General features: G+C 42.6%; 2 protein-coding genes across 5 annotated transcripts; both read left to right on the forward strand.

The window, feature by feature from the left end:
- Positions 1-813: 813 nt before the first annotated feature.
- shisa7b (shisa family member 7) lies at positions 814-40,779 on the forward strand. Of its 4 annotated transcripts, XM_034199721.1 has the most exons (10): positions 814-1,150; positions 1,512-1,586; positions 16,209-19,161; positions 21,984-22,226; positions 23,245-23,361; positions 24,142-24,284; positions 27,290-27,358; positions 31,240-31,470; positions 35,515-35,899; positions 37,016-40,779. In XM_034199721.1, exons 3-10 carry the CDS (start codon positions 18,752-18,754, stop codon positions 37,464-37,466), a joined length of 2,049 nt encoding a protein of 682 aa, XP_034055612.1. In that variant the 5' UTR covers positions 814-1,150; positions 1,512-1,586; positions 16,209-18,751; the 3' UTR covers positions 37,467-40,779. The 4 variants fall into 4 exon arrangements, with proteins under 4 accessions (XP_034055612.1, XP_034055611.1, XP_034055613.1 ...); XM_034199720.1 differs by lacking the exon at positions 1,512-1,586; XM_034199722.1 differs by lacking the exons at positions 1,512-1,586; positions 27,290-27,358.
- A 1,525-nt stretch (positions 40,780-42,304) lies between these two features.
- Positions 42,305-53,388, forward strand: LOC117535291. The gene is made up of 2 exons (XM_034199712.1): positions 42,305-42,871; positions 46,665-53,388. Exon 2 carries the CDS (start codon positions 47,055-47,057, stop codon positions 51,084-51,086), a length of 4,032 nt encoding a protein of 1,343 aa, XP_034055603.1. The 5' UTR covers positions 42,305-42,871; positions 46,665-47,054; the 3' UTR covers positions 51,087-53,388.
- Positions 53,389-72,089: the final 18,701 nt, after the last annotated feature.

Raw genomic sequence — 72,089 nt, forward strand, 5'->3', positions numbered from 1 at the left:
TGATTGATATGACTGCGATTAAATCAGCATAATACTTCTGCCAGGGGATGCCACCCCTCAAAATCTCCTGCCACCCTCTTGCCACCCCATGAATATTTTTCTAGATCCACCCCTGCTTATACGCTAATTACAACAACAAACAACACATACAGTATTTTCTTTTCCAGAAAGAGTATCCCTTTTATACCCAGTTTTTCAAAGGGACTATTTAATTATTTAAATTAGCATATAGCTGTAGCCATAACGTTATATATCTTCCGATAAATTAAAGACTCAGTTTTGTCTTTTTGCTGCTTTCAGGTCTCCTGCTAAAAAACGTACTTATTCAATTATTAAAACAACGTATTGAAAATATTTCCCAAATTCTTATATCTAACAAATTGAACATCAAACTGAACAAAAAAAGTGATACAAGATGATGTGTAGCCCTATCTAGCTAAACCACCGGGTTTGCATAGCAAGACAGTTGGGTGTTTTTAACAAGACTCCAAATATATTCTAAAACCATATGTTCAATCACATATGAAACTATGTGCAATATCAGCAATAAAGTTACTTAGCAAACAATAAAGACGAACATGTTTTGTTCTGCATTAATATTTAGCTGCACTTACGGTCAGCGCATTAATATTTACACTTGTCAGAAGTAACAGGTGTATCAGAAATTACCAACGGTTTCGAGCGCGACTCAGCCAATCAGAACGGCCGGACGACTTAAACTCTCCTGGTCCAGGATTGGTTGATAATTTCCAGTACTTGAGGAATGCCAACGTGGGCTAGTGCCATATTGTCCAATCAATGACTTGGCCACGGAGCATAGCGGACCTGTGCGAGCAGTTTCTGTCGGAGAGGCGGAGGGAGCAACATCAACGTGGAGCCTTTGAGCATCACAGACATTCACCGCAACGATAAAACTGAAATAACGTGACTATTCTCGAAAGATATTTTTTTTTAAAAACGTCCTCTCACCGGTTTTATACGCTATCTTTGTGTTATTTTTTTGTACTGGAGGGGAACGGTGAGCGAGGCTTCACTGCGGCTAATCAATTTTCCTCTTCCAGTCCTGGGAATTACAATGAAAAATGTAGGTGACACATTTCCTTTCACAAACCAGGATTCACAATAGCGAAGACGGCGAAGAAGAAAGCAGGTAAAACAACCTTTATGTGCTCTGCTTGTTGAAGAGAGACGTAGACATTGAAGTGATATCATGTTTTTAACCGTGCGTAACTTCAAACACAGTCATTTGTTTCGGGGGAAAAAGGGGGTCTGTGAGTGTCGTATTTACAGCCACAGTCGACACCATGCTTTTTATTGTCATACCTGACTGATAATGGTAACTTAAAAGGCATAAATGATGCCACATTTTCACTGCCAGGGCGCATGTGTGGCACTGCAATGTTTGCGCTTTATTGTTGAGCCTCCATTGATTTATTGAGGTGGGAAAAACGGTTGTCTCCTCTGGATTTTAGTTCACTTCATACGAGACACCGTTTTGTTTCTTTCAAAAGGGGGAATGGTGACGGGTGCCGCATCTATAGGATCAGCATCCTCTCTGTGGAGCCCCTGCTTAAAAGAAAAAACAGGTTTTGCTGCCTTCATTTCTTCGGTGTTGTGGTGCTGCAGTGTGTTAGACAAGAAACGGGTTTTATTATCATGAGGCTGTCTCATCTGCAGCCATATGCGTACAATACAGTTACGCCTCGGCATAATGCAACAAAACCCTCCCTTTTTTGTCTCACTGTGATCCCATGAATGCAGCATCAACCATACATGTAGTCACATAGCAGCTTAAAACAATGGGTGGTTGTAATTTTGCATTCATGTGTTTGTGTGTTGCTACATTAGAGTCATGAAGTAAAAGATGGATCACACACTTGCACAAACAGACACGCACAGATGAGTGCCTTGACTGGCTGCAATGTGAGCATAATTGCCTCATGAATGCTAATGCAGAGACACACTGCAAACTAACTGCTCCCCTCTGCACTGCATCCTCATGGGCTTACAGGTGCTTAGGCTAGCCTTATCTAACTTACTGTGTGTGTTTGGGCATGCATGCGTGCAGGTAGGCGTCTGTGTAGGTGCGTGTTTGTGGATGATATCACCTTGCATACAGTTGCAGGGACATGTGTGGTTGAGGATGTGTTTTAACCAGGGTTTTTAGAGCTGCACACACCTGCCTCATCAGATTACTAAAGTGAGGAAGTGCTTCCCATCCTCCATAATTCAAACGCGTACAGTATCAGCCCGTTTGGCAACATAAAACATTCTGGTGTGATATCTCACTTGCAGCAAAGTGACTAATTTAAATTTTAACATTAAAATCCAGCCGGGAAACACTTTAAAATCTGTAAAACTAAAAATAGCCCTCTCACATTCCAAAAAGGCCTGGGTAATGTCTGGATTCTACTTGTTTTGTCCCACAAGGAGAAAACAAAACTCAAAAATATTGAGATGAACCAGAAATATAGATGACATTTTTATATAATTGATTGATGTAGGTATTTAGTTTGTGATAAATGTAGACGTTATTAAGTCCGAAACATTTGGAAAATGCTTAAAAAAGCTCTTCAAATTGCCTTTTTTAAATTGTTCAATCAACAGCCAGAAACCTTTATTTCTAACTTGCAGTGATATGAAACAGAAAAAGGCAGCAAATCTGCACAAAAGAGACTGAAACCAATTAATACTTTTCACTTTGTCCTGATGGATGACTTAATCGGTTTTCGGGGTTGTTACGGATTGATATCCTCTGATTTATTGAACTCATCATCAAACATTAATGCAGGATTTCTACGTGCATTTCTCTAAATCTAAAAGCAGCTCTTTCACCACCAACATTTCACATGAACACACGGGTGAGAAATCCTCTCCAAAAGGGGAAGAGGGGCCACTCGGTCCTCCCACAGTAGCTTCTATACGCCAGACTGCAGTGCAGAGTGAGGGGCATCACTGCGATTATAGATGCGTGTAACTCCACAGCTGTACGATCACACTTTCAAGCTGTTTGTATTTCTGTGAACGCCTACCTTTGAGTGAAATGAACAGGTTCACGCCCACTCTCTGGGGGCTGTAGTAAAGCATTGTGGGAAAAAACAGGGAATCACTGACTGAAGTGGAAGAAGGTACAAGTTGAGGACAAAGGCGTTGCACATCACAGGTGGATTGTATAAGAGTGAGTATCAGATGGGGGTTGTTCCCCATCAAGGGATCCTACACTGGTGTTTATTTTGGGTGAAATGTACCTCCTTTAGGTTTCTTTTAAAGGAAGTGTAGTCGAATACCTAAAGTAAAGGTCCATTGTTGCATGATTGGTGACTCCACTTACGGTTGCCGGGCCCCATTCCCGATGTGGTAGAGGAGGTGTATCGTCTGCAGCTCGGCCATCCATCATGGTTGTTTTATGAGTCAGCGGTGATTAATCTGATCGGTGGTGGTCAGGCTTTCAGTGCACCCTAGAGAACGAGCTTCAAACGGGCTGTGTACGTAGACAAACGGCCACGACGGCCCCCGGATGTTGTGGGGTTCTACCGGCAGCTTGAGAGAGACTCGGGTGCTCACGTCATCACCGGGGACGTGGGTACAAACTGGCAATATTCGAACAAAACACAAACAACCTTGAGGAACAGACACATTTGTGTTTGTATTGTACAATGACTCCTCTTCCTGGAACTCCCCCACTGCATTGTTGATGTCAGAGGAATGTAATGTGTCTTTTTACAGGGGCGGACAAAGCCAGATCCAGAGTCTTTAAGAGGATGCTCTCTTAAAAGTACCTTATTTAAAGAGTGACATGATAGGCATTCAATAACTACATCTTTAACCCATTTGTCATCTAGTGGACATATTTTATTGGTGGTTTTTCCATGGTGCCATGGCTGACCTGTTTGTTACCATGTCAGCTGGGAATATGGACAATTAGAAGCAAATTCAGAGCTTGCATGGCTGGACAGCAAGCTATTTAGAGTCAACCACATGTCTTATGCATAGACTAGAACATAGATGTTCACTGCCTGGAATTGAAGTAACTCTAGTAATTACAAATGACCCTCCTGCTGAATGGAAACTAGCCGTTTATATAGAAATATATCCCACAGCTTTAGAATATGTGGATGTATATTGTTTAGGAAGACAAAATGTCTCCATTATAGTAAATATGGGCGTCTATGATGAGTCGTTGTCAACATTCTGAAATGTGTCTGTACCGTCATTCCTGAGCCATGGCGCCTGGCGGGAGGAACATTTGTCAAACTGAGATGTTCCCCTGGCTGCGCACCCTGTTTTTCCCTGATCATTCTACTGTGAAAATCAAATCAGTCGGGAAATCAGAAGCAGAAATAGTTCAAATGAGATGTTAGTCATGCCTGCCTGAATACAAGTAACACCTACTGTTATTGGAGCATAGTTCCATCAAGGTAAATCTCTCTTCAGTAGGAATGAGAATTGGGAAAAGATCAATTATAACGTTATTATTATGGTTCAAATGCTTTCCTCTTAAATGTAGTTTTATGCAACAACCCAGAAAATAAATAGTCTTTCACAGCAAGTATTGTTGTGAAATATTTATTTATTTTATTAACAAGATATCAATTTGGCATGTAGAATCATGAAATGTATTGGTATCAGCTAGTACATTTCCACTAAAGGGGTGGACAGTCAACCTCATTTATCAGATGATTTACTTATACATATCAAACGATACATTTTCCGTCTTTATAATCACTAGCCAAGTATTATTAAACTGGCAAGAGGTATAGATGTCGTACCGATACAATCCGCTTAAGATATCTATCAAGCTACTTATTGTGCTCATAACACTAAAAGCACACACACTTAAACCCACAATGAGCTTAATTCTGTAGTAGTATTATACACCATATGAAGCCTCCATGAAGTTTTGTATGTATTAGTTATTTATATAAGTCATATACTTCTTTTTTTTTATACGTAGTCTTTAAAAAACGTATTGACATCTTTTTTGGTTTGGGGAAATGAGAACATATAGCTTTAGTACACCTTGGTCTATCAGCAGGCCATTAAAGTCATGTTATAATATATTTCATCAATGCGATAATGTACTTGTATTTGTTTAATATCATTTACTGTCAGGTTATTTGATCTATAAGCACTTTACAGGAACATTGTGATGAAAACATAATCCATGTTTCTATATAAAATTGAATATAAAGTAGTACATTTAAAACATTTAAACCAACATATAAGATAGTACTTTATTGATTTGGGAAATGTTTGCGTTGTAGCAGCATAAAAAAGACATGGCATTGTACAAATTCAAAGACTAGAAATAAACAAGAAATTAGCGAATTAACAAGGTATTATGTATACATAAATATATGACCGATGGAATATTTAAATATAGAACAGATTATATAAATGTGCAGTGTGATTTTATTCCAAGAGAAGCTATGTAGCAGAGAGTTCTCTTCCAGCCAGAGGTGATTTGTTGTACAGAGTTTTTGCAGTGGGCAGGAATGTTTTCCTGTATCGGTCCTTGTGACAGCGGAGGGTCAGCAGTCTGTTGGAGAAGGAGCTCCGCTGACTGTCCAGCTGCAGGTGGAGATGGGGGGTGGGGTTATCTGTCTGTCCAGCTGCAGGTGGAGAGGGGGGAGGTGGGGTTATCTGTCTGTCCAGCTGCAGGTGGAGATGGGGGGGGTGGGGTTATCTGTCTGTCCAGCTGCAGGTGGAGAGGGGGGAGGTGGGGTTATCTGTCTGTCCAGCTGCAGGTGGAGATGGGGGGGTGGGGTTATCTGTCTGTCCAGCTGCAGGTGGAGATGGGGGGTGGGGTTATCTGTCTGTCCAGCTGCAGGTGGAGATGGGGGGTGGGGTTATCTGTCTGTCCAGCTGCAGGTGGAGAGGGGGGTTATCTGTCTGTCCAGCTGCAGGTGGAGAGGGGGGTGGGGTTGGGTTATCTGTCTGTCCAGCTGCGGGTTGAGAGGGGGGTGGGGTTATCCATGATGGACAACAGCCTGTTCAGTGTCCTCCTCTCCACCACAGCTTCAAAGGGGTCCAGCTTGATGCCGATGACAGACCCAGCTTTCCTGATCAGTTTATTGATTCTGCTGATGTCGCCAGCTCTGATGCTGCCCCCCCCCCCCCCAGCAGACTGCAGCAAAGAAGAGTGCACTGGCCACAACAGACTGGTAGAAGATCTCCAGCATCTTGCTGCACACGTGGAAGGATCTCGGCTTCCTCAGAAAATAGAGTCGGCTCGTCCCCTTCTTGTACACAGCGTCAGTGTTGATCCTCCAGTTCAGCCCATTGTCTAAGTGCACTCCCAGGTGCTTGTAGTCCTCCACAACAGCCACATCCTCTCCCAGAATGTATTTGTTTATTTATTTGTTGCTATATCCTGCCTCCAATTTTTTTCTCTAGAGTTGTGATATTGGAAGAAATGTAGGACTTTAACAAATAAATAAGACTAATAAAATGTGTCTCTAATAAATAGCCTCAAATAAATCAACTTAAAAGCCACAACATGTATAACCACGAATTCAGCCAACCAATGATAGTAAAACACACACCATTACTCCAACATCTGGAGTAAGTCTTATATATTTATTAATAAGCAAACAAATGAGAAGACGGATAGGTCTTTCTATGCCCTTATTAATTTATTAATGCAATATTGGGATATTTACTCTTTTAAGTTGCATAACCGATTACATTTGTTGGTTTATCGTAGATATCTACCTTGTTTAAAATGATTTAGGATAGTGTATGACTTTTGTTAAACTTTTTTTTCTTTTTTCTTCAACACAGTGTCTTGATGCTAGATTTAATTAGAACTTACATTTAAAAGCATTTAGTGGCAAACACAAGCAGTGTTAAATCCAATATCAATAGTAGCCTGCAGTACTACTTGTAGTAATAGCTCATTTAATCCAAAGCTAACACACTCGCACACGGTGTTACTCCTAAATGATATCCATGTCTGTCTGATATTATCATTTCCTTTTCCTGGGAAGACTCTTGGCAGAAGGGGCTGTTTTCACAAACATTGTTTGTTGACTTGTTTCGACTATTCTGCTTGCCAGTGTCACTGTCACAGCAGAACGGCCACCAAGTGCCTCTGATCAAACCCAAAGTATTTACCCAGCGTTAGTCATCGCTCTCAGGCCTGGAGTTGTGAACGAGTGGCGTGTCGAGGGCTGAAAAAGCTGGACCAACACCTCGCGTTTGGCTGTGAGCGAGGTGCAGCTCTGTTAGCCCCCCCCCCCCCTCCAGGCCAGATTAACCACCTTCCACATCCCACTGCTGCACATACATAACAGCAGAATAATTAGGTTTTATTTACGCCTTCTCCAGCTGTCACCATAAGAAAAATTACACCGCTGTTTCCGTGTGAAGCCGAATAATTATCGCTTAGATCAGATTGGCTAATTATACAGTTAATAATCTTTGAAAGAAATATTCAGAGTTTCTTCGCAGGCGGACCAACAGCAAATACATCTGTGTGATATCTCACAATTGTTGTCGACATTCACAGTGGCTGTAACTATCCGCTTCACAGTTATGATGAGAGCATACGGTGTAATAAACTTGAGTGCATGAATCAATCAATAACAACATTTACATATCGCTTGCATAGATTAAATTCTTCATTATTGATATGTACACACCTTTATTCTTCATATTTGCATAGGTGCATAACATCATTTAACTTTTATTGTGAACATGTTTGCACATTATTTCTGCCCGTTTGGGTCACATACTGACTTGGATTGTATTGCAGTGTAACATTGTTTCAGGTGAGGAAGAATTCCCATTTTTCTTGAGAAACGTGGCGTCACTCACGCTTTCCAAGTCTTTGTGAGCTCTTGTATTGTTGCCAGTACTCCCATGTACCTTTTTTATATCTGCTTTTATCATGTCCTATTTATTAGTATTTTTGTTGGGTTGGAGGAAGAGTCAGAATGAAGAAATGGCAATAAATGAGGAACTGACTAAATACTTAAACACACCATATTGATTTTACTTTCCAGATGTACTATTTATCCTGTAAAAGTAGTCTGGCTTTGAGAAACCCGTGATGAAGTCATTTTAGAAAGCCATGAAAACACAAGTGTTTTGCAGCAGAGTTTAACAGAAGGTTATGTAGTTGTGTTATTGAATGTAGGAGCCATTAAGGTATTGAAAGACAGGTTATCCCAGCCTCTGCTGTTTTGGTTTGGACAAGTCCTGTAAAGAAATCTCCCTTTGTGTTGGTGTCCTTCTCGGGTCACATTAAATACTGTCACTTAGTCCCTTGATGTTAGATAATGTTTTTTTAATGGTGTCTGTCTTCTGGAACTGGGACAGGATGTTACGTTGGGAGATGTAGAAATAAGCCAGTTGGACTAGAGAGAAGGGAATTCATTAAACTTACCAAACTGTCCCACGTTGCTATGCTCGTTGCTACGTTACAGGTTTAATAATGCAAATAGAAGAATCTGATGTTGGGTACCATGATGTAACAACTAAGTGTTTCTTTTTGTCGAGGGCGTTCTAGTCATGAGAGTTTAAGTACACTCGAAGGAATCCCATCCCACTGTGGAGATGCCTTTGGAAGAATGAGTCATCATCTTCAGGGCTTTTTGTCGGGTGTTCCCAAACTCAAGGACTCCTCAAATCGATCCAAAGCAGCTTTAAAATGATCCAATGTAGACGATGGTGACCGTCATTCCACAGACGCACAGGTCTTTTGCGAGGCGGTTTTTTTCCTAGATGATCTCCAACGTGAACATCACAATGAACCAGCTGATGTATTGATACACTGTATTCCTTACAAATCCACAACAGCATTTGCAGTACAGTAAACAAAACATTGTACTTCTTTATTGCCAATTTTCTGTAGATCAACAAATCAATTAATTAGACATTAGTAATACAATATCTTATTAAACTCAAGTGCATGTCACGTACTTTAGTAAAAAACCTGTTTGGGTTTAACTTATTGAAAGGATTTGTAGACTCGACATGTTCATATGTCTGTAAGTAAGGTACACTTCATAATATCTGTGTACAGTAGTATACTTACAACAAATAATATGAATCATCATTATACATCTCACTTTCTACTTTCATGGCACTCAAGGTCACATCAGAATCAGCAGCAAAAAAGAGAAAAATAAATAAGATCAACAATGAGTTAAAATCGGTGTAAATGAAGATGCATTTAGAGATAAGTCAATGATGTATTCATTAGTAATAAGAAACCGGTGCTGCAGCTCAGGTAGTATAAGAACATTAAAGCATGGAGACATGTCACAGTAGAGACATAGAATACAAAACTGAACCTGAGAGTGAGCATAATGTCCTCTCTTTAAAACAACGTCTTATGAGCTACAGTTGCTCTGTAATGAAGTTCATATCGCTTACTCGTAGTCTATATAGAGAAACTTTACTTGCATTGTTAATCAGGAAAGGATAGTGGTTGATTTAGCATTGTTTCATTATTGTCGGTTTCGTTCATTCTTAAATCTTATTTTAAAATATAAAAATCACCCTAAACCAACTGAATGACCTTTTTGTATTTGATCATATGTAATATGTTAAGTTCAACTCTGTCATGATGCTTCAAGCCACCAAACACCGGATTACTCAACTGTGGCTGAAAGAAATCGTTACGACATTATGTATTGTGGTTCTGATGAGAGGTAATGGAAGCTCGGGCCTCGCATAATACTCCACACTATCATCTGAAAACTAGGCTGCATTAATGGATTACATATTTTCAAACCAGTTTTATATCTGACCACCGTGCATCAGTGTGTCAGCCGGGGGTAAACAGGGCAGTGCGTTGACCTTTATGGGCAGGGTTCACAGCAGCTTGCCGCAGACCATATTAGAATACAGAGCCATACTGTTGCTGCATGCCCTTATGCACTGGCACATTTCCCAGCATGCTTCAGAGACGGAGGGAGGGAATACAGATGAGAAGGGTTGAGAATGGGGGCTAAGGAAAGAGAGAGGAGATTCATATTAAAACACAACACAGACGATGTTCAAATGTACGCCAGCTACTTGGATTGACTGACAATAACAAAACAAAAAACAACAAAAACAAACGTCTTATATTTAATGCTTTATCTCTTTTCAATGCAGTGCCGATAGAGCCTTAAGCCCACGCACTGCCACAGAGGGAGGAAGGGAGGGGGGAGCAATAGTGTGCATGTGTAATGGGGGGGGGGGGGGGATGCTGCATCCTGCAAGGGAGAGCCAGACAGGCTCGTAGCAGTATCAATACACAACATGAAATGACACATGTATGCATAATCAGGCTTTAAATAATCAATCTTAGAGACTCTTTTAGGGCTGCAGCTAACGATTGTTATTCAGTATGGATAACCTTGTCACTGTCATTTTTGGTTGATGAATGTTTGCTGTAGAGAAGATATCCACTGGTTGACCAACAGTCCAAATAAATGACATTTAGATTTATTGAAAAGGGAAAAGTAGCATTTGAGACCCTGGAAGCACCGGATGTTTGCTAATAGATGATTTCTCCTTGTTCTGATTATATCCTCTTGTTTAAAACAACTTTAGAAGCTTATTTTGTGTCCTAATAATGATCAAATAGCGACATAAGGTTGTGAAATGATAAAGTGATATGATGATATCTTTGCAGGACTTTCAAAGATAGTTTAATATTATAAATATTATCTCCTAGCCACAACATATACTGTAAACATGTAAACATGGTAGCGGCATAAAAAAAGATTGACTTGGAATCGTCTGATGGTGACCCTGAAATCGTCTTACAGAGATTCAATGCGTGTTTTCTTTGGCGGTAGGTGTGCATTACATCATATTTCCATTATCTCTACGGCACTCTGAAGCGGCACAAAGATCTAAAGGCTCGTTCTCCTACAGAAAGCGTTCACACATATCCAGTCGCTCTGTAACCCGTGGTTATCTGCTCCATGTGCGCTTCCTGAACTATAGGTCGTCAGGTTCCTCATGGATGAAGCTCAATATGGCAGCGAGTGGACAGACTGGCATCACGTCTCTGGATGTTTGAATCACTCTGAAGCATTACTCATATCATGCAGGTTTTCTAACACGCGGTGCTTTAAGTAACCCATGTAGAGTATTCTTTGGGATCACTGCAGTTCCTATGAACTAATGTAGAGAACAGCAGATTCAGTGTGTGCTGATGATGGACAGCCGTGTCACATACATTTGTGAAAAAAGAAACAAACGACCCACTCTCCACGCAAACTAGTTGAATATGAATATTAGGAAACATGTCTATCAGTGGAACAATTACTCAGATAATGGCAGTCGGAAGTAAGTAAAGTCATCAAATAGCAGGTGGAGTAAAAAGTTACATATTTGATGTCTCAAATACTCAAGTGTCAAGACTATAGGGAAGCACAATTATTATTATTATATACAGTTGAAGTGCAATATTTTGTAAAGGCAATATTTATGTTGCAGAGAAGTCCTGCACTACAAATGGTGTTGTACTGACTTACAAACAAATGATTATTTTGTTACAGTTCTTTAAAATTCACACTTTATTTTATTTTTCCAATGATATTTTGAATAACCTTTCTAAAATGGTGATTTCCAATAGCACAATTGCAATGTCAGTCGAAGCAATCGCAATGAGTTCATCATCAGTACGTATGGTGATGTTCAGCTGCATTGTACTCCTTGTACATCCGGCACATGGTATACTGTAGTGTGCCGTAGTATTGTGCAGAAAGTGTCAGCAGGCAGGCAGCAGCAGGCACATGGGCAGCAAGTCAAATCCATACATGTGTGAAGCAGTCGCAGCGAGACACACAGGCCGGGCTCAGCAGGACACAGCACAGCAGAACACACAGGCATGTCAACCAGAAACAATGCACACGTATAGAGTAGGCCTGCACAATGAATCCTGGTTCCTGCCAAATCACAGCGTGGAGGAGTGCATTATTCAAATGGCAGGAAGCACAATGGTTGTTAAAGGCTAAATATGTGTTCGAATGGAAGAAGTATTGTAGCGCTGCATAGATAAGCTCTGCCTACAAACCCTTTACTATAGACTAAATCAAATGCAGCGTCTGGTTCAGATCCTCTTTAAAAATCATGCCATGATGGTTATATCTTTCTCAATCATGATCATTTCACTTTCACAAAGTGTGCAACCCTAATATAGGAGACAGGCAGGACTTTAATGATGAAGTTATAATAAAGGGCTTAATTATTTCTTAGTGTGTGGGCTTTCAATTCCCCTTTGTGATTAATATGTTTATCTTTCCATCGTATTGCAATTTTGTAAACGGGAAACATAAGAAACGTTCTGAGGCGTAAATATAGGTTGTTTGTTCATGTCTTATTATATTGGGTTTGACCCACATGCCCAGCCAGGAATATCCTCTAATAACAGTCATAATAAAAGAAAAACACCATTACTTTGGCTTCCTGTAGCACAGTGTTGTCATAGTGTTACCTCATTGTGTGCCCCAGAATAAAAGAAACGGGCAATAAAACGGTCCAACACTCGCCCTCACTTCCTGTTTAGGAAGAGGAATGCACTCATCATTTAATATAGTAATCTCAAGTTTACTCTGTATCTATTTCTCTCTATCAATCTAATTATCTGGAGTTTTTATTAGCTCTGTGTATTTGTATTAGGGCTGCTCGATTATGGCAAAAATTAGGGATGCACCGAATATTCGGCCACCGAAAATTATCGGCCGAAAATGGTTAAAAAGGCCCTTTCGGCCGAAAAATATCACCGAATGTCAGAACAGGCTTACGTTTATAACCTAACGTGTTGTGATGACGTAATAAAGACGCGGCGACCATGCTCGCGGCTGGCTCACAGGGGGGGGGGGGGGGGGGACATTGACCTTTGTCATCGAGATTGCCCTGAGCCTTTAACAAATCGTATTAAATAATCTGATGACAGACTGTAAACAGAATAGCTGAAATTTTAACAAACTAAATAACTCAGTTTCCTCTAATCATTAACCCATGTTTGTATAATGTAGTTAACTCCGTGTGTTGCTGCTAGCATACATAACACCTGACGTGGAAACGTTACTCGTGATGGAGCTACAGAGCTGCTAGAAAGACGGTCGAACCCGGTGCATTCCTCCGTCTGCATGCGGTGCACTTTTGCTAAATGTTTAGACAAATTGCTCGTGCTTACATGCTAAACTCTTATTGCACTTATGGTAACAAGTATTCTCCACATCGAGACGGGTAAAGTTTAACCACACCTCGGAGCGCGTTCTCTCCGCCATCTCCGCAGTGTGCTCCGCTGCATGTAGCAGCTGCGTGTGTGTAAACTGCCCGCCCCCTCGCACACAGACGGGGGAGAGATCTCGTCTGATCGAAAATACATCATAGACGCATTTGTTGTCTTTGCATATTAGAAACGAGTTGGCGACACTAAGACTGCGATATAATGTTTTTTAGCAATAATACATGACATATATAAATGTACTGTATGCATTCAAAAGTGCTGAATAAATGTTTTATGGACCCATAATAGTGATTATTATTTAAGTTAAGTTTTGCCATAATCATGTCTATTTCCATAATCAGGTAGCTGAACAACATTGGTAAAAAAATGTATACATTATATATATATATATTTCTATTAATCATTTTCGGCCTTTCGGCATTCGGTTTTCGGCCAACTGTTTCCTATTTTCGGTATCGGTTTCGGCCAAGAATTTCCCATTCGGTGCACCCCTAGCAAAAATCATCATCTCGATTATTTGGGTCAATAATTGATATCCCGATTATTAAAAACGATTATCCATTTACTTTGAAAACATCCTTTTATTGAAACGAAAAATGTGAAAAGTATGTTTTTAACAGTTGATTACCCTGAACTTTAAGTATAATTCAACTGAAAAACCAATAAAAATAAAAATGTACATTTAAAAATGAATAAATAATCGTTTTATTTCTATTATGTTTTCATAATCGTTGCAAGCCAAAATCGTAATTTAAAATACGATTTAATTGAGCAGCCCTAGTTTGTATTGGCTGTTCAATTTGTGATGAATCATTAGCGAGCAGCACTACATTTATTAATGTAAGTGTAAGTCTAATCGCCCAGCCCATGTCTTAAACCTGATTGTGAGTACTGGATTTATTATGTTTATTTCATATATTGGATGAATCCAATCTTTGCGTTTGAAAGCCGGTGGAAGTTCAGCTGTTTGTCAGTGGGGGGGGGGGGTCGAGACATGTCGATGCGAAGCCAGGCTGTCACGGGCAGCAGAGGGGACGGGGCTATTTAGGTTGCTGTGATTCAGGAAATAGTCCCGTCGACTCCTGAACCCCGGAATCAGAACATCCTGTTCTCATATGTGTCTCGTGCACTCACACTCATCATGTTCCTGCTTCTGAAGGGAAAGCTCTCTCAGTAATTCACCACTTTTAGCTTTTCTCTACCTTTGTCATTTTTCAGGATGTGCCTCTGATGTCTTGTTGCGTGTTTTGTCTTTGATGCTTCTGTCAGTGACGGCGCTGTTGCTCCAGGGACTGATCTCTCTTTCTGTTTGCTTTGAGGGATCCAGCTTGGATGATTGCAGGTCACTGTTGGACCAATCTTTCAGATGTTCATGATAATCATGTGTAAGGGATGGGACTTAACAGGATTTTATTTAAATACAAAACCCTCATAGTTATACTTTAGTACTTTTTCATTAAAAGTTGAAAGCATATTTTGATTATGGAATGATTGTCCCATACCTAATCATGTCTGAGAAACCTAACATTACCTTAAACATTACCCCTCAACATTTTTTGTTTGTACTAGATGTATTGTTGAAACAGTTTTATAATTGAATGTGCTGATTTAGTTGATTGATAATGTCAACCTTTATCCGTCCCAGCAGGCTACCTAAATGCAAAATAAGTATTACATGTGTGCGACCATACCCCACACAAATGAACATGCTTCCTCTGCTTCCTTGTCTCCTTCATGTTTGATACTGTGGTATGACAGAAGGACTCAGCAGAAGGACGCTAACCTTTTCATACACAGCAGCTAGGAAACATTAATTCCAGGGTTGAAAGATTTTTTCCTGACAGTGTCATGCCCGTCCACTCCCATCACTGACGCTGCAGGCCACACACACACACACACACACACACACACACACACACACACACACACACACACACACACACACACACACATCTGCGTCTCTTTCCTCGGTCCTTCTGTCAGATGAGTCCATATGGCAGCTGTCATGTCGCCTGCTCTCTTTTCATCAAAGTCAGATCACGGCTGCTTCGGTCCCCTATGTCAGCTGATGTTTTATATATTTGTGTGTGTGTGTGTGTGTGTGTGTCTCCAGCACATGAAGTGAGCCAGCTACAGTAAATGCCTGGGCAACATTCAATTGTTTTCCTTCTTCATCTGTCTGGTTTCTGTAGAGAAGAACACGTTGAATCAGTGTTGTGCAGGAATTCTGGGTAATATGCTCTGTGGCAAACCCACATTCATGATATTTAAAACATTTGTTCAGCACATTAACACGACTTTGTGATGTTTGAAGCGTCAGCGCAATCGCTAGTTTAAAGTAGGAGTAAAAAGCTAGCCTCATGGTCAAGGGAGGCGTGTGGTGCAGTGGGTTGTGCCTTGGTGTTCGTATCAGGGGGTCACAGGTTCAAACCCCACTGCAGTCAGCATGTCGTTGTGTCCCTGCAAGACACTTCACCCCAAATTGCTCCTGTGGGGATTGTCCACAGTATTGAGTATGTAAGTCGCTTTGGATAAAAGCGTCTAACAAGTGACATGTAATGTAATGGTCGCATGGCTGCACATCACCTAAGCTAACGGCGCTCTTGTGTTGGCGTGATGACATTGTCTTATTGTCACTAGTTAGGAACCCCTGTTTTTAAGACACATAGAAGGGTCAGACATTCACAAGTAGGGTAATTACTGACGTATTTATGTCCGAGAACAAAACGTGAAAATCTCTTCAGCTTGTGTTAACCACAGACCCTAATTCAGTCTTTTAACCACAATCATGTTCAATACAACTTTGAATTTGCGACGTGGAACCGGAATTGGTCAAATGTTGTTTGGCCTGGTTTTAGGACTTGTTTCTGCACAACTCTATAAAACAACATACATTATACTAAAGAGTATATATATATAAACCCACAGAAGATTCTTCTTAATGCACCTTTTTCATCTTCTGGACATAAATGCATCTTGTTTATGTTGTGTTCTTCTCTTGCAGTGTGGACGCTGCTGATGTGAACCTGTGAGAGGAAGAAAGACTTTGAATCTCTACAGGAGCGCCCCGGCACAACATGGAAGTTTTCCAGAGGATTGTCTCGGCTGCTTTCAAAGCCTAGACTCCTCACAGACTATACTCGCTCCTTTTCCACTATTTTTACTTTCTCCTAAACGCACCCCTTCCCTTCTTGTCTGCTGGTTTTGTTCTAAGCAAGACCAAAACCACGTGCCAAACCGACTGTCAAGAGAAGACGCAGAACAAATCCAGAAACCCACCGCCACAAAAGCATCATACGAAGAGATTATTCAGTCATTTCTCTTTGATTTAGAGTACAGCCCTTCCCATTAGAATCCCATTAAACCCAAGCACATCCATCACAGCACATCGAAGAGAGATTTTAACAGACTTTTTCATTTGTCTTCGGTCCGTGTTTGCATAGCTGCTGCTCTTAATGCTGAACCTGAGAGACGGCGATCAGTGCATTATTAGTTCAAAGTGCTTTATAAACGGACCCTCCTGCTTGTGTGTTGCAGAAGGAAAGCAGCGATAGCTCTGCTCCAACGGCGCCTGAACACTTTTAAAGCTTGGGCAGGACGGCGTTTGACTGACGGGCGAAACAAGCCTGATAAATATAGGCTCCACTAACACCGCCATCACCGCTGCCGCTGCTATCTCAAAGGCTCGGAGATACCTCTCGTCTCAGTCCGCGCTGTGAAACACTGTCGACACTTTGCCTATCTCCTTCTTCCAGTCGCTTACACGAGAGAGGCCTCTCGCTCTTTGTTGTCTTCTGTTTCTTCCACACTGAAAACCCCCCTTGATCTTATCCCAGACCTCTTCTTCTTCTTCTTCTACTAAAAAAACAACAAAAAACATGCAACTTAAAACCTTTCACTGTATTCACATTGATCGTGGAAGTTTATAAGAACATAACCTGAAGCCATACCGAACACCAGCCATACAAATACTCATTTACAAAAACACCTCACGATGTTTGAGATTCCTTCAACTAAGTGATCTTCGAACACATCGGTGCACATTCAGGGAGTCAATGAAGAAAGTGCTCGTGAGAAAACCGTTTTGTTTCCTACCCCGTGTCTTAAATAGATCGCTCTAAATCTGTGAGCGAGCGTGGCAGCGACCGCGTCCAGTGCCCGTCGCCGAGTTCCCGCCGTCGCCCCGTATTCCACTGTGCTGACGGATGAATCCGGACATTTTCATGTCTGTTCTGTGGGCAGAACCTCGCTGCCCTGCTAGAACCGGGCCCAAGCCCTCCTTCGTTCTCTTCTGTTGGGCCAAGCTAAATTCAGAGCAAAGACACTCACACAAGGGTATCGAACGCACATAGATCCTCTTTTTATTTCTGTCTTTTTGTCACCACTTTCTCGCTAGATCACTCTTTCGTGAATGCCTTCACATGCTCATTTATTGAACACAACTCTAGCAACTGCTGGACGTTTTTTCTAAAAGATTTAACACTACTTAATGTTCATTTATCAGCTTTATTAGTCTGTCCACAACTTATTCATTCACAATTCTACTAGTGTTTAACCCAACATTTCAAGCATATTGACCTTTATCGATTCTCTTCATCTAAACGTAATGAAAGGAAGAGTTTGTTTGTTGACAAATTTTAAGCATAGTATATAAAAATACAAATTTAAAGTCACGGCTTGTGCCAAATTCAGACTAACTTCTGCTGAGATCTCTTAAGCTGCTGCTGTTGTTTACTGACACCAGACAAACAGCTCCATATTTGATTAGATTTTTTAAAACAAACCTTTTCCCATGTATGATTTCACATAACAGTTATACACGCAGGACAACAGAAGTGCCAAACTCAAACAGGAAAACATCCAACGTCTGTTAAAGCTCATCAAAAATAAAGTTTACATACAGCGCTAAATGTTTACAGACTACTTTCCATACGTGAATCGTTACTTAAACCGTGCCATAAACGACTACAAGAAAACTCTCCAGTAGGAAATACATCAGACTCTTTTTCGAAAGAGGTCTAGTATTAAAAGAGTTTACTCATTTTGTTTATAGTAAAAATAATTGCTGCCTATTTTAAAGATTTGAATTTTGGCCTAGAGACTGTAAAAACTGACAGACCAAACTTTAATATCCGACACCTGCTGCCATAAAAACAAACCACATTATTCTATATTTATAATCGGTTGAAGTGTTCGTTTCAATTAATTATAACAGAACAGAACGTTCATATAGGGCCTATAAACTCTGAAAGACCTCAATGTTTACAAAAGCTGCTTAAGGAAAGGATTTGTATTCAGAGAGAAATGTTTACATTAAGCTGAAAGAGTGAAATGCCAAACACCTTCATCGTACATTGCTTGAACTGAGTGAATCTCGAAGAGGAACCTTTGCTCCTGTGCAGTGTGGACTGAACAAGAAGGAAATACTTCATCAGACTTTTCATACTCAAGCTTTTTATAAAGGAAGAGGAACCTGAAAACACACCAGGAGCTGTTTGTCATTTTTTTTTTAAAACAGCAGCTCAAGAACTTTGTTTTGATAAAACAATGAACGCTACTACTCCAAAAGGGATGTTTTGCCTGTCCCTTCTGCTTTGCTCTTGCCTCAGTGTCTCCACGGTAACCGTCACCAAGGAGCACCGCACGGTTGACAGCGATGTCAGGACTCTGACCGGCGGCAGTACCTCTGCTACGGCTGGGAAAAGGAGCCCCACCCTGTTCCTCCTGACGGGCTACAAGCCGCCGCTCCCCCCTCTTCCTGCCGGGCCCAAAGTGGCGCCCAAAGCGGCCGAGGTAGAGGACGGAGATGACCCACCAGTCGTGGCCGAGCTCCCTCCTAAGCCCCTCCCTCAGACCATGTTGCCGAGGAACATGACGGCCAACGCCCTGAGGCCTCCGCTCGGCGCCGCCCAGGTGGCTCCGCCTCCAAGACAGCTGGTGGATGTGGACGAGTGCAGGTACGACTACTTCCTGTTGTTGGAATTTGTGTTATCTTTCAAAAATAATCTCAGTCTCTTTATGTGAAGTATTAAAAAGCTGAAACACATCAAAGACATTTATAGGAAGTCAATTAATCAGATTTTTTCAAAATACCATTAGCAAAGAAAGACAGAAAAACAATTGTCGTTTTTTATTTTATTTCCTCAGATGGACTTTAGTGAAGTAAATTGTATGTATATAGTTTAATATTACAAATATGCCTCAATAGGCTTTACGATCTGTAAAGAATATGACACCCTTTATTATTAGACTATGGATTCAGATAATACAAAAGAATCCCAAATAAACCTTTTACAGGATAGAAATGGAGGAAACATTAGGACGAGCCCCTGATGAGAGATCCCTCTCCAAACACACCTGGGATAGATGCTGTGTGTGCAGATAACCAGTCAAATAACAATTCAAATAATCAGGATGTGTAATAAATACTAGAGTATCCTCTGGTAGCAACACTTTTTACATACAATACAAAACCATTTTTAATTCATCTGCTATTCATAAACTATTAAAGAAAATAGACTTAGGTTTGCTGTACAGTAGCTGAGATGTTCCTTCCATAGGCCAACATTTTAACTACATCTGTGTAATGTGTTGATGATCACACCATAGCAAGAAGGAGGCACATCATGATTCTCTCCTCCTGCAGCAGCTCTGATCTCCATCTCACTGGAGATTATATTTTTGCACTGAGAGGCGTCTGGCTGTTGCTAGGCAACATGTAATCAGCTCTAAATCAGTTGTATGCAGGCGAGCCACACACACACACACACACACACACACACACACACACGCACACATGCACAAACACACTCTCAGCAGCAGCTCATTCAGCACCTCCCGTAGTAACAGTTAAACAGATTTGAATATGACATAAGCTCCTCACATTGTTCGTCTCAATGCGATGTTTCCTTAATGTCGTCTGTAAGATGACATCACATGTGTTCCGGTGTTGATTGTTCAGTTGGAAATGCCTGACCTTTCTTCCTGCACAGAAATTGCCATGGTGATGTGAGCAGGAAATACAGAATTACAGAAATGCATATTAAAGTCATCACAAATTCAAGATTTTAAAATTAATAAAAAACAAAACAAATTCTTTAAAAAATGTTATAAAAATGATAATGAAATACTATAAATGAACAATTGTGTATTTAATTAGGTTAAAGATTTTAATGCAAATTTAAGTCACAACTTGTGCCAAATTCAGACCGACTTCCCCTCTGCTTGTTCACTCAGAAAAGCTGAGACCCTAGAAGCTGCCAGGGCTGTTGTTTACCGACATAAGACATACAAAGTTGATACTATTGCACCGGACTGAGGGTTATATTATATCGGATATTGCTGTCTGTTTAAAGAAGCTAAAGTAGGCTCTTCTTCCCCTAGCCAAACTGGGAAGCCCCTGTGGTCCCTAATGCACAGGTTTGGTGGCTAGTAGTTATTAGTGAAGTCAGCCGTAGGAGCACTGCTCAATACCTGTCCAATTACTTTGAAACAGTAGGACTTGACAAAGAGCTGCAGTTAGAACTTTTGCGTTAAAACATAATGTGGTGAAGAGTTAATAGGTCTAACCCTAACCGGTACCTAGGCTGTTGGAAAAGCTAGAAACTCGATACTACATAACCCTCTTAGTTGATGCACTAGCTGAATCCAGGAGAGTAACCTAAAACCAAGTGACGGTATAGTCGGACTTGCCCTCCGGTGTGATTAATAGCCTAGGAATTTGCATGTGTATAAAAGAGTGAACTTAAATCCTTAAAATTTTTCGGATGAGGGTTAGAACGCAGTTTAATGACTCAGAGCCAGCAACAGATTGAGTAATTTGCCGGAATAAATTATCAGCCCTCCCGACTCCAACAGTACCCTTAATTTCAGTAGTTTTTTAATTTAATATTAAACACAGAGGATATTATTTAATAATAATGTTTACAAATCTCCCATGTGTCCGGGACATTGAAACTAGGGATGCTCCGATCGATTAGCCACCGATCGTTATCGGCCGATATTCACTCTCGGCCGATCGATCAGGAGAGCCGATCACATGACGTAAAATACATGACACTTTTCTCTGCGCGGCAAAACAAGCTCGCCAAAATGGCTTCACCGGTCTGGCATTATTTTAAGGTGTCCGAAAATGACAGTAAAATAGCGGTATGCAACGTGTGTGAAGCAGAAATCCTGCAGCTCCGCCCGCTGTGACGGACCGGTGAGCGGAGCGAAACACACAAGAGTTAGACCTAACACACTTAGCTATTTTATCTACCTCTGGAACAAGCTAAACTAGTTATAAATATGTTTATTCTTCACTGTCGGGTCACTCACTACTGGATCAGTGAGCTGCATGAGACGATACTGACAGGCTGTCAGGAGAGAGGAAAAGAGAGCGCTTCCGCTAATTTCTCCCGTGTTATTATCCAAAATTAATGTAAACTTGAATAATGTACTTAATTTGAATGTAATCATTATGTTGGTTGTTGTTTGTGGAAGCGCATCATGTATTGAAAAATGTATCTGAACTTTTCGATCCGTTACGATTTATAAACTGAAGCAATATAAAAATGAGCCCCATTAACTGAGTTTTAAACGTCACTTTAAATGGAAGATCCCCATAGCCCCCACCCGGATCGGCGATTGGTATCGGCCGATACTGATTCCGGCGATCGGCCCCAAAATTCCCGATCGGAGCATCCCTAATTGAAACCTTCACAGACACGTCAACCGGTATCCAAAATGCTGATGGAGACGAGAAATGTCTTTGTTAATCTCGATTTTTGTTCCACAGGGGTTACTACGACGTGATGGGGCACTTTGACAAGAACTTCAACTGCTCCAAGGGCAGCTACATCTACTGCTGCGGGACCTGCCACTACCGCTTCTGCTGCGAGCACCAGAGGAGCCGGCTGGACCAGGGGGCCTGCAACAACTACGAGGCCCCGCCGTGGGCCGAGCCGCAGGTGACCGCCACCGTGAACGCCGACACCAAGCGAGACCCGGACTTTGAGACGCTACAGCAGCAGAACAGCAGGTCACAGTCTAATACAATACTCAAATAATTACTGTTTAAAAGTCTGTTTTGAAGGTCCCATGTCATGCTTTTCTGGTTATTACCCGTCCCCTTGTGTATTATATAGCTTTTTCTGCATGTAAACGGTCTGCAAAGTCACAAACCCTCAAGTACACCCTGTAGCGAGTAAAACTCTAACACAGAAAATACCTGTTTATGCTGCCCCAGAACGCCTCGTTGGAGATTTCTCTTTTTCCATTTTTTCCTTCCGGGTCCTATTGACGTAACGAAGTCCAAATGGACCAATTGGTCCGCGCGCACGCACACACACACACACACACACACACACACACACACACACACACACACACACACACACACACACACACACACACACACACACACACACACACACACACACACACACACACACACACACACACACACACACACACACACACACACACACACACACACACACACACACACTCTCTCAGCCTTATCTTTTCTCAGCCGCGGCGCTCCGTACACACACACACTCGGAGCTCAGGCTGTGAGTGTGTGTGTGCATGCTCAGGCTGAGCTCCACGGTGTCTCGCAGACCCCACGCAGCAACCAGGAAACGAAACCAGTAATCCAGCTCACACTGTCCGCTCCTCGAGCCTCAAAGGGCGGAGCAGCGAGCCCCGCAACATCCCACCAACACGGCACCCAGACCCCACGCAGCATTCTCATTTGGTGTCATTTTCTGGTTGCTAACAAACGCCATTGTAACACATAAACACACATCAGAGCACAGTGGGCTCATAGGGGGGGGGGGGTATGTACACATACTATACAGAGATGCTGTATGAGAAAACCAATGTGATTTTGGAACATTGAAGAATGTACATCTATTCTAGTAGACCTCAACAATGGCATTATGATCAATAGAAATGGCCATGACATGGGACCTTTAATAGAGGTAGATGGATGATGTTTTTATTTCCCTTTCTCTTATTCTTAGTGGGCCTAATTTGTGATTTTCCTCTGACTGCAGTACGGCGTATGTGATTGGAGGTGTGATCTCCTTCACACTGGTGGTGGCCGTGGGCGTCCGGATCGCCTTCAGCAAGGTGGCACGGCGACCCCGCAACAGAGACATCAACATGCCCAGGTGAGAGCACAGGACAGGTGTGCTGGGTAAAAAGAGAACAAGAGTTTTTAGCAAAGACTGTGGTTTACCCTCAGTTTGTTCATTTGAATAGGCAGCACAGTTTCATTAGGGTGGTGCAGTGATTAAGTATTTGTGTAAGCCTACCTGCAAGTTGGCTTCGAAAGGGCTCCCTTGACAAAAAGCTATGGGATTATTCCATTGGATTTTGGAATATGTTTGATGATACTGACACGTTCTGTTCAGCAAGATAGTCTCCACAGATTAATAACACTTTTATAATAGTTAAATCGTAAATGCAATCGACTGAAGTAAGTAACTAACATAATGCTAAAAACAAACTGCCTGACTGTCACATGACTTTACGTCACTACCGCTAAACTGAAAGCAGCTTATGATGACGATGTTTAGAAGTCTCATTTAGTCACTTGTTAGCAACCACCATTTTGAAAACACGTATAGGTTTACCAGATGGGTATTTACTTAGGTATTTTATAAACAAAACATTCAAATCTCTTAAGCTTGTATTAACCACACTAACCAAAAACACAATTATAATATCCTTGACAACGTAGCCCAGAATGCTCCAATGCTTATTTGCGGGTTTAGGACTCATTCCTGTACCACTCTGTAACTCAGGTCTAAGAAAGATCAAAGTATTTGGAAAAAGGATAGAATATTATTTCTATACTGATTACAAACTGTATTTCAGTGTCACTTTATCATGTTTCGTCCTCCTCTTTGCCCTCTCCTTTCTTCATCTGATCATTCTTCCTGTGGCAGATCTCTGGTGGACATCTTGCGTCACCAGTCGAGCCCGGTGCAGCAGGGAGAGAGGAACAACTCCACGGGGTTGACCACCAACTTAGACGGACGGACGTCTAAAAACCTCTACACCCCCATCCTGCAGGGCAAAGACAACCGCAGTAAGTCCCACCAACTTCATTTGAAACAAGGATGGCTAAAAGTATAATAAATCTGATTAATTACACACATTAGTCATCATTTTCAGATGAAATTAACAGTGCCAGGTCCCAAGGGACATAGATGGTAATTGCTTTTATTCAAGCCTCAATTCGTTTGTTGTGACTGAGAAGATGCCAGACGCAGCTATTAAGAGAAATGAAAGGATGAAGTTTAGACTTTGTCTCAACAATAATCCAAATTAGTACATCCTCTTGCAGAAATGATTACTTGTAATACCTTATATTGTAGATATTACCCCCCCTTTTTTTACCTACAATGTTCCTGATGAACATTATGTTACGAATTACACCGTCAAAGAGGCACTATAATCAGGGCTGCACATAACTGGTGCGCATGTGCGCATACGCACCTCCACCAAAAAAAGAGCACCGGGTCATTTGAAAAAAGGCGCATTTGCGTACCAAAATTGAGAAGGAGAGAGGAGAGAGAGAGAAATATATTTGCGAGTTGCATATGAACTCAGGGCCGGCCCGTAGCACTGGCTAGATGTTCGCCTAGGGCGCCAGATCTGTGGAGGCGCTGCGCTGGCAGCTCTAGGAGGGAAAAAAACATTTTTGACCGTTGGGGCTCATCCTAATTTTCGGCCTTGATGTAACAATATTCATAATTAAGTAAATGTAACACGCTTTTCACCCCGGTTACACGTTTCATTTGCCCTGTACAATGGGCGCTGTAAGTGATGAAAATGGGGGATGTTGGCTTATCTGGCGCCCGCAGCTCACAGCCAAAATGCGAGTGAGCGAGGGAGAGAGAGAGAGAGAAGGGCGTACCGCCCGGTACCGGCGCTGTTGTTATTAGAATCTGGTGCTAGCTGCTCTAACGGATGTAAGAAGAAGATGTTTCTACAATGATGTGGAGGGAGAGTCCTCTCCAGTCAGACTGAGAGGCTGATAACTACAGCTCAGTGAGGTATAGGACTCTGAGTGTTTAGATAGTTCACTTTAGTCTAAATTCAAACAGTTTGCTCACAATTTATGTAAACACATATTTCCAAGGCACTCCTTTATAATTATTGGGATAAACAGGTTTGAAATCATTCCAATGTATACTATAGGACAGTAACCAAAAATATCCTTTAAAACTGGAGAGATACAAAAAATGCATAAATAAATGTTAAGGTAAAATAAGATATGAATGAACAACAAAAATAAAATAAGTTACATTCATTTGTTATTGGCTATGGTAGGTTATTGGTTAGGTTCACATACTTATTTGATTACATCCACTTGTCTAAGATGACAACAGAGACTTTCGACCCAAAACCAGCTGTTGACTTGTGGATGCAAGCAGCTAATCGCAGACTCAACCAGAGAGAAAGTAGTAGGCCTACATCATCAGCTACCATGTCTGACAGAGAGGAAGACAGAGAGGAGAACACTCAGGAGGGTAGTGATGACAGCTTGTAGGATTACTGGTCGTGCTAATGTTGTCTTGTGTTCACCTCTGCATGTGTGTTCAGTGCCGTGTGTCTGGCAAATAAAGTCAAGACCCCTCAAAAGTTACGTTTATTTCATTTTAAGGATGAGCACCAAGCAACATCTCCAGGTGCTCCTTTGAGAACCAGGGCAAAAAAAGTTATGTGCACCCCTGACTATAATGCTTTTTGGGGTTAACACTTTCCTGTAGTGTATTGTATAGGTTTTTGTGCATGTCAATGGTCTGCAAAGGTTACATCCCTGTGTTCCCTCCAGAGGGAGTTTCTCTCCCTGCCTAACCAATCAGAGCAGACTGGGCTCTGGTCTCAGACAGAGGGTGAAAAGAGGTGCTGCAGCACAGGCAGTATGAGAAAATAAAGGGCTTGTTGAACATTAAAGCATGGAGACATGTCACACTAGAGGTACACTATACTAATATGAACCTGAATATGAGCATAATAGGGCCCCTTTAAATTCAAAGAAACTCTCCTCATTTGTGTTTGGGGGTAAACAAACTGCAAAACTGGATGTTTAGCTGATCTAGTTTGAAAGATGACCCTGAGGGCCTTACATATATTCACTGCTGTTTAACAGTGACATTTTTTTGTGTCCAAAACGTTTTTTGTATTTACAAGCTTAACATTTTCTGATGTGTGGGCTTTCCTGTCTTTCTCACAGTATTTATATTTTCTCAGCTTAATCAAGTGATATTTACTGTTAAACAGTGTGGGCACTTCTCACTGAGGTAATGATGGCTCTGTCAGTGGAAATTATTTTTCATTCTGTGATCCATGTGCACCTCAGGCTGCCCACAGCTTTGTGTCGTTTCTGATGAGACCAAGACGAGTGATGAAAATCAGTGTTGGTGAACGTGTTTGCTTTCTTGTATTGTAAAAAGTCTAAACACATTTCTCTCTTTACTGCTGCCTCTGTCTCTCGCCTCTCTCAGTCTCTCCAGGATCTGCTGAGTTGTATTTTGGGGATTTTTTTTTTTAAGGTTTTAATAATGAGAAATTCATATCAAGGAAAATGTGGTGTAAACAAAGATATGCTATTACTTTTATTTGTACAACTTCTCTTATTACTTATCAAAGACGCTGGACACATAGTTTAAACAAAGTGCATATTTTATTAAAAACTCTTTTATGGATTTACTTTAACACTAGCATATTAAAAACCTGCATTTTCACACATAATACTTGATTGTAGGTTTGTTTTTTGCAAACAAAAATATAGTCAGATCAACCCATTGAGCATTTGTAGAATAAAACCTTGCCTTTTGTCTCCTGCCTCTCTGGAGTTGCTGAAGATATGAATAGACATGCTGATCCACAGTTTGATTGAGTTTATTGTGGATTTGTGTCAATAAAGTACGACCATAAAAAGATCAATCCCTGGAGGGACTGTCTGTCTCTCTCTTTCTGTCCCTCTCTGTCCTCTCTCTCTACTGACACATGTGCTTACTCGACACACGGCTCTGTGTCTCAGGAGTGGTTGTCCATCAGTTTGTTGGCTCTCTCTCTTTGCAGCTGGGAACTTGCACCACCATTTTAACCAGCAGGGGTCTGCCTCCAGCCCCAAACACACGGCCACCATCGGTAAGCCTCGTGGTCAGAAGCACAGGCGGCGACAAGCTGCCCCCCCCCCCCCCCCTTCCACGGCTTCACTGCCACACTGTCTGTCTGTCTTGTTGTTGCCATGGCAGCCCGTTGTCCCGCACTCTTAAAAAAACAGCCGTGCCACTCTCAACACCGCTTTTCAAACATATGCGTGTGGTTGTGTTGAACGTGACACATCTTTCACCAGAGTGTGAGCTCAAAGTTGTCTGGCCTGCTCTCTGCTTAATGCAAACCTGCCCCCCCCCCCCACCACGACCCACTTACCACCAAGAGTCTGCTTCCATATAGAGAGGCGGAGTCCCCCCCCTTCTGATGTATCCCTGATTTCAGAAAGATAGTTACAGCACGAAACATAGTTTTATGATCCTGCTTGAATTGTGCAATGAGTCACACATAGTTTGTCCATTTATGTGTTTTTCACTTCAAGAAAGGTTGCATTTGTTGAAGTATAAGACTGAACATTCTTGATAAGGACTACACACTCAAAAGTTTTACGTCGTAACTTTCTCTCTTGAGGAAGGTTCTCGCACCAGCCTTTGCTAGCCCTGAAGTTAGCAACGACTCTGGCTCAGGCTATTCGCCTTTTATTCAACTTTGACATCTTAATTGTTTCCTTTGAACTGTTTAACTGATAACATGAATCAGTAAATACTATTATACCATAGTGTTTTATCTATGGACTCTTGGTGTTGTGTATCAGCTGGTATGAGCAAGACCTGTTGCTGATGTGATGACACCCTGTTACAAAACACACTGAGAAAGTAATGACATCACCAACGCAACTTTTGAGTGAATGTTCTTTTTTAGTTACTCGTCTTACACTTTAGTTACCAACAAACTGCTCATTTCTTTACTAGCTAAATATGTTTTATTTGGACCAACATATTTGTAATTCATGACATCGTTTAAGCAGGGTCAAAAACTCCAGAAGGGGAGTGACTTCGCTTCTTCTTCTTCTACTTCTTTTGCTACTTCTTGTTCTTCTTTTTCCTTTTCTTCCTTTTCTCCGTCTTCAACTCCTTCTCCTGTGTAGCAGTGATGCGACCGTGCTTTAAGCTGACTCTGCATTTCTCCAGAGGTCATGGCTTAAGCAAGGCCACTGCACTTTACCTGAATCTGTTTTCCCAGGCTTTGCACCAAGAAAACAAAAAAGCAATGCTAGCACGAGTGATTCATGTCCCGAAAGAAGGGTGTCGTGGTTGTACTCAGAAAATAAACACAAGTCGTTGTTTGTGAAGACTAATCTGATGCATTTTTCATGGCTGCCCCTGAACACTGGGTAAGGTTGCAGTGGAAATATGATTTTGCACTGAATTCTTAAAGTTGTTTCCATGCCAATTATTCCAAACCATTACACCTACATGCGTCCCTCAGGGGATGAATTACACGAGTAGGCAACAGTAAAGAATAAAACCAACTATACAGATAAGTAAAAGCTAAGTTTAAACTGTGCTTTCAGTGTGTTTTACATCCTTCAGTTGCTAATGGTTACTATCTCTTATATAATAATACATATAAACAAACTCTAAAGTATTTCTTACATAAATGATTCAGCTATTGATTATCTTTCTTAAACTGGCTATTCATTCAAACCAAATTTATAATAAATCAGTATACATACCCAATGAAATATAAGTGTATGTATAATATTATATTGGCTTTAAACCTACTGAACAAGAATTGCAAAGTAATATACTGGAACAATATATTTACCACTTTTCCCCTGATGCTCTGAATAAGCCCTGATGTGTTGGCAATGCCGAGATGGTTTTAAAAGTTGCTAAATGTAGCGAGAAAGTCACCAAGGCTCTATCACATTTCGCCAGTGGTGTAATGTTATCAAGCACATTAACACAGTGCTCTACTTCAGTACAAAATTGAAGTTATCGAATTTTACTTGAGTATTTTCACATTATGCTACTTTATGATACTACTTTATGATACTTACTCTACTACATTTATTTGACATATTTACTAACTAGTCTATTTGCAGATGTAGTTAGTTCAACACACAGTATAATGTATTATTATAGGGTAAGCAACTCAGTATTCAAATAATTAAAAATATCATGTGCTTGAAATTTTGCATAACGAGTACTTTAACTTTTGGTACTTAAAGTAGTAAATGCTAATACTTTTTTACTTGTAACTGAGTATTTTTACACTGTAGTATTTCCACTTTTACTGAAGTAAATAATCTCTGCATTTCGCCCATACCGAATATTGCCCCCGCTACAATTAAAGATATTAGGAGGCTATATTACGTAGACTTCCTTATAACTCACTCCTACAATGTATACAATTAATTAACAAGGTTGTTTAAACTCTATTTTTGGTTTTCTAAAAGAAACGTCACTCTTTGTTGTGTCCATAAACAGGGCCGTTCTAGTTCACTCATTCTCCAATTCATTCTTGATATTTTCAGTTTTAAATGTTAGATCATAGACCTTCAATCCATTACTGGTCCTTGCTTCTTTTTTTTTAGTGTCTCTTCCTGTGTTAGATAATGTTAACAGCCTCCTGGGAGGACACAAGAGCTTCTTCTCTGTGAGTCAGATACTGTGCAGCACATTGAGAGGAGTTCATCTTTCCATGACACCATTATCAAACCTCGCTGCCAGCCAAACGTAGGTGTTCCAAAAAAAACAACCCAAAACAATTACCTGGCACTCTTGGAAACAACCAGGCTAATTCCGTATCATGACACACAAAAAACACATTTAGCTCAACACTTTATGCTTTTCTTTTCTTCACAATTTCTAAAGCGTATGATCTCACAGCTAGCATTGCTTTTCCTCCCCACCGTGTGTGTAACATTCACGGTACAGAAGTCAATGTGGTGTGTGTTCCCTGGGTGACGCTTAACACGGACATTATTGGCTATTATTGGCCATTACTGTCAATGGTCAATGAGCAGTATATGTCCTGCAGTAATCTTAACAAGATCGCAGCTCATAACCATTACCACCCTGAATGGACTGGACATTGATTGTATCTCAAAGACGGGAAACAACAGCAAATGGGCAATTTTCCAGAGTTACGCAACCTTTTATTGCTGCTTTATATTATCACATTTTTAAACTTTTTTCTTTATATCAGCTGCTGTCACCCAGCCGTTAATAAGCTCCTCCTGTTCTCTTTGTGTAAATCTCTTCAGTGGTTGAAGATGATCCAACAATGAGCAGCATGTGTTTGTGGGTTTCACATGTTCCCTTCAGCTCATTGTTCCCTTTGTAATGTACAGCACCTACACATGTGAGGTCACTGTGTGCACCTACATGTTGGCTCAGTAAAGTGCTGTCTGTTAGGGAAAATATGAATGTACTCGTATGAGGTAACTGATATACGTGTTGCAAAACAGACGTCCCACTGCCCCCCCCCCCCTCCCGCATTCTGCCAATCTTACATAAGACAAATCATTTTTATGTGTATCGATCCATGTGCTGCTTTTGCACTTTGCGTACATGTGAATGTGTGTATGTAGATTCTCCCCTGACGCTCTCACTGTATTTGATGTATTTACATGTTGCTGATATGTTTGTGTTGGAGCCTCAGATGAACAGTACAGAGTTATTATTTATAGATGGTCGCCATGGAGCTCCGAGAGACTTCCTGTGTTTACTGATCATTAACCAGCTCGTATATATTTTTTCTCTTTCTTCTGCTTTTGTCCATTTCTACTCCTTTTATATTAATTTCCTTCTTTCTATTACTTTGTATTTTCTCTTCCTCTTTCCTTTTTGTCCCTTTTATCCTAACCTCCTCTATTTTCCCTTTTTCTGTTCCTTTTTCTCCAATCTCTTGCTTCCTTTTCCTTTTTACTTCCCCTCTCCTCCTCATTGTCCTTCCCCTCCGTCCAGAGCGTGGGGCCCGTATGAACAACACCTCCCAGCTCTCCTCCGGACCCTCCCTGCAGTCAGGTAGTGGTAAAGGTCCCGACAGGAGCGGCAGCAGCATGGGAGGGAGCATGAGGCACAACAGCAGTCACCCGTCCTTCTCCCACTCCTTCCACAACCTCGCCCAGCTGCCGCCGTCCTATGAGGCCGCCATGAAACCCGAGATCAGCCGCTACAGCTCGCTGAAGAGGCTGGGTGAGCCTGGGAGGGGCTAAGGGCTGATTGAACAATCTGCACCGTGTAAAACATAGAAATAAACATGCTTTCTCTGGTAGAGATCCAGAGCAATGAGCAGGAGTTAGAGTTAGTCATATATTTCATGTTGCCAAGGAAAAGGTTTCTTCTTGATAGGAATCCATTATTGATAACATAGAGATGGATGTTCTCTGGAGTGTTTCTTTTAAGGTGTACACACGATAGCTGGTGTTGTACTTCCACATGAACACATTTTAAACATCAGAAGATGAGATATGACTTGTAATCCCATGTAAGGGTCAGGCTCCACAATCACTATATCGCACACTTCCCATAATGCAACCTGATATCACCTTCATTAGGCCCTGCATGCCTGGTAAACACATCTGCTACTTAACAATGAGCAGGTTATTCTCAAGCTATTCTGACCAGGTATTCCTCTCTCTGTGGCCGGGTTGGTTAGACTTTCACATAACGTAAGGTTATGAAAGGACATTTGTCAGCTTTCTCAGGGGCAAACAATCCCTGCTATATTCATCTCAGTGTAATCCAAATGTGTACGCTGTTTAGTAGTCATTGCAGGAAAGCAAACTGTAACGGAAAGACAGGAATTAATAGAAGGATTGGACTGAGAGGAAAGTGGATAGAGAGAGAGGAGGAAGGGAGGGGCAGAGGAAAGAGGGATTGGGAAAATGGAAACAAAGGGGTAAATTGTAAAGAGGACAAATGAACGGGAAGGCTGGTTGACCAGAGGCAGCGAATGAGCTGATTGGCCAAACAAGGACACAGCAGGAAGAAATGAAAAAAAGAGATTTGTGAAGATAGAGATGCAGAGAGGTCGACTGAGCAGAAGGAGAAGAATGGAGAGACAAGCAGAAGAGAAAGAAGGAAGGATTGAGATGTGGAGATAGGGGGAGGGGCGTTGGCTGCCGGTCTGCAGGGGCATGGCGAATTCGAAGGGGAGAAACCGACGTTTGAGAGGCAGCGTCTGTCTTTACCGCTCTCGCCCTGCGATGGCTGGAGACTGCAGGGGGAGGGGAGTCGCCTCTGCAGGCTGAGTGATGGATGGTTACTACAGGGGGGGGGGGCGTGTGTGTGCGCACACGATGTAGCTATGCGAGGTAGTGGAAGCAATAATGAGGTGAAAGTCCAGATGAGTCTTTTCTTATTATTTCCATTCAATCAAAAAAGACAAACCACTGGAAGCTGTGCAGCGAAGGCTTCTGCTCATTACACATCAGACCTTGAGAGGTCACTCCGCTTCCTTCGTCGTCTCTTAGTGAAACTGCATCTCTGTCGCATTAATCGCAGCTGTCCTGCAGCTTTTTATTGTTCAGATCGTCTCTGACTACGTCATGATTTTCTGTTTTGCAGAACATGGAAACAGATGCTCTTTCTTTCATTCATCTCTTTCTTTTTTCATGTTCTGTTTTTCTGCCATCTCCTCCTTTTTAAGGGGAAGAAGCCAGATTGCATACTGCCTTTTCCTTGATAGTTAGAAATCAGTCTTATATATTTAAGATGGTTGTGGGGGGTCAGTACATCAACAGGGATTGTATTATTGTCCTAGTGCGCTTACTATTAAGATGCATTCATGATGCACTGTTTTCTCTTTGCTCGCTGCAAGGCTGGCCTTGCAGCGAGTTAAGTTTTGTTTCTATGGTTCTCTGCTAGCTTGCGCAGCTTCATGTAGCTGTCATCTGATTGGTTGCATGTCAAAAGGTCAGAGGCAACGTTGTGTCAATTGCAAGGTAGCCCCGCCCTAAAAAACACCCTGCTTTTATAGTCTTTTTTACTCTAAATGGGATTTATTAAATAAACATAATGCTGTATTGGAAAAGACTTGAAACTAGGGATATTAAATCAGGTCAGTAATACGGTTCATTTGTAGACTTCTATACAAACTGATTTCTCATTGCAGCCTGCACGTTTAAGGCACTTCTCAAAGTCCAAAGTCAACTTCTGTGTGTAAGATCCAGAGAGGGAGATCAAAATGCTATTTCTCCCAATCCAGAAGAATACAAGTTAAAATATCTAAACATACCTACATAATCAAACATAGACACACACACATTCCCACATTAAAAGCCAACAATAAGAAACAAATATATAAAGGCACAACAGTCATTATGTACAAAATAACAGTCACTTGTAAACGGATGAAGATGACTATATTACAGTAAGAATATGTACACTAGTGCAAATGATTGTCCAGCAGCGTAGTTAAAGTGCATTTCTATCACTTTACAGACCTTGAGGTTTCGACTCAGTACCAACATTCTTTTAACACCGTAAACATGAGAATAATTCAATAATGTGCACCGTTATATAGCCATTTAACAATTATGGCGTCTCACCTGTGACTGTAGGGTTTTCATTAGGGCAGTTCAGAACAGACAAAACACGTTGCCTGTCAGACTGCTAGTTGGATAAAACAAGCGGACATGGGAAGATTTCATTTAAGAGTAGTCGCTACCAAACACTGATTGCTTCAATGGAAAACTGTACACCAGATGTTTCTGAATCAATCAGTGACAGTGAAAGCAAAGCAGAACTGTTTACATGTGCTTGTTCAGAAAAACATCCTGTATGTCAGCATCGGTGGAACTCCTCTTCAAACTGAAATGTTGTCATTGTGATACAAAGAGCACCGGCTCTAGCCAGGCATGCTATGAAACCTGCTCCTTTCTGCTGTAGTTCCCCACACAGAGCTGCAGAAAGCACACTGATAAAGGCTTCTTTGTCTGCCATTGGCAGCCAGGGAGAAGCCTCGAGATAATATTGCCTTATAGGAGGAGAGTACACACGGAGAGGGAGAGGACATGAAACAAACAGTAAGGGAAGAGGTGGCTCGTAGAAGGGTACACTTCCAGAGCAATGGAAGAAAGGAGAAACGGAGTTGAAAATGAAGGAAACCAAAGAAGTGGAAAGGACAAAGGAGAGAGAAAAGGAGGGAGAGAGAAAGGAGAGGAAGAGAGGTGGCTGGTGAAAGGTCAGGTTTAGATTGGCTCTTGGGGAGCTGCTTCCATGGAAATGCTTTGAAGATTAAAGCGATCTCAGGCTAAAGAGCAGAAAGCACAGAGACTGTATTTCACTATTAATGAAGCTCACCAACGTGTCTTTCTTCTCTCTTTACTTTGTGTCCTTTTCTTTGTTATCACGTCACTTATGTCACTCTTCCCCCATCATACTTTTCTTACCTTTTATACCGTCTGTCTTTTCTTGGGCTCCTTTACCTTTGTTCTTTTATGCCTCATGTAATATACAGTGTATCTCTCCATCCTTATCATTTCTGTCACTTCCTTATATATTTTTTTCATACCTCTTTCACCTCATCGTTTTCTCTTTGGTATTCTTCTCTCCTCTCCGTTTGCGTATTATACCTCCCTCGCTCTCCAACAATTGATTCTCCATTTGCTCTCTTTTACATTCATCATCATTGACATCTCATTGTCTTTCGCATAACTTACTTACTTTTTACCCTTCTTTCACCTTTCTTCATCTGTCTTTATTTTCTACCTCTGTTCTTTTTCCATTGATCCTACATTATATCTGAGGATATTCATCAGCAGATAGAGCTTTGTCATGGATTTGTAGATGTATAGGGTTACATTTGATCTCATTCTGTTGACTTTGAGTCATTGAGAAACATTCCATGAACACAACATGAATATAAATCAAATGTTGACATTTTATTCTTTCGTCATTGGAATTAAATGAGTTTGATTATTCACAAACGATAAATATGCCCTAGTTTCAGCTTGAATATGATGACATTTTAAGATGCATTTTAAGAATACCTGGAATGCAGATGAAAGAAAATCCTGAAAATGTACTTAATAATTTGGTCATAGACCTTTGTCATGCATCATATTTTTAAACACAACTTTCCGCTAAAGCCATACGTCTGAAATAGTTTGCAGAGATTCAACATTTAATTGGATAAAACATTTAAAAATAAAAAAATCATTTAATTGAATCTTTTATCAATAATCATCTTTGGTTGCAGTCCTATTTACATTTCTCTATTTTTTGCTGATCCAGAGAAAGAACTTGACGAGTACTCGAGCTACTACAACTCCAAGCGTCGCTCCAACAACGGCCCGCCCTCCTTCTACTCCTCGCAGCACCACCTGCCCTTCGGAGGCGAGTATACGCTGGGTTCTTCTCGGGGCACGCTGCCTCTCCACGGCTCCCGGCCCCGCCTCCACATCCCGGCCTCCACCCCCAACCCGTACCCGCTGCCCGCCCAGACGCACTACACCAGCTCCTCCTTCGACAGGCCGCCGCGCCGCGTCCGCTCCCAGGACCAGCTGCTCGCTTTAGGGGAGGGCAACACGCTATCCCGCCTCTCCAAGAACCAGCAGCACCAGTACTACAAAGCCATGATGAGCAGCAGCAGGGGCTCCAACTCACAGACGCTCCGCAGGTAAGATAAGGGAGAAGGCCGATCAAACGAGAGAAAGGGACAAAATAAAAGAAGATGGAAAGACATCTTAATGATGTCAGATAAGGGAGGATCACAGTGCATAATACATTTGAAAAATGTCATTAGGATTTCAAGTGTCTGACATGGTAAGGGTACACTACAATTTGACCTCATATCAGTTTTTTTATCAGATAAGTGTTACGTTGGTTCAGTTCATGATTGACCTTGAACACATTTAAAAACATTCTCGACTCAAGGTTCTCATACTTGCATTACCCGTAGCTTTTCAACCAGACGGATGACTCACTGATACCCTGCTATTGCAGAGAGGTTTTATTGTTAAAACAGAATATAGTATATTAAGAAATATAAACCCACGTTTGTCTTTTGCCTGCTCCTGAGAACAAAAAAACACCAACATCAACAGGAAATCCCTTCTTCAATTAAAGTGTTAATTATGTTCGGTGTTTTAAACAACTGATCAGAAATCAGATACTGTAGAAGCTTTCAATGTGTAAAACTTCAAAGCTGGAGTGTGAAAGCTTTGTCTCCCTCTTCTGGTGGGGATAGTAATTATACAAAGACTGTTGCGTTCGCTTCTCGCCGCCTCTCCCCCCACCTTTCCCCGAATCTTCGCCGATCGCTTTCTTTTCTGACTTTAAATCCATCCTCTGAGTTTCTTTGTTATCTGGAGCATCCATTCCAGAATCTTCTTTCAGGTGCTTCTTAGGATTTCCCCCGCTGTATTCTATGGTTGCTGCCCCTTTGCTATATTCTCTCCCCGTCTTCATTCCCCCTTTAGCTCTGGCTGTTTGTAATGTGAAATGCAACACCGTGAGACGCCACAACTCTTTAGTACTGATATAAAGAGAGCCTTCACTGGCGGCAACAGGCTTTAGCATCATTGTGTGAACTTCAGAATCTAGCTTTTACATCTACCGTTTGTCCGGGATTATTATTTTAGGAAAAATGCGTTTTTAAGAAATAAAAAGACTTGCTACCATAATAATGATCAGTTGAAGATAAATAAATGATAATATTGATTGAAGGCCTAATGAAGCTGTTATTCCAGGCGTTTTGTGAGCATAATTTAAACGAAGGAGCTTTTTGTTCCAGGTCCCACGAGAGGCTTCTGGTGTCACCTGACCGTCTGGAGGACCGGCTGATGATGGGCATGATGGTCGGGGGGGGAGGTGAGAGGAGTGGCATGGTGCCCACCATGGGCCGGCTCAGCCACAAGGCCCAGTCGCAGCAGAACATCTGCGTCACGCCGTCCATGGAGCGCCACCACATGATCAAGATGAACTCCCACCCCACACCGGGCCACGACCACGAGCGGGACCGGGAACGTGACCGTGACCGTGACCGTAGCTCCGCCCCCATGTCGGGGATGGGCATGCACGGCGGCTGGGACCCCCACGGCGGGGGCGGAAGTGGCCACCCCAACTCCCGGCGGATGGCCTTTGCCAACAAGAGGCAGAACACCATCGAGCAGCTGCACTACATCCCCGGAGGCGGAGGAGTGCAGGGACTGCGGACTGGGAGTAAGAACGAGGTGACAGTGTGAGAGGAAGAGGGAGGAGCAGAGAGAGGAAGATGAGAGTAGAGAGGCGAAGCTGAAGAGGCTTTTAGTGGAGAGATGAGCAGGAAGAAAGAGGTTTGATCTCAGCTGGCTGCCTCACAGGGCTGAACAAATAGCCCCCCCCCCCTTTCCCTTCATAAAACAAAAAGTGGTGGATGACATCACTAATCTCACACTGAGTTTAGCCAATTGATTATCTCACCCTCGTCACCTTGTGTGTTGAAAAAGAGAATATTCAGCCATTCTTTTGAAAAGGGAAGACAGAAATGTCGACTAAAAAGAGCAAAAAATATCACCTGAATGCAGCGCAAAGGCTGCCGGGTGTTCGCTGTGACTTTTATTGAAGGATACCAGCCGAGTGAAATTTGTTGAATTGTCCTTGAGTTTTATTGCACTGTCCTCTGAGTCCTCGAGCTCCGACAGATTCATCTGTCTTTGAATCCACCGCGGATGATGGAGAGCGCTGAGCCGGAGACAGACGGGTTGCTTGTCCTTTGTATTTATGAAAAGTATTTAAAAACCAAACAAGTTGCTTTTGTATGAAATGAACCTGATGATATTAATAGTACTAACGTTACTGAGCCATGTAAGACTTTGTGTATACTTGGTTTTGTCAATCCTTTAGCAGGCCAGTTTATAACCCTTCGGCTGGTTATGTGAACTTTCTTCCCTAGTTGTGATTGGACTGTCATTAAAGGAAAACATTCTCTGCAACAAAAATGTAACCAAGAACCGTTAGACTGCCTTTATGGCTCTATTTAACCTACATAAAATCCAATCATTTGGGTTAAAAAAAAATAAAGACCTACACTAATTCAAGGCCCGGTCACAGCAGCATTTAAACAGCAAAATATATTGGCAAAATTAAATGATTTTGGTGAAATTGCTCAAATTAACATAATTGTCTTATTGTCCTGTTTGTGGCCGAGCTAACAAGCTGGCCGTTAGCAAAAACCTGGCGATATCAGAAACCTTTTTTTACCCTCTTCAATCAAATAATTGACTGAATTGACCCAGCTCAGAAAAAAAGGAAGCTAGCTCTAGTTCTCCCTGCTTGTTAGCCCGTTATCTACTGTAGTTCACCAACTAGGCCTGCGAGTGTTCACTATGTCACCACGTTTTTTTAACAAAGACATGCAGATTAACATTGCTACTGCACCACTTTATAGAATGGCCGGGCCTTCAAAGTAAAATCCACTCTGCAGTATGGTTTTAGCTTAACTTTGTACAGTGAATTCTAGTGGGTGTATATCATCAAATAAACATTGTTCTGTGACCCTTTGCGTAACGATTAGTTTAAATGAAAAAAAAAACGGTTTTGGAATAAGACCGCTCTCAAAGATTGACTATCCTCATGCAGACTGTGGCGGACCCTCTTACACTGTTTAAAAACGTCTCATTGTGAGTTTCAAGGGTTTCTTTGTGCCACTGACCGGCTTCGATCACCACATGTCACCTGCAAGTTGAGCTGCTCTCCTCGTATGAAAGGAAGGGGGGGGGCAGATGGGTTTCGGAGCGGGACAATGGACACTTCACACCAAGGGCTATACCGAATTATCTTTGTGTCTGTGCTCTTTACAGTGTCTGCTTCTCATTTCCATTTTGTCCGTGTCGGCAGGCATGCTTGTGCACATTATTTTTTGTTCCTGTGTAGAAAGAAAATATATAAACATGCAAGGTATTTCTGTAAAACAAATGAACTCGATGTAAAAAACACACGACCATGATTACATTTTTCTGTCGCGGGAGGACATGTTGGCCATGATGTCATATTTTGCACTTTTATTTTGATCTGGCTGTGAGACGGACCTTCTTGCCTTCCAGGCTGGATCTCCCCTTTACGGGTTTTAAGGGACTCATGAGGCCTTGTCTAAGGTTTTCAGCTTCCCCCTCGATAAAGACAGACATGATTGATTACTGAGCGACGCTTCTTGCCAGCCATTTTTAAGTATTTTCCTACGACACACGTCACGTGCTCATGTTGATGGTTTATGATCATACATGTAAGGATTCCCCCTTGATCAGACGACGAACGCTCTTATCATGATTTCTTTGAATTTATTTTTTTTTCTGTGAATTTCAATGTGTAATCCTGGATTTTCAATATTCAAACTTTCTTAGTGGAATTAAGAAGAAAAAAAAACAACATTCGTATTATCCAGAACAAAAAGAGCTGATGCAATCAAAAAGAGAAAAGACGAACCGCATGACGATGTCAAAAGCCAGTGTTTATGTCATAGTGCTGACTTATGATGTCACGGCGTGTATGTGTGTAAATGTACATGCGTCTGTTTTCATTTGTGTGCCCGTGTGTGTAACTCTCTCAGTGTCTTCTTCTTCTTAGGAATGCAGAACCTCATTTTTGACCAAACGTTCGGGTCGTGTCTTCAGCTCACGAGGACGATTTAAAGACCCGAGTTTACGTGTTCATATCAACTTGAAATTTGAAAAAAGGCCTGTCGTCATTTAGCTAAAAGGAAGAAAAAAAGGGACATTGATCAATCACAGCTTCTTTCTTGTCGAGCTACGTTCACCAAAGCGAGGACTTTTAAAATGTTTGTAAATTATCGAAGGCCTATATTGTGTCAAGTTTTTGGTATTTGATTAGAAGTGAAACGGCCGTCACTCGGCTGATGAATTTGTGTCGCTGCTAAATATTTATCTGCAAAAAGTGATTTGTTTCCCATGAACAAGCTGCTCATTTGTGCTAATTTTAACAGAACTTTCGGGGTACAAGAGCTGGAAATACAGTATTAGGAGCGAGTTAGAGTTGTTGATAAAGTGGGTCGTGGGGGAGAATGTATTCCGTTTGGCTGACAGGAAAGGCCCTGTGGTTTTTACAACGTAAACATCTCATTAACTTTTAAAGAGAGGCAAAAAATGGGGGGGAAATGTAAATGACACGTGACATTCAGTTGTATTTTTAATGTCTCATCCTCATACCTTCTGATTCAGATGTTGTTATCCATGTTTAGTTAATTGCTCCCCTGATGATTAAACCGTGTGCCTGTGTGTGTGTGTGTGTGTGTATGTGTGTGTGTGTATGCGCAGTTGTGTGTGAGTGTGTTCACCACTGGGAGGGGGAGGCATGGGCATATTTGTATTCTCAAAGCTACTCTGCATACCTCAAATTGTATGATACATTTATTTATTACATACCCTTATATGTCTATTTCCAAGAATATCCAAACAAAGGTCTCACAGATGTGCAACCCTTTTGTTAACAGTGATCAATTCTTGAGTTTATAGGAACCATACTGTTTAATTGATAATAACAATAAAAAAATATCCCACTAAACCTTGTTTTCTGTTATATTTGCTGCAATTTGCCTCTTTAGCTTTCAGGCACACATTTGGAGGTTTTAAAGGTAATACAAAGTATTTTAAGGCTATTTTTGACATTTTAGAGAGAATCATCAATTGTTTAATACATAATAAAAGCACTATTTCAGAGTGTAACAGCATGTTTTGCAAAGCTGCTGTTATCTATTATTTGTATAAATATTTGTTTGTATATTTATTGTTACAGAAAATCATACCTCACTGTATAAGTCTAATTTATTTTATTTTTCTATTTTAATTTAATTATAGTGTTGGGACAACACTTGGGTACAGAAACCAAAATGATTGGGAAATGTAGACTTTAATTCACAGTTTATTTAAATGTTATTGAACAAAGTAGCTGAAGGTTTTAAATCATGTCTGGACACAAAGTAACATAAAATAAAAAGAAAGCATTGATGTTCAAAATATCAAACAATAAAATCAAGCGGTGGTTTTTTGGGAATCTGAGTGTGAAAATAAGGAAGCATGAGTGTGTGTGATACCAACTATTGTGTTTCTGAAATCAGCTCAGCCTCCCTGTGTTTAGACCCAAGGGAGCAATTTGAGGCTGCACAGGGGAAAACACATCTCCACCGACCACTCCCCCCAATTAGGCACAAATTATTAAACTCATTAGGTTTGTTAACTTAAGGAAAGGAGGAAATTACAGAAGACAAACATTATTAAGGTGGGCTCAGATTCACTGCTGTCGACTCACAACATCAAAATACTTTATAATTAGTTTAGATATTTATGATATGAATGTCAATATGTATTGTATGATTGTATTGATTGTTAATGTACTTGGGATAGGTTGAGAATAACAAAGTCCAACTTACATTCACACAAAAAAATCCAATTAATCAATCAATACTTGTATGGCTTTTAACCGTGCCATTGAACCTTACTTAGACCTGGTTTAAGCAGTGTTTTATGGATCAAATAAAACACTGATAAAACATTATTACTTATTATTACTCTCCCTACATGGATTATAAATAAAATCAACAGGTGTATTACTCTGTACACCTGCATTTGCAAAAAAACATGGAGGTACACACATTCAGAAGTGCAGCCAAAACGGAAATGTATTTTGTTTTCACTATTTTACCACACATTAAACAGCCCAGGCACAGATCCTTACACACCCACACTGCAGCGCAGAAATACTGTACTATAATGATACATTTAATTGAATGCAAATCAGGCACGATAGGCCCAGCAGCACATGCATGACACACACACACACGCACACGCACACGCACACACACACACACAGTGGTGTTATGCAGCACGCGCCGTAATGATATCTTTAATTGACTCATTATCATTTCACACACACTTAGTGTGAAAACACACACACAAACACACACTTCACATAGGAGCCTAATGACATAGTATCAGAATTCATTGGGATATATTTGTATTGGACTCAATACATGCATTCACACGCACGTACGCGCACACACACGGACATAGCGTACACACGCTTTATTTATTCACGAGCATCATGCTGGATTGGACCCATATTTTGCTAACTGAAGGGCAGAGGTGGATGTGAGCAGGCAGCAGCAGAGTGGTCTCGGCCGGACAGAGCAACCTGTGCCTGGCTCTACCCGGAACCATTATGCAGACAGGAAACTACCATTTTAAAGCTAGCAGCATTGGAGGAGCCGTCGTCCATAGGGGGGGACACCTAAATCTGACACGGGGCGGAAAACAGCCAACCGAGGAGAAAAGACGGGAAAATACGACGCAAACAAAACAAAGGCGCCGTTTGGGAGAGGACGAGCAGTAAACCGGGGGAGCTGTAGGACTGAGGCGGCGAACAATGGACATATCGGGCCAGGCCAGCGGAAATAGTTTTTGTTAGCGAATGAAAAGCAGCCCTCCCGGGCCGATGGAGAGCCAGGCCTTTCACAGTGTTTTTCCATGGATGAAGAAAAAGGCCCCGCTGACTGGCAGTAGGGACACCGCTCTTACGGCGCACTCCTCGCTTGGTGTTTTCACAATTTTACTCCCATGTTTCTGAGGTGTTTTTGCACCTAGCCATCGTATGCTACAAGGTAAGAAAACAAAAACAAAAGCTGTTTCCAGCAGCGGGATGTTGGCTAATTTGCTAGCTGCCAAGCTAAGCGCACAGCTAGTCTGCTAGCAGTGCTAGCGCAAAGCTATTGAAACGCGATACCTCCTTTATGTCAGTTTAGTTATATGTATCTGTAGTTCAACGCTTTTACTCACAGTGTAGCTCAATAAAAAACACCTATGTGCTAATGTTATAAATGTGTTATACATTATATCATGGTCTTCAGTGCAGCGTTGGTTACCGTTAGCTAGTGGAGTGATTAATGGATGCTAGTAGTTTCTGGTGGATGAGTGTCAACAGTCATGTCTTTCCATCTAACCTGCTCTTTCATCGGTGCCTGTGTTTCAGGCTGTCGGCCTCAAGACACCGCTTGTCGGCGGAGAAAGCGACCGTGTCTCCCCTAAAAGCCGCGGTCCAGCAGGGAGCCCCAGACCTGTGGATTAGCCGATAAAATAGACACAACATGAAATCACACAACTCCAAATGTTCAAACTAAATGTTAGCTTTAGTTTGTCCGGTGTGCTTTCCCCGCAAGTAACTCATAGTACCTATGACAAAATATGGGCTTAAAGGAGCATCAGCTCGCATATACTGAGCAGTAATAGCATGCTTATTTCAAACACTGATGCAGAATCAGCAGCACATACTACCTGTTTGTTTGGGTTTAGACACGGCTTAAAACAGGATGTTCACTTATGTATTCTACTGTGTATATCTCAATAGCATACTGGCGTAATAATGTACACATTACCATGGGATTGTAAGTAGTATGAAGAAAATGTAATTATGTGCAACAGATAAACCCACTCATACTGTAGATATTAATTATAGTTTGCCCTTTTTATTATAAAGATAATATTGTCCCAGTAATACACTACTTTTGCTATTGCATTTTTAGCCTACATTTTTATCTTATATTGATATCATGGAACAAACTCAATGAGGTAATAATTAATAAATTACTTCCCTCTTAATGTTTTATGTTGGAAAAATCAATATGTATGTACAGGTGTACAACATCCCTCACATCAGATTTAAAACTAACTTAAATATAATCTTGGCACTTTATTTATACTCGGTACTTCTACTTCTATTTTTTTTAAATAATGTTTCTGGTAGAGTCCTTCAGGTGGAACGTTTTTTGTTGCTCCTGTGATGTAACAGGAGGCAGAGTGCTCACTCTTAAGGGGATTTGAGCCCAGGGTCACATTCAGCCATGTCGAACCTTATGTATATCAAATGTAGAAAGCATTATGTGCTAAACACCCTGTTGCAAATGTTGCAGTTTCTTATGTTTTTCTGAGATAATTTAACACAAATGTTCACTTTAGAGTGCATTTAGTCTGTTTTGAACAGAGTGCTTATACTGTTCTCTTAGGATTTTTCACATTGGATATATTTGTTTCCACCTCTGACCCACCAACCAAAGTGCAGCAAACAGACTTAAAATAGCCATTGCAATGGATGGCATACCGTTAGGATGAAATGCATCAATCAACAACTAAATGTTTCCAAAGGGTTTTCACATTGAGCACATCCAAGGTCAACCTGTTGAATGAAATCCCTCGTACATCGTGGGTGGGTGCTCGCTGAGAGTTTGTGAAGTGTTTTTAAAGGCAAACAATCAGTAGCATGTGATGCCCAGATTATTACCTTTTTGTCTGTTTGAAAGAGCACCTGGCGCAACATGTGTGAACTAGTTCCCCGATAGAGATCTAGATTGAAACTCTGTGGTGGGGATGGCGTGTTTGACTGCCCATTGCCTTATGTTTCTTACTTAGATTAAAATAAATGTATCATAAATCTAAATAAAGTGACGTTTCTTATCTTATAGCTCAATATATTGTCATGGTTACTGCACAATGCCACAACATTATGGGATTTTAAAGGGGCCATTTTTTTTTTTTCATAATTGTATTGTGTTCCTCTATGTGACATGTCTTCATGCTTTAATGTTCAAAAAGGTCTTAATCTTTCTCAATCTGCCTGTGCTGCAGCACCTCTTTTCACCCTCTGTCCGAAACCAGAGCCCATTTCCCAATTAGTTGAAGTTGGACAAGTGTTTGTTTTGTAAAGAACGTTTCTTAGCTCAAGCCCTACTGTCTGGTCCAGATGCTTTCCTTCTTCCTTGAGAATCTGATTCATACAATTATCTCATGATCAGAAGGAAAATAAACTTCTTAGAACTGGATATATAACAGGAGCATCTTTCTTATTAATATCGCTGTTGTTTGGCCTTGTGTTCATCATCTTTCAAACAAATATCAACATTGAAGCATTAGCATTTAGCTTTTTGAATACATTTCACACATAGAGCCACACATTGCTTTAAGTAACAGCAGGTTTCCATATTCTTCAGAAAGAAATCTGCATTATTTCTGGTTTTCAGATATTTATTTTGATATATTGCTGCTGTATATGAATTTCCTGTCACTCTGCCAAGCTTCAGACTGTACGCAGATGTGACGGTACAATAAGGATGTTTGGCTTCTCTGGTTTCTGTCTCAGGGGAGAGTCATTCATGTCGAGCCAGAAGGAGGTCAGAATCAAGTGCAAAGTGCGGATGAAATGCTTTCTGTTCTAGGCTAATGTTTTGGTCAGAAGACAAAGCAGCAAGTTGTGGATTTCAGCGGAACAAAGAAGCATATTTTTCTAATTGTAAAGCAGATGTCATAGCTGGCAGCCATGTTATCCAGCAGGAGCTGGACAGGATTCATGTGGCATTTTGAGCCACACTCTCATTTCATTTCCCTCTCTAGGCTCTATCTACTGCTCTCAATAGTGTATACCGTGCGAAGATTTACAAATAAATCAGTCAAATCCTACACTTCAGCACTTTAAAGGGATATAACGAATATGTCATAATACATTTTTCAGATCATTTCTTATTTTATTTGTCTGCTTTGTCTCTAAAATGCCATTTTTAAACAATCATTTGATTAAAACTCCTTTCACATTAAAACAAAGACAGAAAGACACATTGTGCAAGGTGATATCCTTAGTTCTTTAACTATTTTAAAATAAAAATACAGTCTTGTTGCAACAGGTTATATAGGTTAACAACAGCAGGTTGATATTAGAAAGCCAGCCAATTAGCATTTGACCAAATTGTACAAACAATACATATTGCAGTATGCTTTCTAAGATTACTACAGAAAGATAATTGCACTGTTGTGGCCTCTCATTCTGAACAAATAAGCAGTGACCTAACTGTCCCCTGAGTTTGAGCGGGATATTGTCGATATAATTAGATTTTTTTTAGAGAAATATTTTTGATTAGACTTTATCTTTAGTGGGAAATTAAGATTCAGAAGAAATAAATGCATTACACTAAGCACCTTTGAAGAAAAAACACGTTTTCATTTTTCAATAATGAATAATACATCCTCAATAATTCCTCAGCAGGCTCAATAAATGAACTGTTCAAATGTAATTTTAAGGTAAAATAAAGATTACTGAGGCAAATAAATAAATGTTAATCTTTATATATTTATTCATATATTTAACAGTGCACATTAATCAACATTTCTGTAATGTGCCAGAGTTAGCCAATCTGTAGTGCCTGGACAGATTTAGTAAATCACCCTAAAGACACATTTTAGTTGTTTGTTTTGGTTCCCTTTGAGACATTCAGCACTCAGGTTGTTTAGGCTCTGAGTGGAAGAAAAACCATAGTGTTGTTGAACTCTCTGTGCCAAAAGTGTTTTGTTATCTCGGTATCAAGTCACTAAATCTCTGACATTATTGTTTCTTGTCCCCCTCGCATTCTTTAGGTTGCCTCAAGAACTCCATGAGGGGACAGAAGGCAACAACCAATGGTTCTCCCTCTGCTGAAATAGCACACTCCTTTCCATGTAACTGCTGACCTGATTTTCTAAATATTATGGAACACTTTGAAGAAACACTACAGACTCTGTTTTTAGTATGATTTAGCTTAATGCATATTTATGACCCTTTTTTATTAAATCTCCCAGAAGCACTTGCAGGCTTCCCGCTTGAATGAAAAACTAATAGTGATACAAAAAAAATCGGCTTTCGTTGGATTATAGCGGTTTGTTGGAAGTTTGGGGTCAGGACTACCTCTGAATATCCCAACTTGTCCCAGCTGTTTCTAGCATTAAAGGCTTAGTGCAAGCAGCACTTTGCACCTCACGGATTGGAAGATGTTCCAATTCAGCAAGTACCCCATGGACATTTTAGAGATGCTGAGCGGACACCAGGCCCACCAGTTTAAAGGCCTGGGATTAGAGCGGCAGCTAAGCCACCAGCAGCAGGTCCAGCTGCAGCACCAGCAGCAGCTCCAGCAGCAGCACCAGCCCTCCGTTGACGGCTCAGGAAGCCTGCTCTCCGGCCTGGGCCTAGGACCCCTCCAGAGTTCTCGGAGTAATGCCTTCGCAGACTCCTCCTCGTTATTTGCCAAAATGAGCGCCCCCCCCTCATCAATCTCTCATCAGAGCCAGTCGTCTTCCTCTCACAGCTCCAGAAAGTCCAGTAAAATGAGCAGTGGGAGCGGGAGCTCGGGATACCCCCAGTTCCTGCGGCCATTCCACCCGGCCGAGGCTGCGCTGGCTCAGGAGCAGCTCCACTCTGGGATGGGACGCTTTGACTTTGGTAGCGGCAGCAGCGGTGGGATTGTCACTCCCGCACCCCCGCCTCCACCGCTGCATCCAGGCCTCTCTGTCCCCCAGCCCTCTGCTGGTCTCCCCACTTCCTCGCCCTCTTCCTCCACCTCCTCAGCCAACAACCCCTCCGGCAGCACTGCGGTCCCCTTAGTGGGCCAGTCCGACCCCCGCAGCCTCCACCAGCAGTTCAGCTGCATGCTGGCTGCCAACCAGTACTTCCTTTCTGGCGTCCCCACCAACAGCAGCCTGGAGCAGTTCCTCGTGCAGCAAGGCACTCACAACCACTTGGGTTTGGGTCTCAGCCAAGGGCCCATCGACTCCAACTCTGGCCTGGCTCCTCCCCCTTCCCTCCACTCCGCACACAGCCACGGCCACTCAGCTCCACAGCAGCAGCAACAGCAGCTGAGCTCTCACGCCTTATCTCATCCCCACAGCCACACTCACCACCCTCACCCTCTCCACCCGGCGCCCCAGCCTGCCCCTCTGGGTGGCTTTGATTTCCAAGGCATTCCAGTCCTCTCCTCTAACCAGATAGCATCGCTAATGCAGCAAGAGGCTGGCCTTTCCCTCCCCCTGCCCCTGCACCTGTCCCTCTCTAAAGACGATGCAAAGACAGGAGACAGCTCGTCTTCATCTGCTTCAAGCGGAGGAAGCAGGAGAAAGAAAGCAATGGCGGGCTACCTCCCCCAGAGGAAATCAGAGACTAGCATCCAGACAACTCACAGCAGCAGTGTCAGTAACTGCCACAGCAGCTCGAGTGGGCACAGTCAGAGCTCCTCAGCAGACCACGTGGGAGGAGAATCTGGGGGTGTTGGGATAAGTGACATCGGAAGCGAGCCACAGCATTCCTCTCACCACTCATCATCCTCACAGCGACAGCAGTCATCCTCCAGCGTCTCCTCCTCATCCTCGGCCCCTCCTTCTAATTCCACCTCTGTGCTTGTAGCCAACGGTAACCAACAGTTGTCCAAATCCCAGGACAGTAACAGTTCATCCGGCCAGCCGGAGCCAGAACCCCTCTACCACTGTGGTGAATGTGGTAAAACCTTCACCCACCTCTCCAGCCTGCGAAGGCATCTCCGCAGCCACGGCTTGACACCAGAAAGCCAAAGCAGGAAGTCTGACTGTAACTCCCCAAGCCCAGAAAGGGTATTCTGCTGTGGTCAGTGTGGAAAGAAATTTAAAAAGAGGGGTCACCTCATCCAACATAGCGTCACCCACTCAGAAAACCGGCCTTTTGCCTGCAACATCTGCCAAAAGTCTTTCAACCGGCGAGAGTCTCTTACGAGACACGAGAAGATTCACGACGATAAGCCTTTCCGCTGCCCGGCCTGCGGGCGCTGCTTCCGGGAGAGCACCTCTCTTCTCAACCACGCTGCTTCAGGGGCCTGTGGCAAACCTCCTCGGAGTTCAAAAAACCGCGCCAGCAGCGAAGGGAGCGTATCATCCAACCCGAGCAGCAGCAGTAAAATCGGAAGCAGTGGAAACAGGGTGGGACTCCCAAACGATGGGGCAGCAATGGCCAATGACAAGTATGCAACAGATTTTTCCAGAAACCGCTACCAGAATCACTTGCCCTATAGCGGGGTGGACGATTACAGGCGATCACAACCAGCGTCCCTGTACTCCCCAGAGAGTCTAGCCAGTGAAATGAACAACCAAACTTTGCGTAAGGCCCCATTAGCCCCAACTCTGCACCCCCACCCACAGCCACAGCAGCAGCAGCAGCACCACCACCACCAACAGCCACCGCAGCAGCAACAGCCGCAGCCACACCTCCCCCTCTCCTCCCTATTGGATGATTCGGAGGATGAAGTCACCAGCAGTGCGATGTCGGCCATCGCTGCTGCAGCTGCTGCTTCCTGTGATTTAAACGCTGAAGGTCGGGACGGAGAGAGGAGGGATATCATTGGAGGCCTCCTGGGGGGGTTGGGGTTTGGTAACCTCAGCGGACCGTCTTCTACGTCCAGCCTCAACGGTGCCACATTGCCTTTGACCCACCCTAGCCAGCCCCACACAAAGCCCCGGAGGCCAAGAAAGCCCCGAGAGAAGAGAGACCCAAACAACATCGTCAGGAGGAGAAGAAGCCCCGCCCCTCCAGGAGATGGGTCAGAGCGGCCGTACAGCTGCCAGGTCTGTTGCAAACGCTTCAGGAGGGCGGAGACGCTGCGGCGCCACACCCGCGTTCACACGGGCGAGAAACCTCACGCCTGCGACGTGTGCGGCAAAATGTTCCGCGAGCCTTTCCACCTCACCAAGCATCTGACCGTGCACTCGGGTCAAAAGAACTACAAATGCAATCTGTGCGGGAAGATGTTTGCCTATGCACAGAGCCTGGTGAGACACGGGAAGCTGCACAGGAAAGGCGAGATCGACAGCCAGGGGAGGCGGGTCAAAGGTGCTGCTGCCGCTGCTGCTGCTGCTGCTGCAGCCGCCGCCATCAGTCAGGTCGGCCCCTCAGGAAACTCTGACTACTTCTCATCCTGCTCCCAAGGAGAAAAGTCTCCCACATCTGGCACCCCCTCTCAGAGGCTTTACACCTGTACAGTGTGCTGGAAATCATTCCGCCACTACTTCCACCTGACGGCACATCAACAGACTGTTCACGGGGGAGGGGTCGGGCTGGAGAAGTCCTTTCGATGTGAAGTGTGCGGTAAAGCCTTCGCCTACTCCAACAGCTTAGTGCGCCACAAGCTGTCTCAGCACGGCATCGACCGCAACGGCCAACGGGTCAACCAGTCCCAACCCTCGGGATACGCCCCGGTCTTCTACGACTCAGGGTCAGGTTCTAACTACGCCGGGTCTTCACACATGCAACAAGGGGCTCCTGGGCAGCAGCAGCAGCAACAACAACAACACCCTTTTCACTACCGCTCGAAAAACATCCAAAAGCGGCTTGGTCAAACAAAAAAACAAAAAACAAAAAAACCGCAAGTTCTGATCCACAGCATAATGAGAGACGGAAAGCTGGTGGGTGTTCCTCTGAGTAACGACACCCGCAAGAAGCTGATGCTTCTAAGGAAAAAGAGGGGCAGACTGCAGGAGGCGCTCAAGAAGAAAAAGATCCTGGCGCAGCTGAGGGTAAAGGGCTGCGTGGTGAAGGCAAAGTCGTGGAGCGGAGGCGCCGTCACAGTCACCGGCCTCTCCTCCATGGAAATCCCCATTAAGCGCTTCCCCTGCCCAATCTGCCCCAGCGCCACCTACGCCCTGCCGGGTGCTCTGCTGGTCCATCGCGCCGTCAGGCATCCGCCGAGGACCTCAGGCCGCAGCGCCCGCCTGCGCTGCCAGGTTTGTGGCAGGCGCAGCAGCTCACTACACAAAGCCTTGAAACACCGGGGCAAGCATCTGAAGCAAGCCGCGTTCCAATGCTGCAAATGTCGACACCACTTCTGGAACTCGCTGCTCCTGGCCCGCCACGACTTCTGCTGCCGGGGGCCGCCCATCAGCAGGGGCTGGGAACTGATGAAGATGAAGTCCCCGCCTTCAGAAAGCAACCATTCGCCGGCCCCGCTAGCGCTGCCGGTTCTGGTCCAGCCCGAGAGATCAACAGTACTGACTGAGTACAGCCAGTAGACAAAAAAAAAAAAAAGACTGTTTTCTAGACTAGATTGTTTTGATGTTTTATTTTTTTTAGATAACCCAAGAAGCAAGCAAGAGCTAGCACGTTTTTTTAACAGAACAAGTGGGGAAGGTTTAGTGTAACTACCGTAATACCCCCACAATGCACCCTGATAAATCTGTATACAATCCTGACTCACTGCAGCAGAGGGGGTTGGAAATGAGTGGACTTCAAAAGGCCCTAAATCACCCTCATCACCCTTCTGCAGGGTGGAGGAACTCTACACACAGTTTAGTAGCACCTGTTTGAAAAAACGCATAATCCAGTTTCATCATCATGTTTTATTTTATTCCTCCTATTAGCAGTGTTTGTGCATAATATGGATTGGATGCGGATTGTAGAAGTGAGGTACCTTTTTAGTACCTGTTTATTTTTTCAAGTTGTTTTCACATTATTCACAGTTAATCCGTATAGTCTGGGTCTCTTGCTCTGTATGTTTATTTGTGTGTGTCCCCCCCCCCTAGTGGAGAGTCTCCCACTTTTTATACTGAGATCTGCCCTTTAAGCTAAATTAATCTTTTAAGAAAGAAAAGTAAAGGGTCTAATCTGTCACGAAAAGGCAGTTTGATGTGCTAAAGGGTGTCAAACTCAATTTCATCGCGGGCCACATTAGCATTATGGTTGCACTCAAAGGGCCGGTTGTAACTTTAAGACGATATAAATATATAAAATAATGTATTATATGACATTAATGCCTCTGCATTTGATTATTATCGGATAGGGTAATAACTTCATAATTAACTACGTCTGAAGGCGAAAGTCCAGGGCAAATAATTGCAAGTCTCTTCAGTGCGCATGTCACAAAATGAGATGCATTGTGGGACATGTTGTTTATTGGCAATGTGCTTCTGTAAAGTGGCAAGTAACCGTATAATAAACATATTATATTCTTTGAAAGCTCTTGCGTAAAATGAAGTCGCGGGCCGGATTTGGCCCCCGGGCCTTGAGTTTGACACCCCTGTGCTAAAGTGACTGAAAAAGGAAAAGTATTGGTGACCTTGTTTTTAATGTACACTACTTTTGTCATGTTTGTAAAGAGGCGTGGACAGAAAACCAACTTTTCATGTGTTCAGGATTCGAAAAAGGACAACAGAAATAACCGGAGTGTACTGAACAATTCGTATTATATTTTATTATATATTGATTATTTGCTGTTTTTTACTCCAAGTATCATTTCTGTTATCATTGTTGGTATTGTATGGGTGGGAGGGAACGAGGTGGGGTCTTTGTAAAACAGCAGGATGAGTATATGTATCGATGTGATATTCCCGTACCCTTTACCCGCTCCCTCATTGCCACAGTTAAGCCCAATTTTTGTAACACAACGTGTACACATAGTTCATTACTTAGGTCCTGTCCAACATGTTCTTTCTTTTCTGTAAAACTAAAACATGTAATATTACTAAATTACTATCCTTTTTCTTTGCCTAAAAGTGAGTTGTTGAAAACCCTCAAATCAAATAAAAAAAATCTGAAATGGTACCCTTTGTTTAATTTGATGTTTAAAGTTAAAGGCACCCGTCCATCTGAGATATAATACAAACTATATTCAAACCTGTGGTATCGGTTTTAGAAATTTTCTGTTTCCTAGAACATTTCAAATAAATAACTGAAAGGAAAGAGCTCAACTTAAAATATTAATTGAATGTATTATTGGAAATATAAGCCTTCCTATAATCTAATTTTGCATGTTCAGTTAAAAGAATGAAGTACTCTATAGGTTACATCAGTAATGAATAAATTGGAAGGCTATCAACACTGAACAAATGGGATCATAAATAGTAGGGTCAGCTTTCTCTCTCGTGGCTAACCACAGCAGTAACTTCCAAAGGGGTCGCTTTCACCACAAGAAGCTGTGGTTTCCTTAGTTCAAGTCTCGTGCCCTTCTGTCAAGATAGTCACAGTTTCAGACAATATTACCTGGAATGAGTTCATAGTCATAACGGAAGCAATGCCACAGATATATTTGATAATTCACTGTTCAGATTACCTCTTTTTACTGAAGGTCCCTTTACCTAACTGTGAATTTCATTTATGTAACTTTAAATTCTATTAGAGCTACATTCAGATGAAACAAAAGAAAGTGACATTGATAGCCCTGCCTCTAAAGCCACTAACTCAAAAGTATGACCATGACCGTATAAAAGCATTTGATGTATATTTTGCAGTCAGAATTTCAACGAATGTAAAATATTTGAAAAAAGAAAAACCCATTTATGCTTTTAAATGATTAAATAAATCTGTTTTAAAAAGTTGGAAATGAATTCAGTTTTGAAAGTCTTTTATGTCCATCCTCTCCAGCTTCTATATCAAATACTTTTTTTGGTAATTTGATTAAAAGATCTTCAGTGTGGGCATGTGAAATGATCAAATAGAACATAAAATAGTGTGATCTAATTTTGTTTTAATGAAAAGTGTGTGGATTTAAGGAATACTCGTCTCCTTCCATCCACCTCTTTCCAACCTAATGGGGATCCAGCACCATCGGCTCTCCTGCGGCTAAATCCTGATCTGTAAACATTCAGAATGACACAGAACAGCAGCAGCTCAACTACACTTCCATCCTCTCAGAGCTTGTTTTCATAATAATGAATCCACTGTGTATTTTTACCCATGCTCTCCTCCTACAGGGACACTGAAGTGGTTTCTCTCGGTCACATGTAGCTTGCCGTCCCACGCTCACAACACAGCAGACCTTCACAGAGCTGCAGCTCCACACACATCAGAGCAGGAGGGCAGGTGTAGTGCACATGGAGGGGGGGGGTCAGGTGAGCTGTTTATCCAGCTGCTGGGGGGGTCTCATGTGCACCAGCACGTGTCTCACCAACCTGTGTGAAGTAGGGTTCCCGGGCAGTAAAAGGTTCCCTGTCGCTTTATACTGCAATACAGTATATGGATCTTCTCCTTAATACACTGTTGGGAAGTTTAATATATGAAATTGCATCGTATTTTATTAGCTCATCATATTTATCTGTGAAAAAAAAAAGAAACGATGCATTTTCAGCTGATCCAAGGCTTTAGAAACTGTTTAGTTTAAGAAGTGGGAGAATATTCCGAACACAGCAAGGAACTCATGAAAAACATGAAACTTCTAAAATAGTTGCAAAACGACTACAAAGAGTAGGAATGTCTGTAAAGAGACCAACAGTTAATGTAAAAAGATGCACAATTACAATCACAGAGACGCTCAAAACAACTTAAAATGGATTCAAAACAACCACAAAAAGCTAAAATAATAAGTAAAGATACAAAATGTAGTAGATGCAAACCTACAACAAAGATTTGTAAAATTAAGACTAAAAAACCTAAAATGTCAAAAAGTAGATGCAAATTACTTAAAAACATGATTGCAAAGTTACAATATTATGGAAAAGAAAATATCAATGGCTGAAAATTGCACACTACAAAAAAAATAGATGCAAAACAAGCTGGATGAGGACAGAGACCCAAAATGACCATAGTGAAATAAAAACAGCAAATAAGAAAATTGCAAATCAATCACAGAGATGCAAATTGACAACTAGGAGCAAAACTACTCAAAATAAACGTAAAATCACAGAACAAAGAAATAAATTGGCTAAACGGACAGAACAATTCCACCAAAATGAAAAACAGCCACAGAGAGATGCTAAACAACTAAATAGAGATGCATACCAATCAAAGTCGTAGTTAAGTAAAAGTACAAAAGTATTAATCAAATCAAATCAAGTTTTATTTATATAGCACATTTATAAACGATTTTTGGTCGAGCCAAAGTGCTGTACATATAATAAAATTAGCTAAAGCCTTGGATCAGACACTTTACAGAAAATACAACAACACAGATTGTTCAGAATATCAGTATGAGAAAAACGACACCCTCTATCCTTAGACCCTCTGTCCTTAGACCCTCACATCGTACAAGGAAAAACTTCCAGAGAAAACCCACAGTTTAAGGGGAAAAAATGGGAGAAACCTCAGGGAGAGCAACAGAGGAGGGATCCCTCTCCCAGGACGGACAGACGTGCAATAGATGCTGTGTGTAAATCGAAGAGATAATATATTTTACAGCATATAGACCGAATGTTAGGAAATGCATGTGTCTGTAATAAGAAGATGAATCCACGAGGATGTCAGCTACAATCCTGTGGAAGCCATCAGGGAAGCAGCATGACGAGACCCAAGGCAGGACCGCAGAGACAGGTTCAGCCACGACCCGAAATCCACGACTTAATCCAGAACTCGGGATAGAGGATCCAAGACACAGGACTACAGCAAGAGGATCAGCCTCGACTCCGGATCCCGGCGTAGATATAGATACAAAACAAGAAAAAAGATTTGGCTGGGTTAATCGGAACAAGAGAATACACAGACACAGACAGAGAGGGGAAAGGTCATTGGATAAAAGTTATTCTTGATAACACTCTAGAAAGATCTCATGAACTTCCCCACTCAATCTATCAAGACCCGAGCAGTTCTATTAGAAGTCCAAGGTAAAGACACAGGCCGGCGCATATCGCTCATGGAATCCCTCACCATATGAACTCTGACCCCTCAAGTGTACAAGTGAAGAGACACTATGTGTCAGCTCCTTTTAGAATAGAATTTCTTCTCTTCTCAGAGAAACCAGGGTATGAAAAGAATAGCCAGAAAGAGAGGCAGAACGTGACTACGTAAATGCACTCTCCTAAATATTAAAACGAGTAAGAGGTGAAGAAACACAAAGCCAGAAATTGAAAATAAAAGGCACCATCATGCTTCCCCTTACAATAGGGTGGAAATTATGAAGACCCAAATTATAAAGAGGGGACATGGGATACTAGTGAAGAGGGACAACAGTGAAAAATCCCAACGTATCCAACGTACTAGCACTCTCCAAAGAGACAGAAAGTCAAAGTATACGCCGAGAGGCACAACGTGACTGCGTAAATGCACTCTCCTGTATAAATTAGTTCAAGGGGAAGGGGGTGAAAAACGAAACTAATCAAAAGAAGGAAGTAGAGAGGCCTAAATGCCCTCTCCTAGATTCAGTTAAAGGAAAGAACTGGGGAACAAACAACTACAGGAAGAAAGGCCCAACGAGTCAACATCAACACACTCTCCTAGAATAGTTCAAGGTAAACGAGGTAGGAAGAATATAGTAAGAAACGGAGCTGAAAAGGCGTCCAAGAACGCTTTCCCTCTAGTCCAGGGTGAAAATGTAGGATAAGAAAACAGAGATAGAGAGCACAACAACCTATCTCTTCGTCAGATGCACTCCCCCGCCTGGATAAGCGACTCTGTGCCCCATCCCCCTCTACCGGACCTTAGATCCGCAGAGGGAGAGGGGAGGGACCAACCCCAAGGGGGGGTTTAGGGTTTTAAAAGAAAACCCAGCAGAGATCCTAAAATGGATGAAGAAGTAATTACAAAACGGTTTATAAAACCAAGAGGTTATTCCTCATATTTCTAAAATGTTCTAATCTAATTCAGGGTTATACCAACTCAGCTCCAAGCAACCAGACGTAGCAACCAGTCAGTCTAGTCAGAACCTTCTCTAAGGTCTCCCCGCCCCCAACCTACTAATCATAAAAAACTGAAACCCCATAAAACCCCAATAATATTAATAACATTTAATAATATTAAAAATAGTATCAATTCTGAGGATAACTAAATAAATCAATAATTAAACAAAAGCCAGAGAGAAAAAGTGAGTTTTAAGTGTTGATTTAAAAAAAAAAAACAGGGTCCGGGCCGACCTCACATGGAGGAGCAAAGTATTCCAGAGCCTAGGGCCAGCCGCTGCGAAAGCTCGATGCCCTCGGGTTTTAAGCCTGGTCTTAGGCACTATCAACAGCAGCTGATCAGCCGACCTTAAGGCTCTGCCTGGGGTGTAGCGATGGAGGAGTTCGGCTATATAGGCAGGAGCCAGCCCATTTAGGGCTTTGAAAACAAATAAAAGGAGTTTAAAATCTATTCTGAACCGAACTGGAAGCCAATGCAGTGAGGCCAGAATTGGGGTGATATGGTCACGCTTTCTATGGCCAGTAAGAAGACGTGCAGCTGCGTTCTGAACTAGCTGGAGGCCTCTAATTGAGGCCTGATCCAGGCCTGACCCATCAACATTAATAAATATGCTTAATATTAGTAAAATACAACAACAAAAAATACTCTGTTTACACAAAATTCTAAAATATTTGAGGTTTTATCAATGCATTGTACTTATTAATGCATTATTTGTTTACTGTATTGTTGCAGCTTGTGAAGGAATTTATTTCTTACAATATACTGCAAAGTAGCCTGTGAATTTCCCCAAGGGATCAATACAATTTTATTTGAAGATATAAATATAATTATAAATTATTTTTGTAATATTGCTCTATAACAGAATCTGCAAAGTAACCAAAAGAAACTAAAAAAATATGTTAAAAGTGCATTATTGTCCCTTCATTATAGTTGAGTAGTGTAAAGTAGCATTAATACTCAAGCACCTCAACGTTGTACTACGGTTCAGTAATTGAGTACATTTACTCAGATGTCAAACAGGCTACTGGTCTGCAAAAGATGAAAATAAAATAAGTGCAAATACTGAATAATAAGTAAATGAAATGTGTAAAAGTACTGAGTTACATTTCTTCACTGGTTTAACCCTCCTGTTGTGTTCGGGTCAAATCTGACCGATTTAGGCAAGGCAAGTTTATTTATATAGCACATTTCAACACAAGGCAATTCAAAGTGCTTTACAAAAATGAAAGACATTAAGAGCATTAAGAAACATATTATAAAATGACATTTAAAAACAAAGATAATAAAAGTTACAGTGCAGTTTAAGATATGAATATATCAATTAAAAGCAGCGGCAAAAAGAAAAGTCTTCAGCCTGGATTTAAAAGTAGTCAGAGTTGCAGCGGACCGGCAGGTTTCTGGGAGTTTGTTCCAGATATTTGGAGCATAATAACTGAACTTCTCCATGTTTAGTTCTGACTCTGGGGACAGAAAGCTGACCAGTCCCTGAAGACCTGAAGGTTCTGGATGGTTCATAATATAGCAGTAGGTCAGAAATTTATTTTGGGCCTGGTGACTTTAATCAATCATAACTTTTTTATTTTACATTTGATTGCATGAAGGCTTCATCATATCCTTTACAGTAGACATTTGAACGTATAAAATTGCTGATCACCACTTTCATTGCATTTTGGATGATTTAGTCAACTTAGTAACACCCATGGTGTTCCTGGTCAAAAATGACCGCCATAAAGAAAAGGAATTAGTAACCATCCGGATCAGATAAAACACACACACACACTCTAGATCAGTGGTTCTCAAACTTTTTTCAATAATGTACCCCCTTTGAAAAAATAATTCAGCCACGTACCCCCTGATCAGCACAAAAACAATTTGTTAAGGAAAAAATGCCTATATAAAGAGGTACAGTACAGCGCTGCACCATCAGTGTCTGATTTATTAAAACAACAACTTTGTAACTGAGAAACACTTAAATGCTACATTTCAAATGTTTACAATCCATCACTAAATTCATGGCAAACCAATTTTAACATGCAATAACACTAAGACGACATTAGTTGCATTGAACTGATCTTTTTAATAAGTTACAATTTAGTGAGAAACATGGGCTTGTGCTTCACTGAGGATCTTTGTCATTTTGACAGGGAGGCAAACTGCAGTTATTACACTTCGCGTTTTCAAGTAACTCTGTTAATATAAAACCCACACTGCTCAAACTTCCTTACTTTTCCTAAAATTGGTATATTTATTTATTTTGGGGCGTGGGGAATGAAGAGAAAAAAATATATGAGCATTTTATGAGCATGGGATTTTGACCCCTCATATAAACATGCATAATGCTGCGCTATACTTTGCGGCCACACGCCGTTGCCAAGCAACGTTTATTGTTTAAGTCCTTTGATAAGCAGGCAGTCATATAAATAACTAGAACTAGCTAGATCTGATAGATTTGGACACAAACGCGAGTGAAGTCTAACCGGACGCGAGAGAGAGATCAGAGATCAGATCAGCTGCTGCTGACGGAGAACACGCGCCGCTGTGACGGAACGTTGAGTGGAGCTAAATTAAATACGCTAAGAGTTAGACCTAACACACTTAGCTAGTTTGTCTACTCTGGAACTAGCTGACTTTACTGTCGGGTCACTTATTACAGGTTCAGCGAGCTGCACGAGACTGACGGGCTGTCAGGAGAGGGAGAGGAAAAGAGAGCACACCGTTTATTGTTCCCATTTTATTATCCAGAATTACTGTAAACCTTTGAAGAAAGTAGTTCATCTACTATTAGTAGTTTGTTTAAATGCATTACTTATGTTGTTTTTTTCATTAACATAAAATAAATCTCACGTACCCCCTGCAGTACTCCAACGTACCCCTAGGGGTCCACGTACCCCCATTTTGCGTGGGGCCTCATGTTGGCCAGGGACGGCCCTGTGCCCATCCCCAGGCCCCATGTGAATCACACCTGGCACACACACACACACCAGAGATGGGGACTCGAGTTTGTGACTCGGACCCGAGTCGCACTTAAGTCGCACACACAGAGACTTCAGACTTGACTTGGACTCCTGCTCAAAAGACTTCGGACTCGACTTGGACTCGTGTTTTGGGACTCGTGAACAATCATTGTGTTTTCTATTTTCGGCGTATTAAAGGTGGGGTAGGTAAGTTTGAGAAACCGGCTCGAGATCGCTAGAATTTGAAAATACACAACCGGAGAAAATCTGCCACTTCCTTACTGAGCCCCTCCTCCAACACACACGAACGCGCACATGACCAATGAGGGCACGAGATAAGTTTGTGCCCCGATGGGAGGCTGACAGGCAGGTAGGCCATCCAGTTATTATAGCCGGGCCGGCTAAAATAATTGGTCGTGTTTTTTACAGTATTACGGCTTCCACAGATGACATTGTTTTATGGATTTTTTGTCAAAGCATTTATGGACGGTTAGCAAACATGTTTAGCTCAGCATCAGCTATGTAATGTTAACTTAGCTTGCTACTAGCTTTGTAACTGAATATTTGAAAAGATGAGTGAATGTTTGCTTGTCACACTTGTTTGCGTTGAGTGGCGTTGACATCCAACTCTTGACATGACATAAAAAAGGTCGGTAACGTTAATCATTACGTTCCGCTGCCACCATCTACTGGCTAACGTTAAACGTAGAAAAATACATAGTTACATACATGAATACATCTGTCGGTTTATAGGCAGGTTACAGATTTATTGTTGTTAATGTTACAGGTTTATCAGGTTACCATTACACTGGGTTTGAGTGAGAGGATAGAGGAATATGTTTATTTATAGTAGACTTAAAAGATGTAATTAGAGACCCAGTGTAATTAAACAATATGTTTGCAGAGGTCAAATTTTAACATTTTTGTCCACTGGCCAAATGGCTAGCCTAGTGAATGTTGACATTTTACCAGCTACTCAATAGATTGCCATTGTTATTTGTGGCTGGTGCGTGCAACATACAGTACCAGCCACTTGCATGATTTACCAGCATTTGGCTGGTAAATGGTGTTAATGGTAGATATCTCTTTTGGAACAGGTCATGTTTTAATATCACCAGTTCAGTATATTTCAGATAATATTGCAGCAATAGTTTTTTAGTTACAAATGGCACAGAACAAATGTTTACTTTTAAGTACTTTTAACACAGTTTCCCTGCGGGGGATTAATAAAGTATTTGTGATACTGATTTCTGATTCTGAAGTGTTTTGCTTATAAGTTGTTTGCATTTAGCTAAAGTGTGATGTTTGTCCTCATATTGCATTGCAATAGCCTGTTTAAAGTGTTCATAAAACAAACTAATCAGTACTGATACTGTATGCTAATAGATATAGGAGTGATAATAATACAGTAAATGCTTTGAATTTCTTAGATATAGCTGTGCAGTATTCTTAACAGACTGGATAGCAGCAGACAATAGAAGGCTTATTACAACCAGAAGAGACATGAGACTTTTATTTTTTAGAGACTTGAGACTTGACTTGGACTCGTGACCAAAGACTTGAGACTTGATCAAGTCTCACCCCACAAAGACTTGAGACTTGACTTGGACTCGTGACCAAAGACTTGAGACTTGACTTAGACTTGCAAAAAAAGACTTGTGAACATCTCTGACACACACAGGACAATTTGTTCTATTTCGTATATGGCTTCGCCCTCTAAGGCTATCGCTATTGGGTAATCCTCCTGCGCACCCGCGCAGCACTGAAACACTTGTAGTCCACGCCCACCCACAAGGTGGGCCCCACCCACAAGGTGGGCCCCACCCTCAGGCTCCCTTCCGGTATAAATAGGAAGGAGGCCCGACAATCTGCTCCCTCCCTTCAGCACACTGTTACTGAAGCACAAGAGACACTTCAATTGCAGAGTAAACATGAGTAACAATTGTGTGAGAGATTGTCCCTCATGTGGCTCTGGGTTCATAATGAGTTATGACCAGCACAGATAAAAGCAGTATGCAAATCCTGCCTGGGGTCAGAGCACGCGTACGCGGCTCTAAACCAGCGGGTAGCATGCACACACTGCGCCCGTCTCCCCTCGGGCGACAGGAAGCGGAGAGCGGACGCTCTTGCTGCTGCGGCCGAGGAGGACGATTGGCCCGTCCAGGCTTACGAGCCGCGGACGGGGCCTCGTGTCCCTGGGGCCGAGTGCCGGGCAGGAGTCCGACAACTCCTGCCCCGCCTCCCTCCACGGTTCACTGTTCGGTTCTCCCCTCCCTCCTTTCCCCCCGGACGGGAGACAGAGTCGGAGCAGGGTGCCAGCTTGGCGGCCGAACATGTTTTCCCCCTCTCCGTCACCACAGCGCTACCGGCCGCCAGGCCGACCGGCCGGGTGCACCGGTGTGCCTTTCAGGCGGCGGCGAATAACATCGCGCTGCTCTCCAACTCGGTGGTGACACTGGTAGAGCGGTCCACCACCGAGGCAGAGGAAATCAGCAAGGCGGCCAGCACGGCGGTCACTCTGTGCGCGTCCGTCGCTGTCTCCCAGGCGAGGATTTCCTCGTGGGTGACACAGATCCAGCGCCACCTCTGGCGGAAGCAGGCGTCTGTTACGGAGACGGCCAGAAAAGTGCTACTGGACGCTCCAATCAGCCCGGACGGGCTGTTCGGACCCCAGTTCCACACCAGGGTGGAATCCATGAAAACGGCCGCGGAACAGGCGGACGGCATTCGCCAGCATGTACAGCTGGCTCCAGCCTGCTGAGCGCCCACAGCGGCACCAACGCCCGCAGCAGCTGCGCCGTCCACGCCGGCCACAGGAGGCCGCAAGTGGAGAGACGCCCACAGCAACCGCCTCGGCGTCAGACTCGCCCTTCGGCGGCTGCAGGGGCTCCGTCCCACGTCTCCGCTACCCCGCCACCCAAGAGACAGGCGAATCAAAGGGGAGTGAGGCTCCCCCACACCTGGTCTGCTCCACGAGAGCCTCCGACGAAGCAGAGCCGGTAATTAAGCCAGCTGCCACTAATCTGTTGATCTGGAGTCTAAGGGTATTTTCTCGATTTTTAGATGTTTTCTTAAATCACCTTTTAAATGTATTTCTTCTAACATGGCACCCCATGTGTTACATATCAAAATGTTCAGGACAATCTCTGGTCTTGCTATATATGCATATTACTCACCTTAGAGCACTGTTTGATGAGATAAGTAGCTCAAAAGCTTAAAATTTGACATCCGATTTTCGGAAAATCTTCAAAACTTGTGAAAACACAAATGTACTCATGTGATCTAATTGTTTTGGTGTTTTATATTTGGTTACCATAGTCCTAGGATCACAAAAGCAGTGAAATATTTGAATTACACTGTATATAAATGTGTTATTCATGTCTAAAATTAAAAAAATTAAATTTGAATTTTGAGTAAAACAGGTGTGTATCACTCTACTTTCACCACAGCAGGAACTGAGATACATTAGGACTGAATAATGACTTCATATTACATACCAAGGTTCATGTGATGTGTACAAATACAAATTGAGCATTCAACCTTTTTTTTTCAACCAACAATTTATTATAAATATGTTTTTTTCAACCAACTATTTATATAAATATAAGAAACTGGAAAATCTAACTATTTACAATATTGAACATCAGAACTTTCAACCAACTATTCATTATAAATGTCAAGACAGTGTCAAGGTCGTTGTCTGTCTTCCAAGACAGTGGGTCTGGCTGCTGTGTAGGTGGGGGTGATGGTGCATGGGCTGCTGTGTAGGTGGGGTGTACAAGTGCTATACGAGACCCCCACGAGACCTCCTTTCTGGCTGGGTTGAAGGTGATGGCTGTGGTGGAGCCTTTGTGCTGAGGTGTATCTTGACCTGGTGGCAGCCGCAGATGGAGGTGGAGGCAGCTGTAGTGATGCTGGTCTGTTGGTCCTTGGTGGTGATGGCTCTGGTGAAGGCCCTTGAGCCACAGTAGATCTTGACCTGGGGGCCGGCACAGATGGATGTTCTGGCTGCTGGATAAACGCCGCCTGTGGGCCACTAGGCCCAGACAGCTGTGAAACATCTCTGTAAAACAAATTAAAATGTAGGACAATAATTACAACTAATTTCATTTCAATAAAGTTCAAGTAAAATGTTGCTCAAGCACAAATAACAATGCACACATAAAAATAAAGTTTGGGAAGTTGGAGAAGAAGTCTCTCTCGATCTCTCTCTCACACACACACACACACACACACACACACACACACACACACACACACACACACACACACACACACACACACACACACACACACAGGTATTTCCAGTTACTTTACATTCAGTATAAAATCACAGACACACATATACATAGGCTACATCTGATTACAAAGTCTCATCTGTACAGGACGGTAAAATAATAACAGGCACACATATAAATAAATCTATGACAGTCTCATCTGTACAGAACAGTATGATAAAATAATCTATGGCAAAAACATGTCACTGTAAATGTCTCCGTTGTGGGACGAATAAATGATTAATTTAATCATCTACACATGTAATCTCACTTTTACACACCAAAATAACGTTAACACAGAGTAAACGTTTGCTAATGGAGAGTCTATTTTGTCCCAATAAAAAGTTCATGACTATCGATAAAAAATATATATCAATAAACCTATTGTTCATTTTCGCGGTATTCCCCACACATTGCCAGTACACTATTACTGTAATATTTACACTTACCCAGGTCCAAATGGATCCTTGTTGTTGTCTTTGTATTCTGCTTCTTCAGAAGAGTCGAAGACTTCAGGTTCTGAGGCTCTATCTTCACTGCTGCTAGCGAAAAAATCTCTAGCGAAGTCGGCAACTGTAAAGTTTTTTTTAGCCATTTTCTCTGTCTCTCTCTTTCTCCTCACAGACGTAAACTGATGGGAGACACGTGGTTTATGTTTTGTTTACTTGGTGGGTAGGTCCTTAGTGATTTCTCGATGTCCATTGGTCATTTCAGACCATGATGGCTGCCGGCCGAGATTTCCTTGACGGACACACAAATCCACCAATCCCACACAGTGTAAAGTCAAGCTGCTTTGAGCGGCTATATTGGCTGCTGTGCCCTGGTTACAGTCTCACAGGAGATACCGCTGGAAAGCTACTCTTCCAGCGATTCCGCGGATATCTGAATCATATTTCTACTCCTTATAATCGAAAATATATGATTAATTACGTACAATTATGCGCACCTGGACTCCAGGGCTCCCTGCAGAAGCCTGCCGGTTTTAACCTATCGGTTAATAACCTGCAGAGCTCGCGGCATTCCTCTGTCCGAGATACGCCTCGTACACACGGTCATAATTCTTTCACACACACATACGGGTTTTGGGCAGAGGGCGACACCGTACTTCCGGTATCCACCATTTCACACGAGGTGCAAGCAGAATATCATAGTCTATTGCCTTAATCAATATCTAGTCAACTCTAAAATGCCACATATATGCATTGGCATGATAATATTATTGTGACAAGTGGGGTATTCACCTGGTGTTTCTAGAAGATAGACGTAGATGCTGCCAAAATCGACCGAAGGCCACTTTCGAGAGTCGTTTTTCCATACATCTGCAGGCAGTCTGTAAGGGCAATCGGACAACCCACACAGCTCTAGTTTATGCTGGTAACGACCTAGAGCACACCCCTCAAGTCCAGAGATGTAATCCGAAGACATGCAGCGATTTCTTCGGTCGTTAATTCAGAAAAAAAACCTAGTGCGCTCTGCCTGGCTACATTATCTAGCTGTTTATATGCACCTCCAGGATATTAGCACCTCCAGGAAAATGGCGTATTTCTATATAGATATATGGCGCGCGTTGCATTGTGGGTAGCTCGTGACGTCACTGTGTGTGAAAGAATAACCCATGAGCGCCGTTTTAACGCCTCATGTCATGTGGACAGCACTGCACACACCTCATCCCCTGAGCATGTACACGCCTCATGATGACAGCCGGAGTGAAAAGCAGCATGTGGAGGCTTCCTCGCAGCCCGTTCGCCTCATGGGCAGCGGCGGCGAGGGCAATGGCATGGCTCGTCACCATGACAACCATTACAGCACATCACAGAGAAGCCAGAACGGGGGAATGAGCAGTATTCCAGGCTGAGTGCCCCCAGCGGCAGCGCCACGGCGTCAGAGTTCGCTGCAGAAGCCTGCTGGTTTTAACCTATCGGTTAATAAACTGCAGAGCTCGCTAATTAAGCCGGCTGCCACTAATCTGTTGATTAAGTAGACAGCAGGGCTCGCGGAAGCCTGCCAGTTTTAACCTCGGTTAATAACCTGCAGAGCTCGCGGCATTCCTCTGTCCGAGATACGCCTCCTACACACGGTCATAATAAACCCATGAGCGCCGTTATAACGCCTCATGTGGACAGCACTGCACACACCTCCATCCATCCCCTGAGCGTGTAGCGCCTCATGATGAGAGTCGGAGTGAGACGCAGCGTGTGGAGGCCCCCGCGCAGCCCTTTCGGTCCAAGCCCATGGGTTGCCTCACGCCCTGTGTAAGCAGCTGCCTATAACCTGTCGGTTAATAGCCAGCAGGGCTCGTTGCTAAAGCCTGGTTTTAACCTGTCGGTTAATACATTTCAGAGCGCGCTAATTAAGCCGGCTGCCACTAATCTGTTGATTAGTAGACAGCAGGGCTCGCTTCAGAAGCCTGGTTTTAACCTGTTGGTTAATAAACTACAGAGCTCGCGGCTTTCCTCTGTCCGAGATACGCCTTGTACACACGGCCTTAATAAACCCATGAGCGCCGTTATAACGCCTCATGTGGGCAGCACTGCACACACCTCCATCCATCCCCTGAGCGTGTACGCGCCTCATGATGAGAGTCGGAGTGAGACGCAGCGTGTGGCCCCCGCGGAGCCCTTTCGGTCCAAGCACACCTTGGGTTGCCTCACGGGCAGCGGCGGCAGGGGCTCTGGCGTGGCTCGTCACCATGACGACCAAAAACACATCTTGAGCACGTGCGCCCGCTCTCAGAGTTTTTCTCAGAGTGGCAGCGTGTGGGTCTGATGGACAGATGAATGAGCCGGCTGATCGGCAGAGGATACGTCCTGCAGTTCGCCTCTCCCCCCCCCCCCCCCCCCACAGTTCAATGGGATACAAGAAACACTCCTGTCCTCCCAGAAGCTATGTCTTGCGCGCTCCAATCCGAGCTGCTGGAACTCCTGTTGAAAGAGGATATTTCCAGGGTTCCTCAAAGTTTTTCTAATCCCGAAAAAGACTGGGGCAATGAGACATCCTCGATCTGTCAGTATTCCACATGCTGACGATCAAACAGGTGCTGGAATGTGTTCACCAGGACGACTGGTTCACTTCCACCTGAAGGATGCATACTTCCACGTACCCATCATCCCGAAACACAGGAAATTCCTGCGTTTTCCATTTCAGGGAATATCAGACCAGACAATCGTCTGCCGTTCGGATATTTCCTGGCTCCTCGCATTTTTGTGTAGAGAAGGCTGGAGCCACTACACAGAGGAGGGATGAGAGTGTGGTTTTCTCTGGACGACCTGCTGTTTGCTGGCTCGCTCCAGGGAGGAAGTCGCTTTACAGACGGTACATCTCGTATCGCATCTGTCAAAGCCTGGGTTTCATAATAAATTGGAAGAAGAGCTGTCCTCTTCCCTCTCAGACAAACGTTTATCTGGGAGTGGAATTAAACTCAGCCAGCATGAGAGCGCGGCTCTCGCGGCAGCGAGTGGAGGAACTGACAGCTCTCCTCCGGCGTGTCACAACCCACACAGCCCTCTCCGTGACGCAGCTGCTCGGCGTTGGCGTCAGCTGGTCACGTGATGATCCCCTTGGGTCTCTTCCAACAGGGGGACACTCCAGAGGTGGTTCATTCGCTGCAGAAGCCTGCTGTTTTTAACCTATTGGTTTATAAACTGCAGAGCTCGCGGCATTCCTCTGTCCCAGATATGCCTCCTACACACGGTCATAATAACCCACGAGCACCGTTATAACGCCTCGTGTGGACAGCATACCATTACGGCACATCACAGAGAAGCCTCTCCCCCCAGCAGTTCCATGGGATACAAGAAACACTCCTGTCATTCTTGCGCGGTTTTTACTCCAGGTATTTTTCTAAATCTCGGAAAAGAACGGGGGAGTCGCCCCGTTGCTGTACAATCAAACATGTGTTGATTTGCACAGACAACAGGCCACGGCTATGGAAGCAGCCTACCTCAATCGCCAGGGAGGAGTACGATCTGCGCAGCTTCTGAACGCAGCCAGGCGGCTGCTGTTCTGGGCGCGCACACAGGTTGCTCTCATCAGAGCAATGTATATTCCCGGCGAATTGAACCGAGGGGCTCGCAGAGCGCAGCAGCCGTTGTATGCGAGGAGTACGGAGACTCAGACCTGTGTCACGCACACTGGCGGGTCAGTGAGATTTGGCTTTGGTGTTACACGCACTAAGCAAAGCCCCATTTGAACCTGATCAGGTTCCCCTTAAACTGCTGTCAGCCAAAGTAGTATTATTTTTGGCTCTAACATCAGCGAAAAGGGTGAGTGATTTGTCTGCTCTCTCTGTGGCTCCATCATGCCTCCGGATCCAAGGAGATGGCAGTTCAGCTGTTTTACGCCATAACCCGGCTTTTATGCCAAAGGTCATCACAAACTATTTTAGAGTCGAGAGTGATCGCCTTGGATGGCTTCTTTCCCCCTCCTCACAGGTCGGAGGATGAAGCCGCGTCTCATCTCCTCTGTTCTGTGCGCGCGCTGTCCTGCTAGTGGCGCACACGGCTGCCTTGCGCCATTCTCAGCGCCTGTTTGTGCACTATAGAGAGTGCTCGATCGGGCAGCCTCTGTCTGCACAATGGCTATCGCACTGGCTGTGTGAAGCTGTGTCACAGGCATATGTCTCCTCTGGGGTGGATCCCCCGGAGAACATCAATGCGCACTCCACCAGAGGAATTTCCTCCTCCACGGCTTTGCACGGAGGAATGTCAGTGGAAGACATTTGCACTGCTGCATCTTGGTCTTCCCCCTGTTCATTTACTCAATTGTATTTGAGGGATGTCTCCCATTCCTCTCTGACACACCCTGTACGGAGTGTCTTGTCCAACCTGATCTCACCAGAATGCGTGACTCCACCACGACTCCTTAACACTGCATTGCGTGGTGGACTCACGAACTTTGTTACATTTACGTGTCTGCACCACGCAAACAACCTCAATGTAAAGTGAATGAGGCTCTTTTGTCGTGGTGCACACACGCATTTCTACAACGTCCTGCAGTGAGCTTTTATTCTATAAAACGTTTTTAAAATCTACTTTATAGCTTGTAGTAACTCGCGGGAGGCTTCTTTTATTTTATTTGTATTCATAATAATTTTATTTTTCGTCAGAATGTATTATGGTGCATTATTTACGAATTTTTGTTCTCAAAAAACAGTGCATTGTGTGTAATACAACTGTGATTTTTATTAAATTAGTTAGTTTTTAAGGAAGGCCAGAGCTTCAGCTGTGTCCAATAGATTGTTCCCTTTTAGTTAACGTTTTTTAAAAGAACATTATATTCCGATTTGATCCTGTCCCCTTTATTGTATTACGGAGAGCAATGTGAGCGTCCATTCCCATTGGATAACGGAGGGTTTTACACCCGGAAGTAAGTATTCTCTTTCCTGTCGATTGATTTTACAGTGATATCGGCACTACTCATCAACTCAAAAACACCAGATTTTCCTTGTTGATTACACAACATTGATTGGTTTAAATTGTGTACAATGCTTTTGTAATTTTCCCCTTCGATTCGGAGAAACAAATATGTGTTCAGTTTAGGATGGCCGAAGACACTACACTACCCAGAATCCTCAGCTATCGTTTGGGACTACACCATGTGCTTTGCTTGACAAACCCCATGATTTGTCCTCAAGCTCTGTGATTGGATGTTGGAGTGGCCGTGCGCGAAGTTTACGCTGAGCGACAAACAGCATTTTGAAATGGAATGAAACCCATCGACGGCACATTATTCAAAACAGGAATCGAACGTGTCCTACCCCCCCCCCCCCCCCTTAGGTCACAGGCTCCTCCAACAGTGCAACACAATAAAACAGATACACAGAAAAAATAGTGCAAGTCAATACAAAAAGAAAAATAGTAAAAAGTGAAATAGTGCAATAAGAGTCTCTATACAAGTGATTGGAACATGATATATTAGACAAATCATTTCTGAGTAGCAGCCAGATTAATGCTAAGGATGTTATTTCAAAGTTCAGGTGTTTAATAGTCTTATGGCCTGTGGGATGAAAACTGTCCCTGAATCTGGTGGTTTTAGTCCGGATATAAGATAAGATAAGATAAGATAAGATGGTACTTTATTGATCCCAATTTGGGAAATTGTTTTTGTTGCAGCAGCATAAAAGACAAGGCATTTTACAATAAAACAAAACTACAAATAAACAAGAATAGAAAGAAAAGAAAATAGAAAATATACGTGTTGAAATAGAAAATATACATGTAGATATTATATATGCAAATATACATATTCAAAAATATGACAATGGAATATGGAATATCAAATATTGAACAGATTATATATGTGTAAAATGTACAGCGAGGTTGTATTACAAGAGAAACTATGGAGCAGAGAGTTCTCTTCCAGCCAGAGGTGATTTATTGTACAGAGTTATTGCAGTGGGCAGGAATGTGTTCCTGTATCTGTCCTTGTCAGCAGTCTGTTGGAGAAGGAGCTCCGTTGACTGTCCAGCTGCAGGTGGAGAGGATGGGTGGGGTTATCCATGATGGACAACAGCCTGTTCAGTGTCCTCCTCTCCACCACAGCTTCAAAGGGGTCCAGCTTGATGCCGATGACAGACCCAGCTTTCCTGATCAGTTTATTGATCCTGCTGGTGTCACCGGCTCTGATGCTGCCCCCCCCAGCAGACCGCAGCAAAGAAGAGTGCACTGGTCACAACAGACTAGAAGATCTCCAGCATCTTGCTGCACACGTGAGGATCTCAGCTTCCTCAGAAAATAGAGTCTGTTCATCCCCTTCTTGTACACAGGGTCAGTGTTGATCCTCCAGTTCAGCGCATAAGTGCACTCCCAGGTACTATAGTCCTCCACAACAGCCACATCCTCTCCTAGAATGCGGCTGTTGTGCCAGATGGCAGCAGACAGAACAGTTTGTGGCTGAGGTGGTCTTTTATAATCCTGAGGGCTTTCTTTAAGGTTAACCTGGTATTTTTACTCCACTACATTTATTTTAGTTACTTTACAGATTCTGATTAATGATGTGAAATATAAACAACCCTTAAAGCAGACTTTAGTTACACCTGAGTAAAATTCAGGGAAGGTGATTGTCAAGTGCCAACAATCAGGAGAGATATTTGATTGGAGGTCTGGCTTATCTAAAGCCAGTTGAGTAGCACTTGAAATGTTTTGGCTCTATGAAACCTGATGTACTTATATGATTCTGTTTTCTTCAAGCTTGTATTTTGTTGGTCGAACGCAATTATTGTAAGTCGCTTTGGATAAAAGCGTCAGCTAAATGCAATGTAAGGTAATGTAATGATTGTTGGTGCTTGAGAAGACTAAATATTTATCTGCAGATCCCTATAAAGTATATAGATTACTCGTTATTCTCTACAAATAGTTAATTAAAAACTGTATATAATTGCTATTTTGGACATCCCTTTTCAATATTTCAATATTACTCTAAACGTGTAATAACGTGCTTTAACCAGTAGGAGGTATGGGTTAAAAAGCTGTCAAGTTTACAGTGTTAACAAAATAAAATATACTGCTGTTTCTGGTTTAGTTTACGACGGAGATATTCTGTTATTGTTTTGATATTTGTAACACAAAAGCGATGGAAAAAACCCACAACAACACAGAAAAGATGGTCTTAACATGACCCAGCGGTCTAGTAGTTAATAAAAAACAATAATATCAAAACAAATTATTACTACTAACTTTATTGTGAAATTAAAACAGAACGGTAAAAGAATAGTTTCCGGTCTATTTTGAGGCCAGATCTCTGTAGATAAATAAAGAACTACGACAGATGTGTAATATGTAATGCAGCCAAACCATTTATTACAATGCATTCATGGGATGACTTTCAAAGAGTAAAGCAAGCACTGCTGAATAAAGTATGATTTATCTTTTACGAAACGTTTTTTTCATATGGAATGCAGTTGGAGGTCAACCAATCACAGAGCTTGAGGCAACGCGGAACAATAGCTGAGGATTCTGGGTAGTGTCTTCGGCCAAGCTATAAAGTAGATTTTAAAAACGTTTTATAGAATAAAAGCTCACTGCAGGACGTTGTAGAAATGCGTGTGTGCACCACGACAAAAGAGCCTCATTCACTTTACATTGGGGTTGTTTGCGTGGTGCAGACACGTAAATGTAACAAAGTTCGTGACTCCACCACGCAATGCGGTGTTAAGGAGTTGTGGTGGAGTCACGCATTCTGGTGAGATCAGGTTGGTCTTGTCAGAGTGAGTGACATCAGGGATCCAGCTGTGCGCTCTCCTGCC

Source organism: Gymnodraco acuticeps, unplaced genomic scaffold (genome assembly GCF_902827175.1).
Source record: "Gymnodraco acuticeps unplaced genomic scaffold, fGymAcu1.1, whole genome shotgun sequence".
Taxonomy (NCBI): Eukaryota; Metazoa; Chordata; class Actinopteri; order Perciformes; family Bathydraconidae; genus Gymnodraco; species Gymnodraco acuticeps.

What these genes read in the sequence shown, in the direction of transcription:
- shisa7b (XM_034199721.1), top strand. Translation starts at nt 18,752, where the DNA reads ATGAACGCTACTACTCCAAAAGGGATGTTTTGCCTGTCCCTTCTGCTT. An exon ending in GTGGATGTGGACGAGTGCAG is followed by an intron (nt 19,162 to 21,983) that starts GTACGACTACTT and finishes TTTGTTCCACAG; the next exon opens with GGGTTACTACGACGTGATGG. An exon ending in GCAGGGCAAAGACAACCGCA is followed by an intron (nt 24,285 to 27,289) that starts GTAAGTCCCACC and finishes CTCTCTTTGCAG; the next exon opens with CTGGGAACTTGCACCACCAT.
- LOC117535291 (XM_034199712.1), top strand. Translation starts at nt 47,055, where the DNA reads ATGTTCCAATTCAGCAAGTACCCCATGGACATTTTAGAGATGCTGAGC.